The 72,089-nt window shown below is 36.4% G+C and overlaps 3 protein-coding genes across 3 annotated transcripts; 1 reads left to right on the forward strand and 2 right to left on the reverse strand.

Moving 5' to 3' along the window:
* Window positions 1-8,530: 8,530 nt before the first annotated feature.
* Window positions 8,531-9,460, reverse strand: LOC121253435. The gene has a single exon (XM_041153446.1). It carries the CDS (start codon window positions 9,458-9,460, stop codon window positions 8,531-8,533), a length of 930 nt encoding a protein of 309 aa, XP_041009380.1.
* A 10,594-nt stretch (window positions 9,461-20,054) lies between these two features.
* On the forward strand, window positions 20,055-31,099 carry LOC121251819 (bifunctional riboflavin kinase/FMN phosphatase-like). Its single transcript, XM_041151190.1, has 10 exons — window positions 20,055-20,278; window positions 20,381-20,570; window positions 22,813-22,943; window positions 25,022-25,091; window positions 25,344-25,409; window positions 26,332-26,483; window positions 26,567-26,644; window positions 29,805-29,941; window positions 30,041-30,133; window positions 30,715-31,099. Exons 1-10 carry the CDS (start codon window positions 20,197-20,199, stop codon window positions 30,817-30,819), a joined length of 1,104 nt encoding a protein of 367 aa, XP_041007124.1. The 5' UTR covers window positions 20,055-20,196; the 3' UTR covers window positions 30,820-31,099.
* Window positions 31,100-33,070: 1,971 nt separating this feature from the next.
* LOC121251820 lies at window positions 33,071-34,468 on the reverse strand. The gene is made up of 3 exons (XM_041151192.1): window positions 34,306-34,468; window positions 34,123-34,167; window positions 33,071-33,671 (listed from the first exon to the last, which is right to left on the reverse strand). The coding sequence occupies exons 1-3, from the start codon at window positions 34,405-34,407 to the stop codon at window positions 33,312-33,314; spliced, it is 507 nt and encodes a 168-aa protein (XP_041007126.1). The 5' UTR covers window positions 34,408-34,468; the 3' UTR covers window positions 33,071-33,311.
* Between the last annotated feature and the right edge of the window lie 37,621 nt (window positions 34,469-72,089).

Here is a 72,089-nt window from a genome sequence, read left to right on the forward strand (position 1 = left end):
TACAACAATAGTCTCAGAGTTGGCCTTTAGCACCGGGGGGCACATATTAGATTTATTCTAGAGTTCATTGTCTCCTACCACTGTGGAGGCATTGATTTGCACTCAAAATTAGATCAAAGGGAAGCCAATTCATATTCTAGATGTAGTAGACTTTGTGGAGACCAAGGAGGAGATGAGTGGTTCACAGCTTGCATTCGCTAATCACTCTTACCTTTGATATTACTATAATATTGCTTTTGCTTATAGTATAGTGTTATTACTTATATTCAAATCTACATCGACCCCAATATGACTTCTCCATTTGATCCACTATTACCATTAGTTTGTATAATGATTCTCTTATTTATTCTTATTATGGATATAAGGTTTATTGTTTGTAATTTTAATTAGTTTTCTTGTGTTTTTCTTAGCTTTTATAGTCTCATTGTCATATGCCCAATCCCAATGATCTCATCTTCAATCTCAATCTCATCTTAGTTTGTAATTTTGATTTTGTAACTTTATCACAACTCTATATAATGTTTATACTTATTATTTTATTTTCTTATTTTGTTTTTCAGGTTTTATAGTCTCACACCCTCACTTGCCTAAGTTTCAACCCTAATCCCAAATTTCCAATGATCTCATATGCAATCCTAGATAGTCTCACTTGGTTCATACTTATAGTTTTATGTTTTTAACTTTTTTGCATATGTATATATCATTATATTGTTTTTAATTCTAATTTGTTCTCCTATTAATGTTTCATGTTTTATAATCTCGCAGTCTCACTTGCCCACCACAACCAAATTCCAATCTCAGGACTCAAGCTTCAAGTCATCTTGTTTATCAAAGTGTTAGATACAATTTCTAATATTGTAATATTATTCATTTCAATTTGACAATTTGTAATATTTTTAGATTAACTTATATTATCGTAATAGCTTAGAATACTTTGATTTTTATGTTTTATGCTTTAAACAACTTTTGTTTATTTCTACGTTATATGTAAATTATAAAATATAATTTTTCTTTTTTTTAAGACTTATTTTTTTAAGATATGGTCCCAAAATGGCCTAGAATTGGGCCCATAAAAAGGTTATGGGCCCATTTACTTCGAACAGGGGCCCCACCCCTGAGGTGCGAGGCCAGATCCTGGGGGGGAACCCTACCCCTTGCCTAAGCGGGGGCAGGGTGCAAGATGTGGCACACCTCACCCCGGGGGGTGCGGGCAACACACATAGTTAATGGCCTCCTACCACCTAGAGGGGGGAAGCAATGGTTTGGTATGAGGACGTTGTGGAGAGCGGGATCTTTAACAAATGGGAAACTTTTTGCAGAGCATTGCAGGTGATGTTTGGCCTCACCATGTATGACGATCTGATGGAAACTCTTACCCGCCTCAAACAATCTTTAATAGTAGCAAGTTACAAGGCCCAATTTGAGACCCTGTTGAATCGGCTGAAGGACCTCTGGGAACACCACAAGCTTAGCTGCTTTTTGAGTGGATTGATAGACGAGATTTGCTTGCCCATAAGGATACTAAACCCCATCAACTTGAATGGTGCATTTGGGTTGACCAAGATTCAGGAAGAATATCTCAATAGCACTAAGAAATCTATGAAAGTAGGAGGTGATAGATGGAACTCACCTGGGGGTGGCAATCTGAGTGGAAATCAACCTATGCAGCAAGCCGAGACTTCTAACAAGTGGTAGAAATATTTTCCTCCAACTAGAAGAATCTCCTTTGCACAAATGGATGAGAAAAGAAAAAAATGGTTATGTTATCATTACAATGAAAAATGGAACCCTGCTCACTTATGTAAAAGCCCTAAAGTGTATTTACTACAACAGGGGAGGATGGAGAAGAAAAAAGCATGAGGAAGTCTATTTTGATTCTAAAGAAATGGAGGAAGGCGGAATCCATACAATGGTTGATAGGGAGCTAGAAATATCCATCCATTCCATGGCTAGAACACCAGCTCCAAATACTATGAGGCTTTTGGGCAAAATCAAGAGTGAATTGGGGGATTCAGGAAATACTCACAACTTCCTTGATCCATCAACAGCTAAGAGGGTTAAACTGTAACGCCCCGCACCCGGAAGGGTCGGAGAATTACTACCTGTCACTTACAAACCTGTCTCTCCAAGCACTTAAAACATCAAGGACTTCGTGATTAGCACACAAACTCATATTTTCCAAATAACCATAATACAAACTCCATAAGTCATTATTATAAAAACATAAACCAAAGGGGGTCCAAAATCTCCCAATAACCTCAACAAAATTAAATAATACATCTTTAGGTCTCAATAGGTCCAAACAACATAAAGTACTTCAAATACTCAAGTTAAATCCATCTACTAACAATGGTACTCCTAGGTACCCAACCTTCCATCCATATCTAGCCAGCTTCAATTCTATTCCTGACCCCCAGCTGGGTAATCAATGTCATCTGAAAATATATGAAGATAAGGGGGTGAGTTATCCACAACTCAGTAAGCAGAGAACATATACTAGTATGTAAACATGAGCCAATTTTAGAAAGTTTAGTATGCATAAATAAATCATTTCATTTTCCTATACACATCTCAAAACGTATTATCAGGAAAAATCAGAGCGACTTTTAAAATATTTTCATACTCATAAACCAAATTCATATTAAAAAAAAAACTGTTTTGGCATAACGTAACTGCACATCTTCATCTTATTATATCATATCAAGTCATATACCATGTTTAACCCCCGTGGTAGGGTTGTGCTATCCCCGGTGGCCAAACCAGGTAGTATCATGTTGTGAAACTTCCCCTTTTTCAATCTCGGAGCCCCGAGTGTGCGCACACAGGAAAGAACACGTAAAAGACCACTTTGTTTCCAAAGTGGGTGCACTCATATCATATCATATCATGTTGGTACCAACCATATCACGTGAACCCGTATCATCATATCAGAACTATATTCAGAATCAGATTCAGAACAGATAAGTATGCCAACGTTTTATCATATCCATATCATATCAAAACACATGCGAAACATATTCATATTATTTCCATTTGATCAAAAACAGATCCAAATCATTTCATACCACATGTATAAAAATCTCAATGGTATCATATTCACTTTTTTGCATATTTCAGAAGCATGTCAAGTATTGCTCATGTCTACACCTTTCATGTCAAAAATATTTATTTTCTCTTTCATCCGTATCTTATGATTGAATGCAAAACATACACTGAGGTTGTTTTTCACTTTTTCGTTTTAAAATAACATGCACATTTTTACAACCCAACCTTAGTTCATTTCTTTTCATGCAAATCTAGCATAGGAACCCCGCTTACCTGGACGTCTTAGCTTTTCAAAAATTTTCCCAAAAGTGCCGAATAAATACTAATCTTTACCTACAAGATAATCACGTAAATTTCCAATCAATCTCGTATTTCGATATTCAAGCCTAAAACTTCTAAAATAATCCATTTTTAATTCCTGAGACCCAAAATTCTCATTATTCCTGAAATACCAACATCATTCTAAACTCATCACTATCCAATATAAAAACTCTGACTAAAAACATTAAATTCCAATTTATTTACAATTGAGATCTTACTATAATTTATAAAACTAAAATAACATAACTATATCGAGATCATCATAAGTAGAAAATCATACTTTTGTTTAAAAAAAAAAAAATATATATATATATATTCTTTTAAAAGGATTTAAAAATTAAGATTTTGCATTTGTCGATCACATCAAAAATTCATCAATATTTATATGAAGAAAATATTCCGTTAAAATATCAGTCTCTTACAAAAACCAACTTAACAATATAAAACCACACATCGCCGTCCAAAAAATAAAAAAATACTCTGCAACCCACGTAATATACTCATTGATTTCAAACCCAAAGTACATAATATAAACTCATTGACTTGAACACCCGAAACAATAACTCTGGAGTAATACTATAGGGGTAAAAAGTAATATCACTTCCTACAATATGGTTAACGTAAGTACACACATATATATATAGACCATAAAATGAACTACTAGAAAACAGAAAACAAAAATGTAACAGCAGTGCAGCGGCAGCACTTACGGGGAGGTGGGGGCAAGACGGCGCTGAGCTAGTGGTTGACTACGGTGGCGCGACTGGAGTGCAACGGAGGGCGTATGGCGGCAAGTCCACCTATGCTGGACGGCGAGGGTGAGAGAGACATACGGTGAGACAACGGGGGAGAGACCGAGAGAAACGAACCACCAACTAGAAAATGGTGTGAGCTTACCGGGGGCTTGAGGCGGCGTGCGGCGGTCAGGGATGATGGGAAGTCCTCGCCGGCAATTTTTGTGGGGGCACAGCACGGTAGAGCTCTTGATGGAGGGTGACTGCAGCGACTTGGACGATGCTCTATTTTTTACAACAAAAACAGAGTATTTCGGGGCTTGCAACCGAGGCTATGTGCTTTGGGTGGCAGCACCATGAGACTGAGGTGGCGGGCGGCTGGGGGTGATGGACTCCGAACGACCTAGGTACCGGTGTGGGTTTCGTTTGGTGTGGCTGCAGAACATGTTTCGGCTAGGAGGTGGCAGTTCACTGGTTTGGTGTTTACAGGGGAGTGATGGCTAATGCGCGCAATGCGGTCTGGCTGAGGTTCACAGTGAGAGGTGGAGACACAGATAGTTGAGCGGCTGAGAGCATGAAGATATAATAGCAGCACTGAAACTAGGTCAAGAAAGCATAACATATATAAGTAAGCTATAAGAAGTAAAGGGTAAAAACCTAGAGAGAAGAGGGTTGAACGGCATGCATGAAAATGGAAGGTGGACGTGAATCTACGCGACGTCAAAACTGGAGGTGTTTCACGGGCCTGGGCCTGACCATGGGCCGGGTCTTACATCCTCCCCCTTATAAAAATTCCTTCCTTGGAATTTGCTATAAAATGTCAAAATTCACATCAAAGAGTTATGGGTACTTATCCCGCATTTCTTTCTCCAACTCCCAAGAAGCTTCACTAATAGCATGATTTTTCCACAACACTTTAACAACAGGGATAGTTTGAGTCTGTAGCACTTGCTCTTTCCTTTCCAAAATCCGAACTGGTTCTTCCGCATAAGTCATATCCTCCTGAATCTGAAGTGGTTCATAGTCAATAACGTGCGTCGGGTCGGGAACATATTTCCTCAACATGGATATATGAAATACATTATGCACTCCCGCAAGTGCCGGAGGAAGTGCTACTCTGTAAGCCACTGGTCCAATCCGGTCAAGAATCTCGAGGCCCAATATATCTTGGGCTCAACTTACCCTTCTTTCCAAATCTCATAATTCCTTTCGTAGGTGTTATTCTCAAAAATACTTTATCTCCAACCTCAAACTCCAATTGGCGGCGACGTTTGTCTGCATAACTCTTTTGTCGGCTTTGAGCTGCTTTCATTCTTGCCCGAACGATATCTATCTTCTCTGTAGTCTACTGAATAATCTCTGGTCCCAAAAGTTTCATTTCACCTACTTCATCCCAATACAATGGAGATCTACACCTTCTGCCATACAAAACCTCGTAGGGTGCCATTCCAATGCTAGCCTGGAAACAATTATTGTAAGCAAACTCGACCAACGGTAAATGTTGCATCCAAGTTCCCTTAAAATCCATCACACATGCCCTCAACATGTCTTCCAAGATTTGAATAGTTCTTTCTGACTGTCCATTTGTCTGAGGGTGAAATGCAGTACTAAAACTTAACTTAGTACCCATTGCCTCCTGTAAGCTTCGCCAGAACTTGGAGGTGAGACGAGGGTCTCTATCCGACACAATGGATACCGGTACCCCATGCAACCTCACTATCTCCCGCACATACAACTCAGCTAGCTTGTCCAATTTATAAGAGACTTTAATGGGTATAAAATGAGCAGCTTTTGTTAAGCGATCCACGATCACCCATATAGCATCTTGTCCACCCAATGCTCTCGGTAGGTCTGTCACAAAGTCCATGGTGATATGCTCCCACTTCCACTCTGGGATCTAGAGTGGTTGTAATAATCCTGCTGGTCTTTGATGCTCCACCTTCACCTGTTGGCAAGTTAGGCACTATTCTACAAATTTAGCAATTTCTCTTTTCATACCATTCCACCAAAAAGACTCTCTCAAGTCCCGATACATCTTGGTACTCCCTGGGTGAACTGTGTATAAGGAACGGTGTGCTTCTTCAAGAATTACCCTTTTTAGTTCTTCATTAGCTGGCACGCATAATCTACCTCTAGATCTTAAAACTCCATCCTCAAAAACGCTAAAGTCAGATCTGTCCCTGTTCCCGACTTCTTCCACTAGCTTCACCAACCCTAAATCCACCTTCTGAGCAACTTTGATTCTATCTATTAAGGTTGGTTGAACTATCAAACTGGCCAAGAAAGTACTTGTATCACTAGTGATAACCTCAATACTGGTTCTTTCTAGGTCCATTAACAACCTATGTTGAGTGGTAAGGCTGCAACTGCTGGTCCCACAGACTTCCTACTTAAGGCGTCAGCTACAACATTAGCTTTGCCTGGGTGATAATTAATGGTGCAGTCATAATCCTTGATCAACTCGAGCCATCTCCTCTGCCTCATATTTAATTCCTTTTGGGTGAAGAAATATTTCAAACTCTTGTGATCTGTATAAGTCTCACACTTTTCCCCATACAGATAGTATCTCCAAATCTTAAGTGCAAAAATGACTGCCGCAAGCTCCAGATCATGCGTGGGATAATTCTGCTCGTACGCTTTCAGTTGGCGTGAGGTGTATGCTATATATCCTTCCCATGTTGCATCAGTACGCACCCCAAACCAAGCCTTGATGCATCGCTATAAACTACAAATCCCCCTCTAGCCGTGGGGACTGTTAACACCGGAGCCGTCACTAATCTCCGTTTCAACTCCTGGAAGCTTCCTTCACACTTTGTTGTCTATTCAAACTTATTATTTTTCCTGGTAAGTGCTGTAAGAGGAACTGCTATCTTGGCGAAACCATCAATGAATAGACGGTAATAACCCGCCAATCCCAAGAAACTTCTAACCTCATGCACATTCTTTGGCGTCGGCCAATTAACCACTGCCTCCACTTTTCCCGGGTCCACTGAAATGCCATCTTTCGAAACTACATGCCCAGAAATGCGATTGAATCAAGCCAAAATTCACACTTCTTCAATTTAGCAAACAACTTTTTATCACCGAGTGTCCCAAGTACCAGCCTCAAATGTTCCTCATGCTTAGATTTGCCTTTGGAGTATATGAATATATCATCAATAAAAATAACTACAAACTTATCCAAAAATTCATGGAACACCCTGTTCATCAAATCCATGAATACTGCTGGGGCATTAGTCAGGCCAAAAGGCATGACCAAAAACTCATAATGGCCATAACGAATCCTGAAAGCCGTCTTAGCTATGTCCTCTGCTCTGATCTTCAATTGATGGTAACCCGATCGAAGATTAATCTTTGAAAATACCTGAGCGCCCTGGAGCTGATCAAACAAATCCTCTATACGGGGTAGCGGGTACTTATTCTTTATGGTCACACGATTAAGTTCCCTATAGTCAATACACATCCTCATCGATCCATCCTTCTTCTTCACAAAGAGGACTGGAGCTCCCCAAGGTGATACACTGGGCCTGATAAAACCCTTATCTAACAGGTCTTGCAATTGTTCCTTGAGTTCCACTAACTCCGACGGTGCCATCCGATAAGGTGCTTTTGAAAGGGGTGTCGTGCCTGGAACTAGTTCGATAGTAAACTCTACTTCCCACTCAGGCGGGAGTCTAGGTAAATCTTCTGGGAAAACCTTTGGATATTCTCTCACCACAGGTATCTGCTCTAACTTCAACTCCTCTTTTGGTGCCTCTACCACGTAGGTTAAGATTCCCTGACAACCATCTCGTAACAATTTCCCAACTTGAACGGCAGATATGACGGGTGGATGCATCCTCACTTTTGAACCTGTAAATCGAAATTCACTTTCTTTTGGGGGCCTAAATATCACTTCCTTTTTAAAACAGTCTATGTTGGCGTGGTAGCAAGCCAACCAATCCATACCCAAAATTACATCAAACCCAATCATGTTAAACACTATCAAATCTGCTAGCATCAATCTTCCCTCAATTGATAAAGGACACCTTGGTAGAAACTCGTCACAAACTACCGAATTTCCTGTTGGGGTCGCAACCACTAACTTGGACTTTAACTTTTCAGTTTCTAAGGTGCAAAATCGAGCATAAGTCATGGAAACAAACGAATGTGTCGCTCCCGAATCAAATAACATAGTGGCATTATTAGAAAACAAAGAAAGAGTACCTGTGGTCACAATCAACATCATTTATGAACTAAAATTTCCAAATCTTAACCTCAATCCACAAATTAATATCTTAGAACATAACAAAGAAGTCATACCCGTGATCACATCATTCCTATCCTCAGCCTCTCCAGGTGTCAGAGCAAAAATCCTTACAGGCACAATAGTGTGTTGGATGTTGCCTCGCGCTGTCCCTTCTGTCCTAGGTGGTGGTAGTGGCCTATTGCTATCCAATCGCAAAGAGCAGTCCCTGAGATAATGGCCCGATTTGCCACAACGGTAGCATAGTCCCGTTTCCTTCCTGAGTATGTACTCGGTTGCAAGTTCTACATTGATATGCTTGTTGGGTGCCCTGAACCATCCTTTTTCCCGAGCTACTACCATCATTTCTCTTTTTCCACGATCCTTGGTCCATACCAGAATGAGGCCCCGATGAAATAGTCATCTTCCTCTGATCGTGCAATGCAACGCTCCTTTGAAGGCTTCGCTCAAAAACTGTAGCCTTATCCACCAATTCTGAGAAATTCCGAATCTGGAAGCCCACTACTCGTTCATAAAGTTTTTCATTTAGCCCTTGTTCGAATTTACACGCTTTCTTTTCTTCGTCAGGAATCAGATACGCAGCAAAATGGGATAATTTAATGAATTTAGCTGCATATTGGTGTACCGTCATGGATCCCTGCACCAGAGTGGCAAATTCCATTGCCTTGTCCTCTCGAGCCGAGCTTGGGAAAAATCGCTCAAGAAAAATCTGCTTAAAATGTGGCCAACTGACTATTTCTGTTCCGCCTGCTTCTCGGATAGTTCTTTCTGAGATCCACCATCTTTTTGCCTCACCGGTCAGTTTGAATGTTGCATATGCCACCTTTTGTTCATCTGTGTAGGTTAACACCCGCAATATCTCTTCAATATCTTGCACCCAATCTTCAACTAGGGTGGGTCCGCCTTTGCCATCAAATGAAGGGGGGTGCATCCGATTGAACTGTTCTATGCTACCACCTCCTTCATTAAAGTTGCGTTGGCGACCCACCGGATTTTGCGCGAGATCGTCTATTAACTGATGAGCTGCTGCTCGTAGCACTTCAAAAGCACTTGGGTTTGCTCCCCTTTCGTTCTCGTTCACGTTCAAATTCGACATACGACGACGAGGTGGCATCCTGTAATAAAGAGAAAAGAAGTACGCGCAACAGTAGTAATGATTAATCTCCAAAGTCTAAAACTTTAACGCCATCAAATCTATTTAATAAAAAGTCTCCAAAATCAAACCAAACCACAAACAACATGAATTCAACTCATAGACCTACAAAACCCTACACATCAAAATCATTCCTAAAGTTTGTAAATTTTAAGACCTCAAATACCTATGATATTCTTCCTTATAGCCCGCTCCACTATCACATCCAATCTGAAAAATGCTTTCTTAAAGCCTATCTATACTCCATAATTTTACACTATAGTCTGCAGAACCTCAAACCTGGCTCTAATACCAACTGTAACGCCCCGCACCTGGAAGGGTCGGAGAATTACTACCTGTCACTTACAAACCGGTCTCTCCAAACACTTAAAACTCCAAGGACTTCGTGATTAGCACACAAACTCATATTTTCCAAATAACCATAATACAAACTTCATAAGTCATCATTACAAAAACATAAACCAAAGGGGGTCCAAAATCTCTCAATAACCTCAACAAAATTAAATAATACATCTTTAGGTCTCAATAGGTCCAAACAACATACAATACTTCAAATACTCAAGTTAAATCCATCTACTAACAATGGTACTCTTAGGTACCCAACCTTCCATCCATATCTAGCCAGCTTCAATCCTATTCCTGACCCCCAGCTGGATAATCAATGTCATCTGAAAATATATGAAGATAAGGGGGTGAGTTATCCACAACTCAGTAAACAGAGAACATATACTAGTATGTAAACATGAGCCAATTTTAGAAAGTTTAGTATGTAGAAATAAATCATTTCATTTTCCTATACACATCTCAAAACATATTATCAGGAAAAATCAGAGCGACTTTTAAAATCTTTTCATACTCATAAACCAAATTCATATTAAAAAAAAAAACTGCTTCGGCATAACGTAACTGCACATCTTTATCTTATTATATCATATCATGTCATATAACATGTTTAACCCCCGTGATAAGGTTGTGCTATCCTCGGTGGCCAAACCAAGCAGTATCATGTTGTGAAACTTCCCATTTTTCAATCTCGGAGCCCCGAGTGTGCACACAGGAAAGAACACGTAAAAGACCACTTTGTTTGCAAAGTGGGTGCACTCATATCATATCATATCATGTTGGTACCAACCATATCACGTGAACCCGTATCATCATATCAGAACCATATTCAGAATCAGATTCAAAACAGATAAGTATGCCAATGTTTTATCATATCCATATCATATCAAAACACGTGCGAAACGTATTCATATCATTTCCATTTCATCAAAAACAGATCCAAATCATTTCATACCACATGTATAAAAATCTCAATGGTATCATATTCACTCTTTTGTATATTTCAAAAGCATGTCAAGTATTGCTCATGTCTACACCTTTCATGTCAAAAATATTTATTTTCTCTTTCATCCGTATCTTATGATTGAATGCAAAACATACACTGAGATTGTTTTTCACTTTTTCGTTTTAAAATAACATGCACATTTTTACAACCCAACCTCAGTTCATTTCTTTTCATGCAAATCTAGTATAGAAACCCCGCTTACCTGGACGTCTTAGCTTTTCAAAAATTTTCCCAAAAGTGCCGAATAAATACTAATCTTCACCTACAAGATAATCACGTAAATTTCCATAAATTTCCAATCAATCTCGTATTTTGATATTCAAGCCTAAGACTTCTAAAATAATCCATTTTTAATTCCTTAGACCCAAAATTCTCATTATTCCTGAAATACCAACATCACGTTCTAAACTCATCACTATCCAATATAAAAGCTCCGACTAAAAATATTAAATTCCAACTTATTTACAATTGAGATCTTACTATAATTCATAAAACTAAAATAACATAACTATATCGAGATCATCATAAGTAGAAAATCATACTTTTGTTTTAAAAAAAAATATAATCTTTTAAAAGGATTTAAAAATTAGGATTTTGCATTTGCCGATCACTTCAAAAATTCATCAATATTTATATGAAGAAAATATTCCGTTAAAATATCAGTCTCTTACAAAAACTAACTTAACAATATAAAACCACATGTCGCCGTCCAAATAAAAAAAAAATACTCTGCAACCCACGTAATATACTCATTGATTTCAAACCCAAAGTACATAATATAAACTCATTGACTTGAACACCCGAAACAATAACTCTGGAGTAATACTATAGGGGTAAAAAGTAATATCACTTCCTACTATATGGTTAACGTAATTACACACACATATATATAGACCATAAAATGAACTACTAGAAAACAGAAAACAAAAACGTAACAGCAGTGCAGCGGCAGCACTTACTGGGAGGTGGGGGCACGACGGCGCAGAGCTAGCGGTTGACTACGGTGGCGCGACTGGAGTGCAACGGAGGGCGTATGGCGGTAAGTCCACCTACGCTGGGCGGCGAGAGTGAGAGAGACATACGGTGAGACAACGGGGGAGAGACCGAGAGAAACGAACCACCAACCAGAAAATGGCGTGAGCTTACCGGGGGCTTGAGGCGGCATGCGGCGGTCAGGGATGATGGGAAGTCCTCGCTAGCAATTTCTGTAGGGGTGCAGCGCGGCAGAGCTCTCGATGGAGGGTGACTGCAGCGGCTTGGACGATGCTCTGTTTTTTACAACAAAAACAGAGTATTTTGGGGCTTGCAACCGAGGCTACGTGTGTTGGGTGGCAGCACTGTGAGACTGAGGTGGCGTGCGACTGGGGGTGATGGACTCCGACTGACCTAAGTACCGGCGTGGGTTTCGTTTGGTGTGGCTGCAGAACGTGTTTCGGCTAGGAGGTGGCAGTTCACTGGTTTGGTGTTTACGGGGGAGTGATGGCTGGTGCACACGATGCGGTCTGGCTGAGGTTCACAGTGAGAAGTGGAGACACAAATAGTTGAGCGGCTGCGAGCATGAAGATATAATAGCGGCACTGAAACTAGGTCAAGAAAGCATAACATATATAAGTAAGCTATAAGAAGTAAAGGGTAAAAACCTAGAGAGAAGAGGGCTGAACGGCATGCATGAAAATGGAAGGTGGACGTGAATCTACGCGACGTCAAAACTGGAGGTGTTTCACGGGCCTGGGCCTGACCATGGGCCGGGTCCTACATAAACCCTGCAGAGAAGAAGGCCCCAAACTAGATGTCAAGATAGCCAATGGAGATACAATTAAGAGTAAAGGATTTTGCAGGGACATCACAATTAAAATCCAAGGTAATCAGTTCCAATCTAACTTTTATTTGTTAAAACTTGGTAGCTATGATGTAGTGTTAGGGGTGCAGTGACTGGAAACATTGGGACTCATAGTGTGAAAGTTTGCTAATTTACACATGCAGTTTAAAAGAGGGGGCTGTAAGATTGGATTGAATGGGTTATGTGTGAAGAACTGAACCTTTAAATGGTCTGAAAAGCTAATACAGGACTCAATTAGTAAGGGAAGAGCTTTGTGAATACAAATGATAACCCCAGGATGCAGTAAAACCAAGGAATTCCCAAGTGAGTTAATAGACAGCCTTCTTAAGGAGTTTAATGGGTCGTCTGATGAACCCCGAAGGGCTTTCTCCTCATAGACCCCAAGACCATAGATTTATCCTTAAGGAACCCAACCCATTTCTACAAGGCCCTACCAATATCCATTTTACCAAAAATCTGAGATTGAAAAGATAGTTGCCAACTTGCTCAAAACAAGGGTAATAAGGCCAAACTCCAGCCCATTTTCCTCACCTATGTTATTAGTATGCAAGGCGAAGGGAAGTTGAAGGCTTTGTGTGGATTAGAGGGTTCTAAACCAACAGACTATAAAAGATAAATGTCCCATCCTAGTGATTGATGAGCTGTTGGATGAGTTGTTTGGGGCAGTAGTATTCTCTAAGTTGGATTTAAGGTTAGGATACCACCAGATAAAAGTAGTACCTAAAAATGTGTCGAAAACAACCTTTCACACTCACCAATGGCATTACAAATTTCTAGCGATGCCCCTTGGGCTCATTAATGCCCTCATCCACATTTCAAGGGCTAATGAATGATATTTTTTAGGCTCTTTCTAAGTGATTTGTATTGGTGTTATTTGACGACATCTTGATTTACAACAAAGAACTATCCGAGCACTTGGGCCACTTGAGGTTGGTTTTTAAAAAATTACAACAACATAGACTCTTTGCTAAGAGGTCTAAATGTATCTTTGGGGTGAGGGAGGTGGATTATTTGGGTCATGTAACCTCGAGAGAGGGTGTAAAAGCTAACCCCAGAAAAATTTGTGCTATGGTAGAGTGGCCACAACCTACTAATTTGAAGGCACGAAGAGGATTCCATGGGTTGTTTGGATGCTATAGGAAGTTTATGAAAGGCTATGGCCTCATTGCAGCCCCACTCATTGTCCTTCTTTAAAAAAGTACATTTATATGGAGTGAAACAGCCACCAAAGGCATTTGAGGAGCTTAAGAGAGCAGTCACCCAACCCCCAATGTTCAAACAACTAGATTTCACAAAAACTTTTACCATTGAATGTGATGAGAGTGGTAATGGTATGGGTGCAATATTAATGCAAACAAAGTAGCCAACTGCTTATATGAGCAAAGCTCTCAAGGGTAGGGTCCTCCAACTATCCACCTATAAAAAGGAGCTATTGGTAGTGGTCACAACAGTACAAAAGTGGTGCCCTACCTATTGGGGCAATCCTTTGTCATTAAGACTGACCAACAGGCTCTTAAGTTCTTAATGGAGTTAAAACACAACAAAAATGGCTCTCCAAATCACTTGGGTACAACTTTGTAATTGAATATAAACGAGGGAAGGAGAACCATGTGGTAGATGCGTTATCATGTAGGGAAGAAATAGATTTTGAGACAAATGGGTTAATGGCCATGATTACTTTCCCAACTGCATATTAGATTGAGGAGTTGAAGCTAAGCTATTTATCTTTTATGGAAATGACAGGCTTACTCCACAAACTCAAAAATAATCAAGAAGTTCCTAAGGGATTTACCTTGCAACATGATTTTATACTCAAAAAAGGGAGACTTGTGATAGTTCCTGATTCCCTCTTCAAAGAAAAGGTTCTCCATTACATCCATACCAAACCCCAGGCTGGCCATGCGGGTTTTATAAAGACTTATCAAAGGGCAAAGTCTTGCTTTTATTGGAAGGGGTTGAAAAAAGACATTAAGAAAATGGTTTCAGAGTGTGACATATGCTAGGTTAACAAGACTAAAATGACACTCCCTGTAGGCCTATTACAACCATTGCCCATTCCACATCAAGCCTGGACTAACATTTCACTTGATTTTGTAGAAGGGCTCTAGTGTGATCCTAGTAGTGATAGACAAGTTCACTAAATATGGGTCTTTAAGTTACATAGAATGCCATGGACCATAGTGTCCTACAGGGACACCATATTCCTTAGCTCCTTTTGGCAAGCCCCATTCAAGCTACAAGGATCCTCACTTCACTACAACTCAGCTTACCACCCACAATTTGATGGCCAGACTAAAGTCTTAAATAAATGTTTAGAGTCCTACCTATGGTGTTTTGCAGGAGACAAGCCACACAACTAGTCACAGTGGCTTCCCATGGTAGAGTGGTGGTACAATAGCTCCTACCACACCTCCACCAAGTTCACTTCTTTAAAGGCACTATACGAATACCCCCTTCCTAGCCTCCTATCCTATGTTCCAGCCACCTCCGCCAATGTGGCCATGAACCATTTGTTGCAAAACAAAGAACAAATTCAAAACTTTCTCAAGGAAAATTTTACAAAAGCACAAAATAGGATGAAGATTTATGCAAATAGGAAGAGAGCTGGGAGAAAATTTGATCTTAGAGAGTGGGTTTACTACCTCCGTTTACAATGATACCGTAATAAATTAGTTACTGCCCACCGCAACCTCAAGCTCTCCCCTCGGTTGTACAGGTCCTTCAAAGTGGTTCAGAAGCTCGGACATGTAGCCTATCGCTTGAATCTTCCAGCCTCCTACAAGATCCACCCAGTTTTCCACATTTTGGACTTAAAGAAAAAGCTTGGGGCTCACATCCACCCCATTCCATCACTGTCGCCGGTATCTCCTCAAGGGACATCATGCCCAAGCCTAAAGCTATAGTGGATCAAAGGCTCAAAAGCTTAGGGCAGAGGGTCGTGATAAAAGTGCTCATCAAGTGGGTTGGAGCTTCCTCGAATGACAACAACAGGAAGGAGTTAAAAAAGCTATAAAAACGTTACCCACACCTTGTGGGCAAGGTTCTCTAATAGGGAAGGAGTTGTTATGAAGCTAAGTACGGGCTAGAAGAGAATAGTAGCAAGAAGAAGTACTTAGAAGAAAAAACGGAAGTATGCGAAGAGAAAGGAAATAGTGTTGCATAAGCAAGAGAGAAACGGTGTCACACAAGCAAGGGAGTCGAGCACAACATCATTTTAGGGAAGAATGGGATTGAGTAGCAGCAAGTTGAAACGCTACGTATTAGTCCAATAATTTGTAGTCTGTAGTCATACGTTACGTGTAGCTGGTTATCATTTGGTTTTGTTGAGTCTATTATTTCAATTACAAATTGCAATCCTCCACATGGAGAGTCTATGGGTTATTGCCAGTACATAAGGAAAATTTTTGTAGAGGGAAATGCATTCTGGAAATTGCTTTAGCTTGAATCTATGGAGGAATTGAGGTGCCTCAAACTATTCCAAGCTATAACTCTTTTTTTCTTAGATTTATATCCACTTTAGTATTTCTCTCTAATTCCTTTCATACTTCTCTTTTCCATCTATTTCATTATTCTGCTTCAAGTTAGATCCTAGCTTATTGTTTATATGTCTTCTATTTTTTTTTTTTTTTTTGGGAGGGGGGTGGGGGGGGGGGGGGGGGGGGGGGGCAAAAGATGGTATGGTTTATCTAGTGTGATGTCTAGACATGGTCAATCCAATTTGCATCTATCGAAGCTTTTCGTCCCTTGATCATGGTAGATGGATTCTAGAGGATTGACCTAATTCCTTAAGGGGGGGTTTTCTGTTGTTTGTATATCATATTGGCTTTAAAGTTCCAAGTATTTTTTTCATGCAAGCCTTTTCTTTTTAATAGAAAAATAATTGGAGTCTATTCTATTTCCGCTGCATTGCTTTTTCTGCCAATTGTTTATGTTAGGAAAATTTGTATAATAAAATATATATGTGCAAACATTTTGTAAACTAGAGAACATATAAAAATAACAAGAGCAAATTAGAAAGAGAGAACCTAGTGTTGAGACATGTTGTGATGTATGTTTTCCTTAGAGTAGATTTCGTCGCTTCCGAATCTAAACATGCATTAGGCTTTTTGACAATATACTCCCAAGATACAACAATGTTGGTTCCCGTTAATCTTCTTTTAGGTGCACACAAAAAGAGATCCTCGAACCTAATATAAAACAACCAAAACTAAAAGAAAGAAAGACAAAAAGGAGTAAGTGTTTCTCTAATTTTTGTAGAGAGTTTGAAATGAGTAAATTTGTGGGTGGGGTTCTCTATTTATAGAGAATGAAAGGGCACTTGTGAAAAGTCACAACTAAAATCAAATGACACTTCTGAAAAGTTACAACTTAAATAAATGAAATGATACTTGTGAAAAGTTACAACTTATATAAATAAAAGAGTACTTGTAAAAAATCACAACTTATATAAAATGAAAGGGTACTTATGAGAAGTCACAACTTTTCAAATTGTAGAGAATAGATTGAAAATTTTTTGATTCACCAAAGGGCACAACCCCTCGTTTGTAGGCCAAGCGGTTAAGGTTCCTATCCCAAAGAGGGTATGCATTGGTTCAAGTCACCATGACACATTAATTTAAATCTTGATAACTAAACCAACACATTGAACAATGACAATGGTTCACATTATTTTTTACTTAACAGTAAATATTTTAAGTCTAAAAACCAGCAATTTGATCTTCTCAATTCATGGATGATTGCCAGATAGGTGATCCATATGCAAAATCTTTGATCGTCTATTTATTTGTGTGTTTCAAAACCCTTGTATCCTTTGAAGAAGACCGCATTGTTTGGTTGAAAAGACTGCATAACACATGAAATTGGTGGCCAGCATCCATGAACCTTCAAGAGTAAGAAACACACCCATTTTTGCAATCCCTTGTATCCTTCTTCTTAGTTATAATAGGTGAAAAATCGTGTTTGGGTTGTGTTTGTGTCGTGTCAAGTCATATATATATATATATATTCTACGATATGGGCCAACCCTAACATGATCCGTTAAGCTTAACGGGTTAAATTTCTAAACCCCAACACGATCCATTAAAAGAACGAGTTAAAACGACATGACCTATTTTGACCCGTTATGTATTAATTAAAATTATATCAACATGACACGACCCGTTTTAACCCATTTATATAAATGGGTTGAATTGACTCAAATAATCACTTTGATCTAATTAACATAATTTTACATAAAAGTTAAAATCACAATATCTCCCAAAAATATAAAACTAACTACATAAGTCTGAAATTACAATCCAAACAATAAGAGGCAGTTGTGGCTCATGAGAACTGACTCAATAGAGAACTGAGAGAGAGTTAGAAAATACAAAATGGGGTTAGGGTATTTTTGTGTTTAGGTTAAAAATGATATAATTGTAATTTTGAGTAAAAAACTTAACGGATTACTAATGGATTAAGTGGGTTGACCTGTTAATGAATCGTGTCTTAACGGGTCAACCCGTTTTGATCTGAACCCATTAACATCAAATTTAAACCTGATAATTTCATGTCGTATTGTGTTGAGTTAACAAGTTGTATCACATATTGTCACCCTTATGAAATAAGGCCCTTTTATCAGTTTTTTGGTTGGATATTTTTTTGCAACATCGGAATTTATAAAGAAAGGCAATTCTTAAAGAGATATACTGAATTGTCTGTGCTTCTTAGTTGAAGTTTTTTTGTTTGAATTCTTTCCAAAACTACGGAATTTTAGGAATTTTGAATTTTATGTTCAACATCGAAATGCCATGAAGACTGCATGAGGAATTTTCTACTAGCAATATGTTTAAAAATTGGTTCAACCGAATGTGAGATATTCTTTTCTCAAGACATCGAAATATGGGAAAAAATCAATGTATTTGCAAGAAAAATAAAATGCGGTTTTTTTTGTTTATGAAGTGCGGAATTTTGATTTTATGTAATATATTATATCTATTTTATAATAAAAATAGTTTACAATATGATGTACTATATCAAGTCATCTTAATTTATAAATTTATTTTTATGAATTTTTTTTATATCTAAAACATTTATCTTATAAACACAACTTACATAACAAATTAAGCACGAGCTGTTTTAGGGATTTGTGATTTTCTTACCAGGAATATCAAGTTTTGAACAATTGAGATGTGTCAATTTTGTTTTAATAATTCGAATTTTCGAAATGCAAAGCAATTAGAGACTGGAGGGTGAAGGTGGTATCTCTTAGTTTTGTTTCCTGCATCAAAATCATGAATCATCACATCTGGTATTACTAATATATACATCATATTAAAGAGATTTTTTTCTTGAATTATCCGAATATACTTACGTGAAATTCTTTGTTGGATAGTCTGTACACATTTCAGATTAGTCAGAACGCTATTCCAAACAACCAGTACTAATAATAATAATAATAATAATAATAATAAAAAGTGATTAATTCGTGATTATGTTTGGGGAAAAATCAATTTGGTGCTTGCAAGAAAGAGGAATAAATTCGTGAGCAAGCAGTTGAAAGCTTTAACCAGCAGTAGACAAGTGGTGGGCATGCATTGGTGAATATAAACATATTCCTGCAGCCTGAATTTATGTATCCTCCATTTTTAATGGGCACAAGAGGGTATATAGTATATCCTCTCTCCAGATGCGTATAAGAGTACCAATTATTTTTAGATCATCCTTTATCATGAAAAGTTGCTGACAGTTTGCTTCCCACTGTATCAGTTGGTATCCCCAGAAATAGAATAAATACATCTTCAACGTTCAGGTAAAAAATAAAAATAATTTTATTTATAAGAGATTTTAATTTTCAATTTTTTTAATAAATTAAATCTTATCCTATCAATTAAATTGAGAGTGTGACACTGACTTCGAAATAGAACTTTTCTAAAAAAAAAAAAAAACTGACCCAAATATCATCTTTTGTGATAAAATAGTGTTTGGTCTTTCTTAGTTTGTTTTTACATTTTATCTTAATTCATTTCATCTCATCTTATCTCATCTCATTTCATTTAAACATTATAATTTTTTTAAATTCTTATAAAAAATAAAATAAATAATTTAATTTTTTTAAATTTTAAAATAATTAAAATTTTAAAATAAATAAACAAAGAGAGGGAATCTGTATGAATTGTGAAACTGTTTTTGACCGCTTTCTTGTGCAGGAAAAAAAGCGGGAAATTCTACTCCTTTCCCTCTCTCTCTCTATATAACGTTCCAATGCCAATTTGCATGAGATCTAATACGCTACAGAGCACCCAACAAAATGCCGTTAACTGTCCCTTTCCCTCCTCTTCAGGGGTATTGATCCCTCCGCACGTCTCCTGTTTTTGCATTTTATTCTTACTACGCTTCTATATCTTCCTTGTTTCACAACCTACACACGCACCACCATTTTGTCCTCTCTCTCTCTCTCTCTCTCTCTCTCTCTCTCTCGCTCAAGACACGCACAAAACAAAAATACACACCCACTTCGCGGGCTTTACAATGAGCTGCTGTGAGTCTTGCAAACCAAAACCCAAAATTTTGGCAGTAATTCTTGACTTGGATGGGACCCTTTTAGACACAGGTCCTTTAATTCCTTTCAAAATCATGGCTCGTTCGTGTTCACTTAATGGTTTCTTTCTTGTTTTTCTTTCTAAATTCTATTTGCGTGGTTAATTGAGTGTAGAGGGAACTACAAAAGGCGTTTTGGAGGAGTTCTTGGCAAAATATGGGAAACAAATCGATAGGGAGAGGGAGGACAAGAAAAGGCTGGGGGCAACACAGAAGGAGTCAGCTGCTGGTATCGTTAAGGACTATGACCTCCCACTGACACCCGATCAGTATATCAAAGAAATCACACCTATGTATCGTGAAAAGTAAGAGTCTTTTTCTTTTCTTTTTTCCTTGACAACCCTGTTTCGTAACCTATGCTTCTTCTTGCCTGTGAATTTTGTATAATGTTTATTTCAATTGTGAAAATATGCGCGTCAGGATTTTTTCTTCTTGTTATTTGTAACACAGCATAAACTAAAAAATAGTACACATGCGCATGCCTACACACATATCAATCCTATTTTCCCCTTAATTTTCTTGGTGCTTTTGTTAGACATCCTTATAAAGAATCTTATAGCTTTTGCTATTCATTTTAGAATTTTCATTCTATTCACTATATGCAGTCATAGAAGAAAACTTTATTTTGATAAAAAACTTTTAGCACACCAACATGCGTCTTTGTTAAGTTAACAAGTTTTGATTGGATTAATCAAGGTGCTAGAAACAATAAATTACGGTTATAAAGGAACAGCTTTTGTCTTGATGTACTATCATAAATAATGCTATCACAAGCATTTAGATCTGAATGAATTGCACAAGGGAGATGCAGGTTTTATTAGGATTGAACTATATTAACTTATTAGATCTCACGTTTAAGGATTGGAAGCAGTATTTCTGTCATTATTGTATATGATCCTTGTCTTTTCTTTTGTTGTCGTTGTTAGTTATTTAGTGCAAGCCAATGCCAAAATAAAGAAGTCATGCATTTGGAATGTTTCAAAGAATTACATAAGAATTTTTATAATGATTGCGTAGGAAAACCATTTTCTACTGTCCATTTTAAGAAGATGAAGTTTCAGGGTTTTACAGGAGAAAAGGTACTAGTTACTAGTTAGGTATGGCTGCTTTCTTAATGACATTTACATCTGTGTACTGATTTGCATGAGAGCAGTGGATGAATGACATGATATGTATGATAATACTCAGGGGTAGAACCAAAATGTCATGTGTTTGGGATGGGGGCAACCTACCTAAACTACATATAGTCTTTCTATATGAATAATGTCTTTGTGTTTATATGTAAAATAGAAACAGATAAATTAAGTCTAGTTCTTTAGCAAGTCATAAACCATAATTGTATACATAGGTTACATGTCTATAAACTCATTTGAAGGGAACTTTCCTTTCAATACAAAACTTCTCATCTAATTTACAATTATGCCATCAACCTTGAATGGTTTATACACTTTGGCATTCATATTAGGAAGTATAGTATTATATAAAAACTTCCGGGCCCATATTAAGAAGTCTAGTATTTCTTATACAACTCAAACTCCCGTTTTAATTTTTATAACTAACCCAACAAATTAGAAATTGTTTGGGGTCAAAACATTAATTTTGGATGGACCGCCCGCCTTCGCTTATTGGGGTACAAACCATAGCCCAATTCACCAAATGAAACTCAAATTCTTCGTCTATTCCCCCTCCCCCCCCCCCCCCCCTCCCCCAGTAGGAAGTCTCTTTGCAATTTCTCTAACTGGTGAGCCACCTTGCATGTGTTGGAAATAAAGATAAGAAGTAAGTAGGCAGGTTGGATAGAGTACTTCTGATCAACGTAACTCTACAAACTTTGCAATTTCAACATATTAGTTAGTGAAACTAGGCTACAGGTCAGTGAAGTGTGTAATTCTTCTAGCATTAGTATAATAGAGAGCAGTAAATGTTAGTAGCTTGAGTAGTTTTTGTAATCATGAGAAGATCAGCTGTAAAATGTGGAAGTTGAGGACAATGCTGCTTAGAAATTGAACTAAGATGGATGGATTAGAGAAGCATTAATGAGGCCTTCTGTCAACTTCAGGGGTAATTTTACGAGACAGCTTATAAAGAAAATACAAGACATCTCTACGACTATCATGTGTTAATACCATTGACATTGACTGAATGTAATGGTGATAACTTAGTGATTAGTAATTAACTATAACAAAATATTATGAATACTCTGCTCGTATCCTATTAACCTTGCTTCTTTAATCCCAATACACAGATATGATAAGATGGAGAGATCCATGTTAGACACCTTTGAAACTTACTACTTCAAATATATGTCTAATATTATTCTTTCAGAACCTTGGTAAAGCTTTCAAATTGAGCATGGAATGAAATGCTTTCACATGATTGAAACTGCTCTGAAGCAGCAGAGAATTTTGTGAGCCCATATAATGCATGTTTTGAAATGCACGAACACTGTGATGTTATCATGCTACTAAGCTTTCTTGTACAGTTGTACTTGCATATGCGTCTGTATCATTTGTATAATCTTCTTATTCATTAATTGTATTCTTTTAGGTGGCAGAAAGCAAAACCACTTCCTGGGGCTAATCGACTTATCAAACATCTCCATAAACATGGAGTACCATTTGCTCTTGCTTCAAACTCCTTACGAGAATACATAGATGCAAAGATATCCCACCATAGAGGTTCTCTTTTCTAACCTTCTTGGATAAGAGCTTGAATCAAGCCCCCTTTAACCTCTTATTCTCCCTATGCTGGAAAACTTCAAAATTACTGTTGTCATTTCTACTATCACGCTGAAATAATTGATTTATGATTACTAAGAAACTTAAACAACCAGTCAAACATTGAAATTATTGCGATTGTTTAAGCAAAAGATCTAATTACTGGTCATAATACTTGCCAAAAGTTGTTGATGGATGGAGAACCATTTCCTCTGTATAAAACCATGGACATGTATCTTCTGGAAGCTTCCCTTTATGTGTAGAGAGAAAAATAAACTGCTAGCAAACTGATAAAAATGGGATTTAGATGGATGGATCTCTCTCTCTCTCTCTCTCTCTCAATGGGGTCTAAACAAATTTCTTGATTATATATATATATATATATATATATATATATATATATTAGATCTGCCAATCTCTACGAAGCAATTTTAGAAGTTACCACTTTCAATGAACCTCCCATTTCAGTTACTTTCCTTGAATGTTTAATAACATGATCAACAACAATTTTACATTCTCATGCCATAATGGTCGATTTCTTGACGAATTCAGTTCAGGCTCCTGTAGTGGTGAAAGAGTCTTACATTGGTAGGTGTAAGTAAATAAATCAAAACAAAGAATCTGTTCACTATAGGTTCTAAAAAGATAGAGGCTGGAAAAGAAATTATAGAGAACCTCAATTATAGAATTTTATATTAGCTGCATTATGATGTAATTCCATTACAGCCCATGCTTTTTCCACCATAATCATCTCCTACCCTTGTATCATGAACACGATTGGTTAGGTGAAAAGTAATCTCCATTGGCATTACAGATTTGAGTTATCAAGTAATCGATACCAATGGAATTGGGTGGTGAAGCTTCTGCATTTGTGTATAGCATGCACAATGATTGTGGTTTGAAATAGGAAAACCGAACTGTAAATTATCCCATATGACTCTTGAGCTTTACATATTTCGTATTGACACGCTCTAAGTTCCAATTGTTCTATGGACGCCTCTTGAGGTAACCGACAGTCCATATATATATTATTTTTCTTACACTTTTTGTCCATTTAACAAGTGAAAAGTATGAAAGGGTCTCTTGATTTTTCCAGGAAATCTTGGTAGTTATACCCTGTAATTATTTTCACCACTAGGATTCTTTTTTAATGGACTAGATAATTATACCATTAATATAAATGAGATGCATCATTGGAGGTGGCAATAGATTTAATCATGTGAAATCACCACTTGTCCCAAAAGGTTAAGCTAGTGGGAAGATGTAGATTTAATTATTTGTATTATATTCTTAACGGTTCACTGAGTTGAAATTAACAAAAGGCTTGGATGATTAGTTGAGTGCGACTGCCCAGGTGAGGTAGTGACGAGTGTCCTGATTGTGGATTTTAGGTTATTAGATAATGGTGTAGTGATAGCTTTCCAGAGAAGAGGAAAATTCTTCCTGACATGGCATGGGATCCACATGATGTGCTTTCTATGTTAAGTGGGTGGAAAGTTTTGAGGGAAGGAAACTATTTGGACTGTTGGCTGCCTCAGGGATTTTCCATAGAAAAATTGAAATTGAGTGGATATCTTTTTCATTGGTCTTAGCCGCTTAAGCAAAGGAGTGTGTATGACATAAAATACAAATCAAATTACTACTGTTATACCTATAGAACAAATGGACAGTATCATAGCATGTGCTTGAAAACAAAATGAAGTGAGTACATGTCTAAATTTTGTAATGTTAATCTGGGCTCATCATCTGAAAAAACACCTGCTAGAATGAATAAACATATCCTCATCTTCTGTGTAATTTTTTCCTTTGCCACCCCTGCACCATTGTTGGAATTTTGTAACTTTATTATCCCTTAGAGTTTCACAGGTGGGCTTGGCTTACTCAAATGCTTATGGTTCCACTTCATTTTCTTTGTTGTCTCTATTTGTCTCTCCATAATCCCCCCTTATTTATGCCTTAGTTTCACCCTCAATAGATTATTGGTTTTTCTGTATTAATCCCATGTCAATTTATTCTGTCCATTTAAATTATATTTTTAGGGTGGAAAGAATACTTTTCAGTAATTCTTGGAAGTGACCAGGTTCAAGACGGAAAGCCTTCTCCATATCTGTAAGGATTTTCACATTGTCCAGTGTAAAATTAAGGTTGCATTGAAAACCACATCGAATCACTATGAGTAATTCTTTTTTTTTTTTTTTAAATCATAAAAGAATAATAGTTATCAGTATGTTACAGAAAAATTTCATCTCAAATCCTAAACATATCATGCTAAAAAAATACTGGTATGAGAAAGAAATTTTATTTTAGACCATCATCATTATTTTTCACATGTATTCATATGAATTCCTAAATTGCTAGCAGATTTGAAGAGGCTGCAAAGAGAATGGGTGTAGATGCAGCTCACTGCCTGGTGATTGAAGACTCTTTGTGAGTTAAACTAGAGATCATATGTATATAATATTTCTCCTCATTGTGCATGTTATTTTTTTTGCGCATGATTTATGAAAATATAAATTCAATAGCCTTTTGTAGCTTTTGCCTAATAAATGTTGGTTGCATAAGTTTCTTGGATTCACTCTGAATGGTAGCTTTGTCACTAAGTTGCATGAATTGACATCCTTGAGTGTACAATGCTGTACAATGACTTGTGAAAAGCCAGCATATTGTTTGTACTGGTTTATAAGGACCGCCATGTTCTACAACAAAAATCTCTGATCTGTGAAATCAAGTTAGACTGTTTAGTTTTTCTAATGGATCTGAAGGTTGCTTTCTAGAAAGAGACCTGTTATTCTTAATTAGCATTAACCAATGCTTGTAGAGGATGACTATGCCAAGTGTTAGAGGGGCTTTTCTTCATTAAGGAAAACAACAAAGGCTGTGAATAATGCTTAAGAATGCAAACCTCTTCCCAGTTTTGATGTACAAAAAATTTACAAGTTAAATTTGTAAAGCAAGAGTTTTCAGGAAATGCTCTAACGATTCTGTTCAAGGCTGTTGAAAGTTATCATATATAAGCATTGGATTATTAAATAATGTGGTTTCAAGACACTATCACTGCAAAATCACTTTTAAGTAATCATTGAATATGTTTTGCTTGAAGTGCCTTAAGTCATGATCTCAAGATATGCAAACAGTTCAATAATACCAAAGATACGTCAACCAAAGTAAATCACAAGCGGGATATGTTCTTGACAATAAAATTCGGCTGGGTTGTTTCTTTCTTGGTTTTGTACACTGTCTGCATTACTGTTTTTGTTTTTCTGATTTCTTTTTGTCTTATATATTATCTTGTAACTGTGGTTATCAAATCATTGCACACAATATAATTTTGATCAGTTAATCTATATAGGGTTGGTGTTAGAGCAGCTAATGCTGCCAAAATGAAGGTAGTTGCTGTCCCACCTCATGCAGAAGCTGGTTGTTCTTCCCTAGCAGATTCTGTGCTTCATTCACTTCTAGAATTTCAGCCTGAGCTATGGGGTCTTCCACCATTTGAAGACTGTAAATATTTTTGTCTCTAAACTCTTAGCTGCAGGCGCTTCCATTCTCTGATTGAATGATTTGTTGTAAAATGATTTTTTCAGGGATAGATAATGCATTACCAATCGAACCAATTCATGTGAGCATTGTATCAGTCAATGGATCAGCGACTGAAGTTGCAGGTTTGTTATATTTTGTTTCCCACATTATTTCTACAAGTTTGGTAACACTAGTATCAGCTCTTATGGCAGTTCTCTTCCCTTAAGAATGACATAGAGGGTAGGTTTAAAGCCTACTAGATGTACTTACCAATGAAAAAATTATCATAGACAACTTTTCTTCTTCTTTCACACTCTGACTCATACTCATGCTGTAAATTATGTCATAATTTTCTTTTCATTGAAGATTGAGGTAATTTTGATAGTCAAATTACTTACAGGAATTGATTTCCACCCTATGCTTGTGATAGCGGAAGATGGGTTAGTCCGTGACTAACCTTATCAACACCACCTTGAGCATACAGGGTCAAAAATCTGTCACACCAGATGAGAGAAATAATGATTGAAATTTTTGTAGTTAGAATGGAGTGATTTTATGTTTTACATTTCGTAGGTTTTATTTTTTACTCGGGGTGGAGTTTAAAATCTCAATTCACTCGTAAAAGAAATAGTTCTATTTTTTTTTTTTTTAATTCTCAGTATACAATTAGTGAGATACAATGAATTTATAAAAATTAAAGATTTTCTAAGATGACAAAGTCTTAGGATGTAAAGTTGAAACTTTTGTTGTAGAGATCTTCGAATGAGGTATCATGTCAAATCTATTTGGAAAGAACTCACCTCAAGTTAACATTCAGGATCAAGAATCTTCCATGCACGAAAGAATAGAAGAGACATTTTGACCACTTCAATCCTTTAGTCTTGTTTCACACAATTGAGCACAACAAGCGACTTGAAATTTATACTTGAGAGAAGAAATATTAAATCAGAGTCCATATTGAGCCTCGTTTGGGAACACATCTCATCTCATCTTATCTCAAAATTTCTCATAATTTTCTTTCCAAACATCACTCAAACACACTTTTCAATTTCAAATCTTCAATTTTTTCATCTAATTATTACCTCATTACAACTTTCCCAAACTTCCAAACAAAACACAAAAAATAATTCAACTTTTTCAAATTCCAAAGGACCAAAACAAAAATTATATTCTAACGATATTTTAATTTTATATTTTTATTCAACTTTTTCTCTCATTTCTCAATACCCAATAAAACATCTTAACTCAAACCATTTCACTACTATTTACAAATAATTTTACTATTATTCACAAATTTCTCATCTCATTTCATTTCCCAAACGAGGCCGAATCCTTGCAATAACATCCATGGATGTTAGCATGCTGCTTTTCAATAGAATACGGGATCTGAGACACTCACACCCAAATCTGATTTCAGTGAAATCTCCATGTCTTCTCTTGATAAATCTGAAATAAATCCTCTGCCAACAACATTGATTGGTATTGCAAGTATCCGATTCAATAAGATTGTCATCATTCTTATCAAGACCATTTATATTTTCTTAATTGATTTCAGTATAGCCTTCAAGTAATATATTCATTTGAATACTTAAGTAATCAACACGTGCCTCTTTTGTTGATCTCTTTTGAATGCCAACCTCCAAAGTTATATCTTCTCTTGATGGTGAAACATGAAATCTCCTTAGTCTAAAAATCTCTGGCCAATAATCATGATTGGTATAGGAGAGCATTATGACATGTAATCCAAAGATTCCAAGCATCCTTTTCAAAATTTTGGCTATTAATGAATTCTATCCTTGCCTTGTCAATCTCTATCACCTTATATTTTTTACCCACTTTTAATACAATTGCCTAAACTTGTACAATGAAGAATTCACCTTTTTCTCTTTGGATAAATCAATCAAACCTAAACCCTTACTTATAGCATAAAGTATAGCATGCTAACCAATCATGGAAATATTCCTTGTAAGACAATTATCAAACTTTGCATTCTTTCATAAAACCTAAAACCCTTACTTATAACATGAAGCACGACGTGCTAGCCAATTGGTTGTTCTCTGCACTATGATTATAAAAAAGGTCCTGATATTTTATGGTTTCTTTATTCCATTTCCTGTTCATAGGATTAAATGTCAACTTCTATAAGATGCTATGCTACTACCCAAATGAGACCACCTCTTAGTCGTTGTCAATAGGATGTTCCCCTCAGCTTTGTCCTTGAGGCAGAAAACGAGGCCAACTAAGTTTTTGACACTAGGTGAAGTGTGATACATAGGAAGGGAAGCTGCACTGTTAAACCCTATCAACACCAAGTGACGACCCCTGAGGTTGCCTCGACAGGCATTTTGGGTATGCATCCCATGTTATTGGCTGAGGTTTGAATCTCCTGATTAGACTCGTGACTTAATGAGAGAAAACTCATGTGTCAGGTAAGGGAACACCTATGTAATGTTTCTCCCTATACCAAAATAAAAGAAAAACAGAAAACCCGTAGTATTAAAAATCTTGCCCAAAAACTGACAGACACAGGCCAAAATTTTATTGGTGGTGGCATGTTTGTCATTTCACAGCAAGGAGGCCAATTTAAAGGCTCCGTAGAACAATTAAGAGGATAGAGATTCCTAAAACAATCATAATTAGTGTACTGCATGAGAGGCTCAATTTCTCTATAATATCTATAATCATTCACAAAAAATAAGCTAATAAAAGATCTATAATCATTTACAAAAAAAAAAAAAACTAATACCTATTCCATAAAATTTTGAAAATTAAAAAAGTTTAAAAAACACCCCAATGACATGTACAACGTCCATACCTCTGAGGGTGTTTTAGTGATAAGAGTTTTTTCTCGTTTGGTTTCATGGATGGGAGGTCACGGGCTTGAGTCTCCATGGGCATGATGCTAAGGAGACGAACTCTTGCCCATGATCTCTATTCTCGGTTTTATTCCACTAGGCCCTTGGTGGGGCTGGGGTCAAGTTATAATTTAAGTCTGTTGTGAAGGATTGCTTGTGATTTCCACTGTCTGGGCCCCTCCTGAGGGATCATATAAGGATGATAGTATGTCTGGGCAAAAAGTAGTAACCTTTGGTCGCTCTCTTATTGCTCTATTTGTCGAGAAGAAGAAATACATGTACAATATCCTATGTCTTGTTGGGAACTGAGAAACTTGATGTTCACAGACAAGATCAACACATTTTGTGTAATTGATTATCTGATTCATTAGTTTGGTGGCTACTTTGGGTTTTTATTTCATATTGTGGCAATTGTTTTCGATGTTAACAACCTCGTACATATATCCAGAGGATGGGACATCTGCTCTTCCAGACCAAGTTTTTGGACTTTACTTTGGTTGGGCCAAAGTTGATATGAATAAAAGCTTCAAAGTTGTGGTTAGCATTGGATGGGACCACTGCTCCTGTATTGCTAAGAGAAAAATTGTGAGTAATTAACCCTTAAATGTTCGATTAGCTATATCCTTTTGCGTCCTTGTATGTAAACACCAGATTATTCACATAATTTTGGTTCTCTTTTTGCAGTGTACACATGTAATTGATGGAAACATTGACCATCTATCTGATCAACAGATCCAGCTCCTGCTTGTTGGCTACATTCGTGAATTGAATGGCAAGGTAATGACACTTTCAGATATATAAAATCAGATAAAAGATAATAATAAGTTGCAACCTGCAACTCTGACAATTTAATATATACAACCTACCTTCTCAGAAGAAAGTACACAACCAACTGATCTGCCCACTAGATCAGCAAAATACTTTTCTCATTTTTTCTAAAGCAGAAGGTAGCACTTAAAGGTGCTAGGTATTTTTATTGATCATTGCTACGATGCTGCTCTTTTCTTCCATTTACGCTTCATTTGGTTACTAGAAGCTGGAAAAAAGAGCATATATTTTTTTTCTGAGAATCATTTTAGGTGAAAGTAAAGTTATTCAACTACGATAAATATATGCCTGTGTTCTAAATATATATGTATGTATGTATGTATGTATGTATGTATACAAATTATATAAATTAAAGCTATTCAACTGCTTGCCTATGATATCTATCTCTCTTTGAGGCTGAAGAGACTTTTCAACTGCTTGCCTATGATATCTATCTCTCTTTGAGGCTGAAGAGACTTTGTTACTTCTAAAAATTATGTTGGCTGCTTATATTGCAGTCTTCTTATGTGGGAATTTGAATGCATGTACAGGATGTTACATCCATGAGTGTGGAAATGCTTGAAGAATACAATTGCATTGCAGGTGCTTCATTGGATCTGCCTGTGTTTGTCGACCATTCTTCTTCTTGTCTGTAGGACTCATTTAGATCCGACGAGAAAGTGAATTGATGTATCCTAATGTTTCTTTGATAGTACTTTGACAATTTGGCATTGTTTAACTGCAAAATAATTTGCTCTACATTTTGTTGAGAGGATGTACTGAATAAGCCACAATTACATTATGAACGTCACATCTGTTCTTTATAACAGAATCCCTTTTTCATGGGGAAAATATTGCAATATTTTTTTTTCGTTCTGGTGCAAACCATGTAATCTTGCATCCATTTGAAATCAAACAAATTTCTTTCTGTTTATACATTGAGGGAGTAAAATCGTATGCCACTGTTAGTTGGAATTTGGTGGTGTTTCCAACTTCAAAGCTTCCTCTCTCTCTCTCTCTCTCTGATCTCTCTCTAGACAATAACTTTTGGAACCTTAGCTCCCTCTAGTCTCCCATTTATCCAGCTTCCTAAGTTCGAACTCCTGCTTTCCTTCCTTATTTCTGGAAAGCTCTTATAGAATTGTCAATTATCTTTGGTGGTGATCATGTAACTCTGCAGGCTCTACTGGTGGTTGTGATCCTTAGTTCCATTTCTGTGGCACAGTTTTTTTATCACATTCATTGCCTCGCATTTTTATATCCTTTTCTTTCGTTGACCATATTTTATTTTCCTTATTAGTTGTGGCAGTAAAGTCTAAGAGTAGTTCGGATTCAGAAATGAGTTGAGATGGTTTGTGAATAGTAGAATAAAATATTTTTAAAATATTACTTTTTAATATTATTATTATTTTGAGATTTGAAAAAGTTAAATTGTTTATTATATTTTGTGTGAAAATTTAGAAAAATTTGTTTTGGAATTTGAAAAAGTTGAATTGTTTATTATATTTTTAATATTATTATTATTTTAAAATTTGAAAAAGTTAAATTGTTTATTATACTTTGTGTGAGAATTTGAAAAAATTTGTTTTGAGATTTGAAAAAGCTGAATTATTTATTATATTTGTGTGGTAATTTGAAAAAGTTGTAATAATGAAGATGAGATAAGTCGAGATGAGTTGAGGTGAATTTTGAATTCAAACAGCCCCTTAAGGTCGCTAAGGTTATGTGATATAAATAAGGAGAAATTTTGTCACCCAGTTATAGTATTCTCGTAGAAAAAGGCTTGATTTATAAAGAGATCTCTCAAAAGTAAATTTAGAAAATGATGTAGTTTATTGTGTTATCTTAGATTATAAAGATATTTTTATTATAAAGATTTAACGTATTACATATGTCCACATCAATTTGTGAGCCTTTGTGTGAGTTTTTTTATAAATCTAGCATTTCTATTTAATTTTTATGTTTCAATCTTCTATTGAATAACCATGCAGGATTGGTAGTAGTGTATAAAACAATGCTCAAAAAATTAGAATCGGGTAAGAACCGGTTCAATGAATCGGGCTATTCATAACAATTTTGAATCGGTTATTTCAATGTTGATAAAAAAGTATTAAAATTCATATATAATGCAATTGAAGTGTTTAATATCATGTATAAAAGAGTAAGAAGTTATAAATTCATCGACTAAACATGTAATTTATCGACATTTTTTTTTTTTGCCTCATATATGAAGAAAATAAAAATCGCAAATATACTACCTTATGCACAATCACAAATTTACTATAAAATACTCATTCATCTTCTAATTTTTTTGTTCAACTAAAGAAATAAAAGAATTACATGTTTTATCTTTCAATTTTTGTACTCTTCTTATTGCGTACAATGATGAAGAAGTTAATATATGTTTAGGTTTATAATATTTTATTATTACTTTTGTATTTGAAATTAAAAAATAAACTCAATTGTTAAACAATTTTTAAAAAAATACAGGTGAATTACTTTAAAATTGACTAAAATCGATCGATTGAAGTGGTTTAGTGAATGATTCAAAACGTTTACTAAAATCGGTTCAATTTTTAACCAATTCAATTTGAATCGGCGCGAACCCTTTTTTCAAACTTAGGTATGGAGCGATATTTTATCTCCTTCTTTATCAAAGGCTTGTTGTAAAGTTTAAGCCAACTCTCGAAAATAGAAGTACCTTAAAAATGTGCCTTGTGCGCATGGGGGCACATAGACAAGAAAAGTATGTTTTATGGATCAAATTTTAAGGTTTAGAATATAAAAAATAAATATATGAAGTGGACCTCCAACATTTTATAAAATTCTCAAGTGAATTTGTTAAAAAAAGTTTAAATGTTCAATAAATATTATGATATCTAATTCATGTGTCAATCTTTTTCTCATCTTAAATTCAATCAAACGCGTTAGAAAATTCAAATCCATATCAACTCTCATTTTCACTCATTTTCCCGAGCACTCGTTATAAAAAGCATACGTAATTTCATGCTTAGGAAATTATCGACTTGTCCAAAAGTTGAAAAAGATTATAAAGTAATGTAAAAACTATAAGAAAATATAATAGAGCCTAAGCCAACCGAATATTCCAACCGACCCGAAGTTCGGAGTGAAACGCAACCCGCCAACTCTAGCAGCTCTGATCCTGTACCTTCGATCTCTTGATTCTCTTCCTCTTCGACTTCCCTTGCTGCTCGCCTGGCTCCGATCCAACAACACACGACGACGAAGCTCCATCGCCCCCCTCACCCACGCCTCCCCGATCCGAATCCTTTATCGGTATCTGCTTTGTGCCGGAATCCGGGACGCTGTGTTTCCATGAGTTCAGGGTTTGGATCGAGGTCACGCAGCACTCTTGCCAGTCGAGGTCGTTCAGGTCGGCGATTACGTCCTCCAGAGCCACGAACGCCAACGACGAAACGTTGTCGTTCAGTGTGCAGCGCGAGGGATCCATGAGATCCAGTGTGTTCACTGCGTCGGTTACCACTTTCTGTGGCATTGTTGAAACAAAGGATCCGTAATTAGGATCCGTTTGGTTAATGAGAAAATGTAAGAAATTGAAACAAATTTATAGGTTATTCAGATAATATTTTGGACAAGTTTGTGAAACTTTTGACTCTCTTTTGGAACAAAAATACAGAATGTTCGTTGTGTTTGTAAATGCACTCCTTCAACAGAATGTTTATTGTGTTCGTAAATGCACTACTTCCATTTTCTCTATACCAAATATAGGGAAGTAAAAGAAGATATAATAACACTCACTTAATGAGCTAAGATTACATCTCCGTTTTGTTTCTTTTTAAATTCAGAAATAGAAAGGGTAGAAAGAAAAACTATTCGATCAGAAGTAAAACTTCCTTCTATTCTGTCCTATTTTTCTCGGCAGCCAAACAGAGCCTAAGACAATTGCAGAAACAGTAAGAGAGGAAATCAATTGTCACCTTAGGAGCATTGTAGATTTTCTTCAACCCGTGCATGTCGATGACCTGCGAAATAAAAACCATGTGTTGCACCGTTCTTACAAGTTCTTTTGCTTGGATTTGGAGCGATGAGATTGAAAGAGTAACGCGGAAATTCAAAAAGAAGGAAGGTAGGAAAATAAAGATGAAGGAGACAGGAAGAACCTGGTTGAGGTATTGGATCGTGAGATGGAGTTGCTTATGAGACAGAAAGAAATCGACGTAGTTTTCTAATGTCATCTTCTTCTGCTTCCGGCGATAACCCATTCTTAACTATTGCCTCTCTGCTCCCTTTCCGCTTCAGTTGGGGGAACGTGGAAAGAAAAACCAACTTTTTATAGACTTGAACCAAAGTCCATATTGAATTACTCGAATATTTATTAGAAATACTCAAATACATAGTCACAAAATAAATATATAAAATTAATCTCACAAACTGATGTGATTTATCAAATTATAAAATTATTTATATTATAAAACATATTTGACAAATCACATAAAATCATATCAATTGGTAGAATTACTTTTATATAATCTATTTATAGTTGTAGTACTTTTCATTATATATATTATACTCTAATTAATATTTAAATTTATTATTTTATAAACAATAGTTAATTTAATATTAATGTTAGATAAGTCAGAGGATATACATAAAGTACCACACATTCGTTTTGAGAAAAAAAAGTAAGATCCTATTATTAAGAAAATGATTTATTCACGTGAATTTCAGATTTATTCATTTTTTTAAAATAAATATGCTGAACTTGAATTATAAATATTATTTTTCTTAATTCAATGATTGATGAGCAAGTCTATAAAATTGAGATGAGAATGTTGTAAGTAGAATAAGCCTCCGTTTGGATGGCGAGAAGATTTTATATAAAAGTTAAAAATTGAATAAAATATTGTTAGAATATTATTTTTTAATATTATTATTATTTTAAAATTTAAAAAAGTTGAATTGTTTATTATATTTTATGTAAGAATTTAAGAAAATTATAATGATGAGATGAAATAAAATAAATTCAGATAGTTTCTCAATCTAAACAAGATTATATGATTGATTTGGTTTCTGAACCATTTAATTGGGTTGGATGTTTAAGTTGTGATCACTTCATTTAACAATATCCACTCGAAGAAAATCTCTACTGTTATTATACCACTACGATTTTACATATCATCGTGTTTCTTTAATAATTTTTTTATAACCATAAATCCATAAAACATCCTGTTCATGTGGGCTTTTTAATTATTTCTTGTCATTATGCCAAAGCTTTAAACTTTGTAATTCTGACTCCGGTCCGATCTTCATTGAACTCTACTCTGACTCCTGACTCCGGTCCGATCTTCATAGTAGATCATCAACATAAATAATTTTTCTTTTGTAGAAAATAAATTAAAATTAAAATTAAAATACTTATAATTTATTCTCTTAAGAAAATAAAAGTAAAAAACAAAACAAAAAAAGAACATTGGGTCACCAGCCACTGGCGGATCCACGTTGGGCTCAGAGAGAGTTTTTGAAATTTCAAAATTTCCCCTAAATTTTATTGATAATTCCATAACTATAGAGAATTGTCACCCTCCCCCTCCCCCTCCCCCATATACATATATATATATATATATAATCCCCATATGCTTTCTAGAATTTTTCTAAAATTTCAATATACTTAGAAATACCTCTCTCTGATTTTTTTTCCTATAGTCTCAAAATTTTGTATAATTTCTATATATTATCTATTTTCAAGGATGCAGCCTCACTAGGATTAATTTAAACTAAGTTTAAGAAAAATAAGAATTTTTTAATATGAATCTCAAAGTTTTTTGTTATATAATATTAGACTTCTTAATATGAAATTTGAAGTGAAAATATAAGAAAATTCATTTAAATTTAATGATCTGTATGAATAATAGTTGAGAGATTTTATCCTCTAAACTTCATTGAGTAAGAAAAAATTTATTTAAGATCTCAATTATATCATTATATGTTTGATGTGACACGAAAATATCTAGATTTTATATGAAATTTAATAAACTACATTACATAATAGAATGAAAAGTTACCTTCTAAAAGATCACTTGATAGATTCTACGAAAAGTTGCTCTCTAATAAATGAGAGTTGCCATGGCCATCACATAGTGTGTACGTAACACCTTGTCTCCTTAGAGTTAAAAATACTATTTTTTTTTTTTTTTTAATAAAAGGAGGACAACACCTCCTGAATTTTATTGCACATCACCTATGGCGGATAAGCTGTGGAAAACAAATAAGTGCCAACACTTACCAAAACATCCAAAAAAACATCACAACAGAGTCCCTCCACAGATGAATTAGGAGCTGTTTGAAACATATCTGAAGTAGGGAAGACCAAGCTTATCAGTCCTGCTCAATCCCCTCAATAGAGGAGGAACTGATGCCAACGAACTCCAAGATAATTCTACAACACCAGTGTCCGACGCAAGACGAGCCAAGAAATCTATCGGCGCATTTCTTTGCCTGAAGATATGAGAAACGGAGAAAGATTTATTGCTGAGCAGCCCCATAAGTTCCTCCACGTACCAAACAGGGCACTTAACTAGTCTCAACCAATTCACAACAATCATGGAGTCCAAACCTCTTTGTCAAATAATTCATACCTCCAGCAGTAAAACCATAAACTCTGCATAATTATTGGCTCCGTTTCCAATTGGTGAAGAAAAGGCTTGGATCAGATTACCAGCAGCATCACGTAAAAGTCCCCCTGCACCTGCCTTCCCCAGATTTCCTCTACTACTTCCATCAACATTCAATTTAATCCGACCCAATTTTGGTCTATGCCAGTGAACAACCTGCATACTTTTCATGCGTTTGATTCTTGGTTGGATGGAAGCACACCTTCAGAAAAACCAGTCATGTAGAAGCTGTCTTCTCCGAGCTTCTTACGTGAGATTAGAAAAAAATCGATGATTTTTCCTTACTAACCTGTTGACCAGACCAAGATTCATAAAGGGCTAGTGAATCCGAAATCACTTTTAGAGATTTTTTGCTACCATTTGAGAAAATAACAATATCATCTGCATATAGTAGATGCAATATGATCGGTGCACCTCTTGGATGAGAAAAACTACCAATACGCCCTTCATAAAACCTCTTCTTCAAAATTCTAGATAAAATTTCTTCGACCATGATAAACAAATAAGGAGAGATAGGGTTTCCTTGCCTCAAGCCCCGATCTCCTTGGAAGAAACCCTTGGTAACACCATTCATCACCACCGAATACCATGGGGAAGAGATACATTGCCTTACCAAATTACAAACAGTTTCAGAAAAACCAATTGCCAACATCACATGAATCAGAAAATTCCGGTCAATGCTGTCATATGCTTTGCCCATGTCAATTTTTAAAACAACATTACCCCCTCGGACAGGCTTATGGAGACTCTGTATTAGTTCCTGTGTCAAACTCACATTCTCAAAAATACTTCTACCTGGAATGAAAGCACACTGTTCCTCAGAAATAAATCGAGGAAGCAAGGGGGATAAGCAACCCACAAGAATTTTGGTAGATGCCTTGTAGAAGATTGAGCACAAACTTAGAGGGCGAAATTTGTCAAAACTTTTTGGGTTATCCACCTTCAGAATGAGTACAAGATATGAAGTTGTAAACTCTTTTGGAATGATATCCCCTTAAAAGAAATTGTGCACAACAACCACCACATCCTCCCCAACAATATCCCAAAAAGCTTTATAAGAACCAGATCCAAAGTCATCTAGACCAGGACTACTATCAGTAGGGATGGAAAACAAAACATCATTTACCTCTTGGATTGAAGGAATCTATAAGAGCATTGTTGCCCTCATCTTGCACCACTTTCTCAAGCCAAATTGCTAAGTCTATAAGAGAAAACTAATGGTTAGAGGATAAGAATTTCTGAAAATATTCCACCGCTCCCAAATGGAGCTCCTCAGGTGTTTTCATGTGAAACCACCACTTATCCCAATAGCTTAAGCTGATGGGAAGAGGTAGATTTTATTTTATATCTTAACACTCCCCCTCACTTGTGGGCTAGACTTCTCTTCAATGAGTAGGCCCAACAAGTGGAATATTTAGTTAAATGGAATAAAGTGTAGAGTCAGGATTCGAACTCAGGACCTCTGCTCTGATATCATGTGAAATTACCACTTATCCCAAAAGCTTAAGCTGATGGGAAGAGGTAGATTTTATTTTATATCTTAACATTTCAAAAATATCTCCTCATTAATCCTCATCTCTCTCACCTGTTTTGAGTGTTTATTGGCCATAACTCGATAAATGGAAAAGTCAGCTTCACCCTTGTCTAGCCAAATTTGCTTAGCTTATTGAGCCAACCAGGTTTCCTCTCTACCAACCCACATAGACAGCTCCACCTTAGAAGCCAACAAATCCATCTCCAAATCCTCCGAAAACCCCTCTCACAACTGCTCTTCAAGCAAACATATTCTCGCCTCTAAGTCTCTAATATGGTTAGTAGTCCACCCAAAAACTTCTCGGTTCATCTTCGAAGTTTTCCCCTCAAGGCTTTAAGTTTCCTCGCAAGTCCAACCATACCTACAGGAGCTTGATCCACCTTCCAAGCATCCGTAACATAATGTTTAAAACCGTGATGACTACTCCACATTTGCTGGAACCTAAAAGGACGAAAACCATAATTGCACTCTTCAGGCTCCATGCGCACCTGCATAGGAGCATGGTCTGAACTTACCCTTGGAAGATAGGAGCCAGAACCCATTGAGAAGTCCAACATCCATGCTGAGTTTATCAACACCCTATCCTGCCTAGCCCAGCTCCGTGATTTGCCATTATGCCCATTAGACCAGGACATGTGATTTCCAGTGAAGTTCAACTCTGATAATCCTACACTGTCTATAAATGAATTAAATTCCTCCATAGCAATTGTGATATCTCGTATTTTAGTGTATTTATTTTTTCTTACAAAAGATTATTATTATTATTATTATTATTTAATTTAAAAATTGGTTCTCCTGTTTTAAATTTATCAGATTTCTCGTTGGATTTATTTTATAATTCTTAAGTTGTGAATTTTACTTTGATGTATTTTCTTGATATTAATCAGTATTTGCATTCAAATTGCTCTTTGCTTTAATGAATAATTTTATTGTTGGACTTTAATTATTTTATTTTATTAATATTGAGTCGCAGTGTTTTTAATTGACTTTTATTTATTTTTATTGTGCCTTTTTCTTTTGTTGGACTTTAATGATTATTAATTAATTTATTTTTATATTTATTTTCCCCCCCACGCACGGCACTACCCATGCACGTCTATCTCTTCCCTTTCTCTAGGGTTTTCTTATCACCTATATAAAGATACACTTTCATCTTATATCTTGAGAATTACCCTGTGCCGTCGTTGAACCACTGTGCAGAACCACCCCGCCCTCCTAGTTCGACGCCAAACTCCTTTCTCCACGTAAAAACCGACGCCCACCCTTCTACTGTAAGCGGCCACCACCTAGGCCCAAAACCACTGTGTGCCACCTCCTCCTTTCAACAACCCAGCAGTGGAGGGTGCACCCCTTGCAGAAACCGTAAGTCAAGTCACCGTGTGATAGCCCCACCGCACAGCCGTTGGCAAACTGTGAACCCCACGTAGCCCAGTCGTTGCCTCTACATTACGACCCCACTTAGCACCGTCCCTGCACCACCACCGATGCACCCCTTCTCAGCCATCATGGTACAACTCCCACTACCTAGCCCCCAGCCTCATCCACGGTCAGACAAACACTGAAGAAACCTCTGTTTTAGTCCCCGAAAATAGAGCAAATTTTCTTTTATGCTTGCCGCTATTTGACGCAAACCAGCCGAGCGACGCCACCGTCGCCGCCAACCTCTTCCACGTCATTGCCGCCGCACAGAGAGTATCGTTGGGCGCTGCACTCCATTCCAAGTTCGTCACTCTCCTCTCGGTAAGCCACCCTCGAACTCAGCCCTCCTCTCCGTCCCTCTTCGTCTCATCTCTCTCTCTCTCTCTCTCTCTCTTTCTCTCTCTCTCTCGCTCTCTCAGTGTTATTTCACGTCGCCGACCACCCAGTACCTCCCCAATCCGCTGTCGCGAGCTTCCCTCTGGTAAGCAAGGATCCGCCGCACGTCTCCCTTCCCTCACGGTAAGCTTTCAAACTAGGATAGTTTTCACCCGTAAATCATTACGTAGGAAGAAGAATAATTTTGAGTTTTTATTACAGTTTTACCCCTTAGCATGATGCAGTTTTATGATATGTGGTTTCGTGGTTTTAGTTTTAATGGGTTTATGTTTTAATGGGCTTGGTTTAATTGGTTATGATTTAATGATTAGGCTTGGATTTTATTATACATAAAGAAAAAAAAAATGATTATATTGTTAATTTTAACTATTTAGTTTTCAATTGAACTCAGTCTTTTAAATTGGCCTTATTTTATGGGATTTTAAGTAGTCATAATATTCTATTAATCTATAATATGTTATGGGTACTTTAGTATTTTAAAAACACCAGTATTCATTTATCATAATTTTTATTTGATTACTCTCTTCGGTATGGATTCGTTTAAGTGGATATTGAGGAAATTAGAAAGTGATGATATTTAGAGTTAAGAGAATTTTAAGTATTGATGAATTAAAATAGGTACTTCAGGTGTAATATGAGATTTATTTGTTCACTGGAGATTTATTTAAGTTACATGAATTTTTATAGGTGACGAGTGACAATTGTTCAGTACTGTTATGGAAAATTTCTGAATAAGCTAAGAAGTCCAGGTAAGCGGGGTTCATTTACTAGTTTTGCATAAAAGAAATGAAATGAGGTTGACTTTGAAAATATGCATGTTTATTTTTGAAAAGAAATCTGAAAACGACCTCATATGTTTGTTCTGCATATACATAAATTCTATATAAGAGAAAATATTTTTCTGTCATAACTGGTGTAAGCATTAGCTAATTTTGTGCATTTTGTTTCTGAACTATGCAAAAAGAGCGAATATGAAAATCTAAAATTTTATGTTATGAATAAATGAAGATGTTTTGGTTTCTATTTATTTCAAACATGTGAAATGATCTGAAGCTATTCAGTATCTTGTTTTGATATGATGTGTCATCTGAAAACCTTGGCATAAAGTTCTGATTTTGTATCTGAATGTGATCTGATTCCGATGATGTTCCGTTTTGTTTCTGTTAAGGCCCAGCCACGGGTATAATGATGGTTTATAACCTTACCATGGGGGTGAAACATGGTATACGGCCCTGCCACGGGTATAATGGTAGTTTATAACCCTACCACGAGGGTGAAACATGGAATATGGCCCAGCCACGAGTATAATGGTGATTTATAACCCTACCACGGGGGTGAAACATGGTATACGGCCCAGCCACGGGTATAATGGTGGTTTATAACCCTACCACGGGGGTTAAACATGGTATTTGTCCCGATGTGATGCTATGAGATGATATGTGTATAATGTTTCAGTTTGGATATGCCAAAGGATTTTCTTTTTCGGAACAAGTTTGTTTTTCTGAAAATTTCGCTCTGATATTTTGTACAAAGTTTTGTTTATGCGTTCTGAAAATAAATATGTTGTTTTTGCATTCTGAAAGTAAATGTTTTGTTTTGCATATCGAACTTTATAAATGTTCATGTTTACATACTAGTATATGCTCCCTGTTTACTGAGTTGTTGATAACTCATCCCTTATCTCCACAATATTTTTCAGATATTATGATGGTTCAGCTGAAGATCAAGATTATGAGATATTGGGTGAGATGATTATTGGTTATATTGAAGAAATTAGATTGAAGTGAATTTTCTATATGATATTGGGAATTTGGAGTCTATTTTTTATATTGTTGAAATGTGAGTTTAAGTGATAGGAAGTAACTCTCCGACCCGTGCGGGACTGGGGCGTTACAGCAATGCGAGGCCTAGACCTCCCTCCAATCGTCTCTACATCAGACCGGATTATATTAAATTCTCCAAGAACCATCCATGGAATAGTCCACGGATTCAAACTCTTAAGAGACTCCTAAAGAGTTCTACATTCTCCATACAAGCATTTGGCATGTACAGAGGAAATCCATTGCTGACTACCATATATCCATGACCAACGTAATGCTTTAGTTACATGAACACAACACAGTAATGTTTACACCTCTTGCCCACAACACCCAGAGCTTACCACCTTCCTCCTTATTTGACACATTGCCTTCAAAAGAAAGATAATTTTGTAACCTTCTAAATTGCCGATCATCCCCAAATGGTTCTGATAGAACTAGAATACTAGGTTTCTTCAATTTCACTAGCTTCATCAACCTCTTCCTTGAGGTACCAAGACCTCTGATATTAATATAAATATGGTTGCATCATAAATTCAGCCGTGCAAGCCTGCTTATGACTCGAAAAGAACTCCTCAATCTAGGTTGCATATCTTTCTCATGGTTCTGACTTTTCTCTTCATTATCTGACAGTATATCATTCTCTCTTGAATATGCGTCTCAATGTAAGTCCCATCCCCATCAGAGAAGGATTTTGGAAAGCCATCAATCTCCTGATCAACGCTCTCACTTTCAGATTGTAGAATTGCACCAGACTGTGGCAACTCTTTTTCATGAGCATCAACTGAATCTACCAATTCTTCAATTTCCTTGCTCGCCTTTTCTTCTACATACCTGGAAGGAATAGAAGGACCATCTCCAAGCACCATAACATTATCTTCAAGAACCTATGAATTATCCCCAATAATATCTGTCGAAGAGATCACAATCTCTCTAGGCTTCACAAGCGAGACTTCTACCTCCTCCTCATCCACCACTTCCTCAATAATAACCAAACCCTCCTGAGCCATATGTCCTTTGTTGGTTTTCTAAATCTGTCTTCCAAGTGCAGAATCTATCAAAGTAGTAGATGGATGAGTTCCGTGGTCATTTCCACAGGGACAATAGTATTTATGCTGAGCAAACATTTAATGAAGTGTATTTTGTGTGAGGAGCTTGTTGGTGAAAGGGCTATTTATGCAACCAAGAAAAGAAACAAGAAAAGTATATTTATGTACTGATTTGAAGTATATTATTGAAGAGTGGTTTGGATCTTTTCTCTATTTTTTTGAATAATTTTCTGAATGCTTGTAGACTTAAAAAGGAATGGAAATAGAAAGAAATGAGAAAAGAAATTGAATGCTAGAGAAATGAGTGCAAGAAATGTAGAGATTGTAGTAATATCAAAACAAGTGACACAATATGTCAAACACTTGGGCTACAAGAATGTTTCCTCCTTTTCCAAACTCTGATTAAGAGGTCTAACTCTATAACTCAATTGTCAATCTAGTCTAAGCATTAACAATCGGAAAATGAAGATTTAAAACCAGATTTTCAGTCTAAAGTATCTATAGAGTGCAAATGAATTTATTATGAATACTAACCATGAAAAACCTTGAAAATATTACCAAGTTTCTGCTGTGCCTTACGTCAACAGTAGAACAAGAACAAGAGTTTTTGGTTTTGACTTATCTCAACAAAATCAACTTGCAAAACTATAAAATGGATTTATATCATATCAGAATCACTCTAATCAGTAGTTTAGTGCAAGAGAATCCATATCTTGTAGCTCAAGCTGTAAACTTAGCCTAACATCATTCTCTCAAGAAAATAGAAATTGAAACAAGCAAACTCAAACTCTGAAAAGAGTGCCCTGTGCATAACAAACTACCGAAAAAAAATCCAGAATCTCTACTACTAAGAAAATAAAATCATCTCCAATAAAAAATCTGAAACCTAAAATCCCAAAAGATAGAAACGAAAAACAAAGACTGCCGAAAACAAGAGAAGGAGCCGCACGGGAAAATGCTTTCTTTTTATACTCTCCGTGTGCCTTCGTTCCAGTTGCGTTTCATGTTTCCAGCCTAGCGTTTTGCATCGTTCCAGGTCCTGCGTTGCACGTCTCTAGCCCCTGCATTTTGCTTCTCCAGCCCACTGCATTTCACGTCTCCAGGTCCCTGCATTTTGCTCTGCACCATTTCACCTCCAGCCCTGCAGTGCCGCCTTGCGCTGAATGGAGGCCACGATCGCTGCAGTTTTGCATGAGTTGGTCTGCCCGTGTGAGCTTCTTGTGAGTCCACGATCCCTCTCTGCTCTCGCGTCTTGCTCCACTTTTCTTTCCCTTGCAGTGCATTTCCGCATGCGTGAGTCTGCTGTCTGTGTGTGAAGCTCCTCAAGCCACGTTCCAGCCCCTACATTTTGCATCCCGTGTGAGCTGAGTTTCTAGTGCCTTCTTCTGATGTTGTTGTGCCAGTTGGGTATTTTCAAGAATACCCATGTGTTTTAACATTTTTCCCATAATGCCTTACAACATAAATAAGATATGAAAGGAGTAAAAATTTGGGGTATTAATTTTTGGTGTGGACCAGCTGCATTACAACTCTTTTCAAGTGCAAAATACCAGAATTTAACATTGAGTCAAGTACTAAAAACTATTACATAATTACATGCTTAATTCATTTTTTTGTTAAACAATTCATTTACTTTAGCAGCTTAATCATGTAGTTTTGGACACTTTATCATCCTTCACCCTCAATGGCAACATCATCACATGGCTGAATATTTCTCACATTCTACAAAGCAATCTCAACATTGATGTGATACCCCATATTTGCGTGTATTTTGACTAAGTAAATTATTACATTTATTAAGATTATGAGCTTTCTTGTTTTAAATTTTAGATGATTTACGTTATATTATTTTAAGATTTTTAATTGTTAATTCAATGTGTTCATTATATAAATTGCTCTTTATTTTAAATTAGTTTATTCTTAGATTTAATTATTTTATTTTTATTTAATCACTACGTTTAAATTATTTTATTTAACTCGTTGTTTTGAAATTATTTTCGATGGATAATTTTTGTGACCCAAGATGTGAGGATTGAACCTCATTTCTTTCCCTCACTTTTTCTTTTTTCCTCTTTTTCTTTTCTTCGTTTTTCTTTTCTCCTCTCTCTCTCTCTTCCCGCATGACACATTCCCTCTCTCTCCCCTCGTCTGCGTTGTCCTCCACATCGCCGCCGTGTGCCACTCACCTCTGTCACCATCTCTCCCATTCATCTCCAGACCGGCCGGCGACCTCACCCCTCCGATTTCAACCTCTCTCGTGCCACCGTCAGCCCCCACGCACAGCTTCAAGCCGCGGCACCCCTTGAGCTCGTGTGCTGCCATTGCGTCGCCTTTGGCCACCATCTCTCCACCACTTCACCGGTGACCCCCTAGCTACCTAACCTACCCATCCTCAGCCTCGATCCGCCACTGGTGAAGCCCATCCACCTCCATTTCCGATTTGAGTATTTTGGCCTCCAACCGCCACTCACGCTGCCACCCATGGCCAACCACCACCACCATTAGCTTCACCAACATCCCTAAGCCCTTCCCTAGTAATCTCAAGTCTTCATTTATCCCCGTTCAAAATCTAGCATTTTGAGACCCATGGCCATAGTGCATTTTGCACTATTACATTGTTGTGCCGCCACTTCTAGCACCTCCGTGATCCTTTGAAAATTATATTATAGCACTGTAAGTACTTTTCCAAAGAACTTTTGAGATTTAAATGTATTTTTGCACTAACTTAGTTTTACTTTGAATTGGTTGGTTGTGTCGGACTGAGTTTGAGGAGTAAGGGGGTCGATTGGATTGGAGGATGGAGTTGTTTGTGTGATTGGACTATGTTGTGATTTGCTGGTTGTTGAATATTGAGTTGTGTCATATACAATGCATTTACACGCATGTTCATGCTTGTAACTGAAAACTGGATTTTCGCATAATTGCATACATGCTTATTATATGTATACTTGAAATATTGGGTTTTCATGTGAGAAATTATTTTGAGTATGTTTGAAATGATTGGATTGACTGGTTTGAGAGAAAGGAAAATAGACTATAGGGATGGTGGTAAGCAAGGATGGTGGTATAGTCCCGCCTGTGATTCCCGCTTGTGATTCCGTCCTAAGGTGTACGTGGTAGGGATGGTAGTAAGCAGGGATGGTGGTATAGTCCCGTATGTGATTCCTGCCTACGGTGCATGCGGTAGGGACCGTGGTAAGCAAGGATGGTGGTAGAGTCCCGCCTGTGATTCCTGCCTATAGGGCTCTTATAGTACTTCATGTGTGAAACAGAACTGTAAGGATGGTGGTAAGCAGGGATAGAGGTATAGTCCCACCTACGATGCACGCGGTTAGGATAGTGGTAAGCAGGGATGGTGATATACTCTTGCCTGTGAATCCCGCCTACGATGCATGCGGTAGGAATGGTGATAAGTAGGGATGGTGGTAGAGTCCCGCTTGTGATTCTCACCTACAATGCTTTGATAAGTACCTCTTGTGTGAAAATGAACTGTACGGATGATGGTAAGAAGGGATGCTGATATAGTCCCGCCTACGTTGCATGCAGTTGGGATGGTGGTAAGCAGGGATGGTGGTATAGTCTCGCCTGTAATTCCTGCCTACGGTGCACGCGGTAAGGATGGTGGTAAGCAGGGATGGTGGTAGAGTCTTACCTGTGATTCCCGCCTACAGTGTCCGATAAATGATTATGTTGTCGGTTTATGATTTAATGGTTACGAGCACATTTTCTAAGAAAATGGCGGATATTATTCATGGCGTGCTTTTGGTCAAATGGGGTTTTTGACGTGTGTTAGAAAATAATCATTTTCGGAAAAAATGAGGTTTTTGGTCACATTTGTGTTTTGTCATGTACTCATGTTTGTTGGCTGCATTAATGGATTTTTATCTCTTGGGTTACTTGGTTGATTACTTGCTGAGATTCATAATCTTACAGTATTCGATACCCTGTGGTACAGTTTTATGGTATCACAGATTTTGATGCAGATGAGGACGAAGAGCCTTAGGATTCGGCTCCGTCGGAGAAGTGATTTGGGATGACTTGCTCTTGTATTGGGATTTGTCTCCCACTTTTTGACTATGTATTTGGTTTGTATTATTTTTATATTAGATAACTGTATAATTTTTTAAAGGCAATTTATTTTAGACATCTGTATTTAAATATCTAGTACTTAGTTGGCTAACTTTTAATTAACTGCTGCGACTTTTGTTGTGCACTTCTTGCATGTTACACACACTTGAGCACTTATCATTGGGATGCGTGGCTCGTATTGTCATCATCCCGACGTCACGATTCCCGCGTTTCTGTATGTGGGAGTCGGGGCGTCACAGGTGATATCAGAGCAACTCGGCTCTGAATAAAACCATATGTCCCATAGGAGCAGTACCAGAAAATTTTAAAGTTGTGATTTGAGATTATTTTGTTTGAAGTATGTTATTTTAATTGTTTAATTTATTTTATTTTATGCTACTTTGTTTGTTTATTTACTTTATTGTATGTTATTTTATTTAGTTATTTTTTTTATGGTAGATTATTTTATTTGTTTTAATTATTTTATTATGTACTACTTCATTTGTTTTATTCATTTTGTCATATGATATTTTATTTTGTTGGTTTTATTCTATTTTATTTTATGTTATATTGTTGTATTTTAATTTATTTACTACAATTATATTTTAATTTGTTTTGAGTTGAAAGTGGGGTTAAGGGTTACGCTATGGCAAGAATATGGCACGACTGAGAATGTCATTGTTAGGTATAAATATTTAGTGTAGTAGGCTTGAATTTTTATAGACTTGGTTTGCTTTTATAATATTGAGGTTTGAAAGGAACGACATGGTCTGGGTGATCTCTTTGGGGAGTAATGATTGAGGTTTTAGATTTTGTGGAGATTTGACATAAGGCTTTAGAATAGGAGGTTGTAAGTTCAACAAACTTTAAGGATAAATTTATGAGAATTTCACCAAGGGTTTAAGGTTTTGCAGACTTTAGGAAATGATTTATTATCATTTAATGTTTAAGATTTTGAAAGCTTCGGAAGTCAATTGTTTTATTATTGGATTTAAGTTCATTGATCTTACAAATTCCGAAAAATGATTCTTATATAATTTAAGGTTTTAGAATTGTAAATTTGAAGGATTGATTTGTAATAAGATTTGAGTTTTAATTCTGCAGGCTTTTTGCTAGCTTGATTTATTTTGGAGATTGGTTAGTCTGTGACCATTAAAATAGGGTTGATCAGAGTTGAGTTATTGATATAGGGATTTTCAAGGGGATTATTTCTTTGGGGAATGAATGATTGATCCAGTTTGGATAATGATTGTTATTAGTTCGAGGTTTTAGTGGCAGGTTTTGGGATTTGATCCATATCAAATTTAAGGATAACAGTTGGTGTAGATTCAGGAAGGAATTCTTGGTGATATTGAGGAAAGTGTGTAATAATTCATGGTTTTGGGAGATTGAGAATTTTTTACCAAAATGTGGTATGAGTTTTCTGGTTAGTAGGTGGTGGGCTACCTTGTACTCAATGGTATTATTTTGTGATATAATTATGGATTCAAACCTTGTGTTGATCTTAAGGAATTTGTGGTGATTTGAAATTTGAGATCATACTTGTAATTAGAGATTAATCATTTGGTGGTGCAAATTATGCTTACTGATGGATAACTTTAGAAGTGGCTAATAGGTTACCAACTTGTAGAATACAATGAAGGTTTGTAAGTTTTGGCATAGGAGTCGATTGAGGTTAGCGTAGTTTGTGTTATGAAAATAATAATCATTGGATTTTGTTGAGTGTGGTATTAATGTTTTTGTGGAAATGGAGATTTTGGATTACATGGCCGCCCTAGGAGTACTAGACTTGAGGTGCCATTGGGAGACTGATGCGAGTATGATGAAATCGCCTTTGAGAGTAGACTTGAGAGAACTGTACCCATAGTTGTTTGGGCATTAGTGATGGAATGTTTGTCTCAAGCGTGTTCTGGGATGTATCTTGTAACTGCCTTAGCATTCATGTTTGACCTTACAAATTTTGAGGACGAAATTTTATTTTAAGGGGGGAGGATGTGATACCCTGTATTTGCGTGTATTTTGACTAAGTAAAATATTGCATTTATTAAGATTATGGGCTTCTTGTTTTAAATTTTAGATGATTTACGTTATATTATTTTAAGATTTTTAATTGTTAATTCAATGTTTTTTCTTGTTATTAATTATTTTTCATTATATAAATTGCTCTTTATTTTAAATTAGTTTATTCTTGGATTTAATTATTTTATTTTTATTTAATCACTAAGTTTAGATTATTTTATTTAACTCGTTGTTTTGAAATTATTTTCGTTAGATCATTTTTGTGACCCAAGATGTGAGGATTGGACCTCATTTATTTCCCTCACTTTTTTTTTCCTTTTTTTTTCTTTTCTTCTTCTCTTCTTTTCTTTTTTTTTCCTCATTTTTTTTTCTCCTCTCTCTCTTTTCTTGCGCAACACATTCCCTCTCTCTCCCCCCGTCCGCGTCGTCCTCCACAGCGCCGCGGTACACCACCCACTTCCATCACCGCCCCTCCCATTCATCTCCCCACCGACTGGCGACCTCACCCCTCCGATTTCAGCCCCTCTCGTGCCCGTCAGCCCCCACGAACGGCTTCAAGCTGCGACACCCCTTGAGCTCGCGCGCCGCCGTTGCGCCGCCTTTGGCCACCACCTCTTCACTAGTGACCCCTAGCTACCTAACCCACCCATCCTCAGCTTCGATCCGCCACCGGTGAAGACAATTCACCCCCATTTTCGATTTGAGTGTTTTGGCCTCCAACCGCCACCCACGGCCAACCACCACCACCATTAGCTTCACCAATATCCCTTAGCCCTTTCCTAGTAATCTCAAGTCTTCGATTGTCCCTGTTCAAAACCTAGCATTTTGAGACCCGCGACCATAGTGCATTTTGCACTGTTACGTTGCTATGCAGCCACTTCTAGCACCTCCGTGATTTTTCAAAAATTATATTATAGCACTATAAGTACTTTTCCAAAGAACTTTTGAGATTTAAATGTATTTTTGCACTAACTCAGTTTTACTGTGAATTGGTTGATTGTGTCGGGCTAAGTCTGAGGAGTAAGAGGGTAGGTTGGAATAGAGGATGGAGTTGTTTGTGTCATTGGACTATATTGTGATTTGTAGGTTGTTGAATATTGAGTTGTGTCATATACAATGCATTTACACGCATGTTCATGTTTGTAACTGAAAATTGAGTTTTCGCATAATTGCATACATGCTCATATATATACTTGAAATACTGGGTTTTCATGTGAGAAATGATTTTGAGTATGTTTGAAATGATTGGATTGACTGGTTTGAGAGAAAGGTAAAGAGACTGTAGGGATGGTGGTATAGTCCTGCCTGTGATTCCCGCCTACGTGCACGCGGTAGGGATGGTGATATAGTCCTACCTGTGATTCCCGCCTACGGTGCATGTGGTAGAGATGGTGGTAAGCAGGAATGGTGGTAGAGTCCCGCCTGTGATTTTCGGCTACAGTGCTTTAATAGGTACCTCATGTGTGAAACAGAACTATAGGGATGGTGGTAAGCAGGGATGGTGATATAGTCCTGCCTATGGTGCACGCGGTAGGGATGGTGGTATAGTCTCGCCTGTGATTTCTGCCTACGGTGCATGCGATAGGAATGGTGGTAAGCAGGGATAGTGGTAGAATCCCGCCTACAGTGTTCTGATAGTACCTCTTGTGAGAAAAGGAACTGTAGGGATAGTGGTAAGCAGGATGGTGGTATAGTCCCGCCTACGGTGCACGCGGTAGGGATGGTGGTAAGCAGACATGGTGGTATAGTCTCACCTGTGATTTCCGCCTACAGTGCACGTGGTAGGGATATTGGTAAGTAGGGATGATGGTGGAGTCCCGCCTACAGTGTCCGATAAATGATTATGTCGATTTATGATTTAATGGTTACGAGCACATTTTCTAGAAAAATGATGGATATTATTCATGGCGTGTTTTTGGTCAAATGGAGTTTTTGGCGTGTGTTGGAAAATAATCATTTTCGGAGAAAATGAGATTTTGGGTCACATTTGTGTTTTGTCATGTACTCATATTTGTTGGCTGCATTAATGCATTTTTATCTCTTGGGTGGCTTGGTTGATTACTTGCTGAGATTCATAATCTCACGGTATTTGATACCTTGCAGTACCGTTTTATGGTATCGCAGATTTTGATGTAGATGAGGACGAAGGGCCTGAGGATTCGGCTCCGCCGAAGAAGTGATTTGGGATCACTTGCTCGTGTATTGAGATTTGTTTCCCACTTTTTGACTGTGTATTTGGTTTGTATTATATTTATATTAGATAACTGTATAATTTTTTAAGGCAATTTATTTTGGATATCTGTATTTAAATATCTGGTACTTAGTTGGCTAGCTTTTAATTAACTGATGCGACTTTTGTTGTGCACTTCTTGCATGTTGCACACATTTTAGCACTTATCATTGGGATGTGTGGCCCGTGTTGTCATCATCCCGACGTCACGATTCTCCTGTTTTTGTACGTGGGAGTCGGGGCATCACAATTGATCAATTCCATGTCATCTTGCTACACCTTCTGTAAATTATTCTCGGGTACCTTCTCCTCCTCTTCATTGATTATAGAAATAACCTGCACGACATCAAGATTAGCCGTGTTCAAAACAACCTTCTCTACCGAAGGTTTTTGCGCCCACGTCAAACCTTCCTTCCCACATTCTCTTTTACTAGCATCAAATTTTTCCTTTAGCAAATCTTTTTTACACGTTCTCTTATTGTGCCCTGATTACACTCAAAGAATAACGCGGTAGTTGTAGCATAGCTTTGGAGTGTCGATTCCACAGAGAGATAAATTAAAAAAATAGTAGAAGGAACAAAAAAACTAAAGAAAAATATTGAATGATTAATGGAGAACAAATATTAATTTTAAATGCAAATTAAAGTGAAGCAAATTGGCTAATAGAAAAAGTACTCAAATTTGACAAACAGTAAAGCATCGGAAATCCCTTTGCATAAATCCGGTATTTTAATTATTCTTAATTCATTGAATAACTCAATTGGGAACTCAATTTCGAAAATCCCCAATCGGAATGTATAGAATTATAAACCAAAATTAAATCAAATGTAACCATTTGAAAAATCATTCACCACTTTTAAAATACGTAAATTATTATCTCTATTGAGAAAATTCAACGACGACAATATACTCAGGGAGTAATATGTTAGCAAAGAATTAAATCAATATAGATAAATAATTGATCCAAACATAATCAAAGAACTAATCCATTCAATAGAGAAAGCATGACCGAATCCATAAATAGAATAAATTCTATGATTATTCGGAGAAGAAAGCATCAATAATGAATTGAGAATGATAAAACAAACAAATTTTAGCAATCGAAAATCAAATACATAAATTAAAAATACCATCTAATGTACAAGTTCATCCCTAGCCTTACTTGAGAATTTAGTTACCCATAAATATAATGGACAACAAAAATCTCAAGAGAAAATTAAAGCAAACGGCGGCCATAGAAAATAATTTTATCTCTTCGTTCTTCAGTACTGAGCCATCTCCCTCTTCAAAAGCTCTCAATTTCATACTAATGAAATGCTTATATAGGGTAGGAAAGAAATCCTAATGTTTTCATATTCCCGCATACAAAATCGCCTAAATTTTAGGATTCATCTTGGCAGCCATTTATGCGCTTTAGGAGTTTGAATTTAGAAATCCTTATTAGAGAGAAATTTTTAGCCCTTTAAGATAGCTTTCTAAAGCATGAAGAATCTAATCAATCTAATTTTTGAGTGGAAAGTTACGATTAAAATACGAAAGTATATACAGGTTGTCTTCTAATGAATTGCGGACTGACTTTTTCTCTTGATTCGAATTACTCTCAAACCCTATCATTGTCCTTATTTGAAGAGTCCTACACTCATTGAAAGTTCTTAGGTTGTTCAAACATCTTGTCCACTTGAAAGTCCTTTGAATTTGAATGTGTTTTGACTTGTTCTTTTATAGACTCTGAAATTAAACATAAAAATCTTCTTAAGAGTATCTCAAAGTAAATAGAAACTTAATTAAAAAATGCACATTAATTCCTATGATTTCTATTCACATTTTAGCATTTTAGTCCAATAATAAGCTATTTAGAGTGCACTTGCGTACACTCATCACACCCCTCAACTTACTTATTGCTAGTCCCGAGCAATTTTCATGCCAAAACAACGATGGAGACAAAAAAAAAAAAAAAAAAAAAAAAACACACACGAAGGCCACCAAGTCACACTTTCTAGATTCACATATCAAATCAATCTTAAGAATTCAGTAACTCTATCACAAGCAATCCACAGAGTGTGTATGTGATACCCCGTATTTTTAGTGTATTTGTTTTTTAATTGAAGGATTTTTTTCATTAATTTAAATATTGGTTCTCTTGTGTTAAGTTTATCGGTTTTTAGTGGGTTTATTTTCATGGTTTTTAATTTGAAAATTATATTGATATGCTTTCTTAATATTAAATATTGTTTTGCATTTAAATTATTTTTTTTAATTTAAATTAGCTGTTTGTGGGTTTTAAATTTATTGTGTTGTTGGATTTAATTATTTTATTTTCATTTTATCATTACGTTCAAATTATTTTAATTGACTTGCTGTTTTAAAATCTTTTTCGTTTGATCATTTTTGTGACCCAAGATGTGAGGATTGGACCTCATTTCTTTCCCTCCATTTTTTTCCTTTTATTTTTTCTTTTTCCTTCTTTTTTTCTTTCTTCTTCTTTTTCTTTTTTTTCTCTCCTCTCTCTCTCTCTCTCTCTCTCTCTCTCTCTCCCGCGCACGACGTCTTCTTCCTCTCCCTGTGTCCACGTCGTGCTCCACCAGCCCGCCCCCGTGTGCCTCCGTCCGGCGACATCGCCCAGCCCATTAGCTTCCCCTCCCTCTGGCGACCACCCCCTTCAACCTCAGCCTCCCTCGCACCACCGTGAGCTCCCACACATAACGCCAAGCCGTGGCCTTCTCTTCCCTCCAGCGCCGCCGTCGCGCCACCTCCGGCCACCATCTCTTCACCACTTTATCCTCAACCTCCTAGCAACTCAATGCACCCATCCTTAGCCCCGATCTATCACCGGTGAAGTACATCCAACTCCATTTCTATTTTGGGCTTTGTGGTCTTCGACCTCCCTCTACACCGCCACCCACGGCCAACCACCACCACCATTAGCTTAACCGACATCCCTAAGTCCTACCCTATCAATTTCGGGGCTTGGTTTGTCCCCATTCAAAAATGGGTACTTGAGACCCACGGCCACAGTGCATTTTGCACTATTTTGTTGTTGTGCCACCACTTCTAGCACCTCCGTGATCTTTCAAAATTTATAATATAGCATTGTAAGTATTTTTCCAAAGAACTTTTGAGATTTAAATGTATTTTTACGCTAACTCATATTTACTGTGAATTGGTTGGTTGTGCCGGACTGAGTCTGAGGAGTAAGGGGGTCGGTTGGAATGGATGATGGAGTTATTTGTGTGATTGGTTTATGCTATGAGATTTATTGGCTGTTTCGGGTTTAAATATTGATGTTTTGAGTTTGATGTTGGCTATGGTGGATATTGGTATTTTAGGAAGTGATGATATATTTTGGGATTATGAAGGTTTTAAGTTTTGAGGAATTAAAATAGGTTATTTTAGAAGCTTAGGTTTAAATATCAAAATCCGTGATTGATTGAAAACTTACGAAAATTACGTGATTATTTTATAGGTGACGATTTATAGTTGACTCGACATTTTTGAGGAAAATTCTGAAAAGTTAAGAAGTTCAGGTAAGCGGGGTTCCGATGCTAGATTTGCATAAAAATAAAATGGGCTGAGGTTGATTTTTTAAAATATCCATGTTTTGTTATGAAAAGAGATTTGAACTACCTCAGTTATTTGTTCTGCATTACTCATGAGATTCTGTTTAAAAATAAAGTGTTTCCTGACATGACTGGTATAGACATGAGCTATTTTGCATTTTGCTTCTGAACTGTGCAAAAGAGAGCGAATATGAAAGTTTGTGCATAAAATTATGTTTTGTGATCTGATTCTATTATGTTCTGAAGATGTTCTGTACTATGATGTGATGTGATTTCTGAAAACTTTGTTCTGTTCTGAAGATGTTTTGTACTCTGATATGTTGTGATTTCTGAAAATTTTTGGGATGACATTCTGAATCGGGATGTGGTTTGTGGATGGTGACCTATTTGACCTACCACGGGTGCTAATAGTGGCTTCTGTTTGGGTTGGTACCAACTGTTCTTGTTCTGGTGCACCCACTTTGGAAACAAAGTGATTTTCTAGTGGTCTTTCCTGTGTGCACACTCTGGGCTCCGAGAATAAATAAGGGGAAGATTCACATTCTGTTTCTGCTCGGTTAGCTACCGGGGTTTGCACAACCCTACCACGGGGGTCAAACATGGCCTCTGATGCGTTGTGATGTTCTGGTATGATGGTGGTCAGTTATGCTATGCCAAAAGACTTTGAATAAGAATATTTTTTTTTTGAAACCTTCACTTTGATATTTTGATAGCATGTTGTGACTCTGCATTCTGAAAAGAAAATAAAAAAGTGTTTTGTTCTGTATTTTGAAATCAGTAAATGGTCATATTTGCATACTAGTATATGTTCTCTGTTTACTGAGTTGTTGATAACTCACCCCCTCTTATCTCCAATATTTTCAGATGACTTTTAGATATTTCAGCTGAGGATGAGGACCATGAAGAATTGGGTGAGATGACTTAAGAATAGTGGATTAAGAATAGAAATTTTTCGATGAGTATTTGTGATTTTTGATAATTATATTGTTGAAATGTGAGTTTATGTGACATGTAGAGAAATGGGTAATTTTTGGGGTTACTGTATTGAGGATTTTATATACGAGTATGTGTGGTTAATTAAATTTGAAGTGTTTATGTTTGATTTGGAGCTTTTGGAAGAGTATTAATAATGTTGGAGTTGAGTATCAGGTAATATGAGTTAACTCTCCGGACCCTCGGGGACAGGGCATTGGAGTTGGTATCAGAGCCAAGGTTTGAGGTTCTGCAGACTAAAAACATTTGAGTTTTGGATATCCGTGGGTTTAGGTGGAAACTTCATATTTGAGGTATAGATTTGTATAGAATAAGAGCTGATTTTGTAGATATTTAAGGTTTTAAATTTTGCAGACTTTATGATTGAGTTTTGAGATTTTGAGGTTTAGGTATTTTAGATCTGACAAGCTTACTTTGTGGACGATAAGAGATAATCTTTATAAGATTTTAGGTTTAGATTTTTGTGGTTTAGATTCTAAAGATGTACGAGAGTTTAGAGCGATGTCGGGTTTACAATATTAGATGGTAGGATGGACTATTTGAGTTGGTTAAAGATATAGCTAAGAATGGTTAAAACCATATGTGCAGTACCAGAAAAGTTTAAAGGTTTAATTTGAAATTATTATTATTTTTATTTAAATTGAATTTATTGCATTTTATTTGATTTTATTTTATCTGAATTGAAATTATGTTATTTTATTTATTAAGTTTATTTTATTTTATTTTGTTTTGTTTTATTTTATTTTGTTCGTTTAGTTCGAAGTTGAAAAGTGGGTTAAGGATTAAGTTATGGTAGGAAGATGGTACGACTGAGAATGCTATTGTTAGGTATAAATATTTAGTGCAGTAGGCTTGAACTTTTATCGACTTGGTTTGCTTTTATAATATCGAGGTTTGAAAGGAACGACATGGTCTGGGTGATCTATTTGGGGAGTAGGATATTTGAGGTTTTTGATTTCCTGGATGTATGACACGAGGCTTTAGAATAAGAGGTTGTAAGTTCAACAAACTTTAAAGATAGATTTACGGGAATTTCACCAAAGGGTTAAGGTTTTGCAGGCTTTAGGAAAATGATTTGTTATCATTTAATATTTTAGATTTTGAAATCTTCGGGAGTCGATTGTTTTATTATTGGATATAAGTTCATCGATCTTACAGATTTCAGAAAATGATTCTTTTATAATTTAAGGTTTTAGAATTACAGATTTGAAGGACTGATTTGTAATAAGATTTAAGCTTTTAATTTCGTAGGCTTAGTGTGCTAGCTTGCTTCATTTTGGAGACTGATTAGTCGGTAACCATTAAAATAGGATTTATCAAAGTTGAGTTACTGATATGAGAATTTTTCAGGAGATATTTCTTTGGAAATGGAAGGTAAAGATCTAGTTTGTGTATTTTTTGAGGATTAAAAATGTTGATCTAGTTTGGATAATGATTGTTATTAGTTTGGGTTTATAATGGCAGGTTTTGGGATTTGATCCATATCAAATTTAAGGATGATAGTTCGTGTAGGTTCGAGAAGGCATTCTTGGAGATTTTGAGGAAAAAGTCTAATAATTCATGGTTTTGGGAGATCAAATATTTTTCTACCAAAATGTGATAAGAGTTTTCTGGTTAGTACGTATGGAGCCACCTTGTACTCGATGGTGTTGTTTTTATGAGGACATAAATTTTTTGCATGTAGCGAATTATCAGAGTGCGTAGCAGTAGTCATATTTTGGTTGTAATTAGGAGTTCAAATTTTGTGCTGATTTTGAGGAATTAGTGGTGACTTGAATTTTTGAAACGATGCTTGTAGTTGGAGATTAATCAACCAGTTGTACCAATTATGTTATTGATGGTTAACTTTGGAAGTGACCATTAGGTCACCAAAGGTTACAATGAAGGTTTGGAAGTTATACCGTAGGCGTTGATTGAGGCTAGTATAGATTATTGAATAGAGCTATTAATCATTGGGATTCCTTGGGTGTTGTATTAAGGCTCTTGTGGAAAATGAGATTTTGGATATCATAGCCACCCTAGGAATACTGGACGTGATGTGCCACTGGGGGACTAAAACGAGTATGACGGAATCGCCTATAGGAGTAGACTTGAGAGAGCATTGCTCATGGTTGTTTGGGAGTTTTGATGGTATGTTTTTCTCAAGCATGTTCTGAGTTGTATCTTGTATCTTGCCTTGGCGTTAATGTTTGATCTTACAAATTTCTAGGATGAAATTTTTTAAGGTGGGGAGAATGTGATACCCCGAATTTTTAGTGTATTTTTTTTAATTGAAGGATTTTTTTAATTAATTTAAATATTGGTTCTCTTGTTTTAAATTTATCGGATTTTTAGTTGGTTTATTTTTATGGTTTTTAATTTGAAAATTATATTGATATGCTTTCTTAATATTAAATATTGTTTTGCATTTAAATTATTTTTTTAAATTTAAATTAGCTGTTTGTGGGTTTTAAAATTATTGTGATGTTGGATTTAATTATTTTATTTTTATTTTATCATTACGTTTAAATTATTTTAATTGACTTGCTGTTTTAAAATTTTTTTCATTGGATCATTTTTGTGACCCAAAATGTGAGGATTGGACCTCATTTCTTTCCCTCCATTTTTTTTCCTTTTCTTTTTTCTTTTTCCTTTTCTTTTTCTTTCTTCTTCTTTTTCTTTCTCTCTCTCTCTCTCTCTCTCTCTCTCTCTCTCTCTCTCTCTCTCTCTCTCCCGCGCGCGACGTCTTCTTCCTCTCCCTGCGTCTGCGTCGTTCTCCACCAGCCCGCCCCCGTGCGCCTCAATCCGACGACACCGCCCGACCCATTAGCTTCCCCTCCCTCCGGCGACCACCCCCTTCAACCCCAGCCTCCCTCGCGCCGCCGTGAGCCCCCACACATAACGCCATGCCGCGGCCTTCTCTTCCCTCCAGCGCCGCCGTCGCGCCACCATCTCTTCACCACTTCATCTCCAACCTCCTAGCAACCCAATGCACCCATCCTTAGCCCCGATCTGTCATCGGTGAAGTACATCCAACTCTATTTCTGTTTTGGATTTTGTAGTCTTCGACCGCCCTCTACGCTGCCACCCACGGCCAACCATCACCACCATTAGCTTCATCGACATCCCTAAATCCTACCCTATCAATTTCGGGTCTTGGTTTGTCCCCATTCAAAAATGGATATTTGAGACCCATGACCACAGTGCATTTTGCACTATTTTGTTGTTGTGCCGCTACTTCTAGCACCTCCGTGATCTTTCAAAAATTATATTATAGCATTTTAAGTATTTTTCTAAAGAACTTTTGAGATTTAAATGTATTTTTGCACTAACTCATATTTACTATGAATTGGTTGGTTGTGCCGGACTGAGTCTGAGGAGTAAGGGGGTCGGTTGGATTGGATGATGGAGTTGTTTGTGTGATTGGTTTATGCTATGAGATTTATTGGCTGTTTCAGGTTTAAATATTGGTGTTTTGAGTTTGACGTTGGCTTTGGTGGATATTGGTGATTTTAGGAAGTGATGATGAGATTATGAGGATTTTATGTTTTGAGGAATGAAAATAGGTTATTTTAGAAGCTTAAGTTTAAATATCAAAATCCGTGATTGATTGAAAACTTATGGAAATTACGTGATTATTTTATAGGTGACGATTTATAGTCGACTCGACATTTTTGAGAAAAATTCTGAAAAGCTAAGAAGTTCAGGTAAGGGGGTTCCTATGCTAGATTTGCAGAAAAATAAAATGGGCTGAGGTTGATTTTTGAAAATATCCATGTTTTGTTTTGAAAAGAGATTTGAACTATCTCAGTTATTTGTTTTGCATTACTCATGAGATTCTGTTTAAGAATAAAGTGTTTCTTGGCATGACTGGTGTAGACATGAGCTATTTTGCATTTCGCTTCTGAACTGTGCAAAAGAAAGTGAATATGAAAGTTTGTGCATAAAATTATATTTTGTGATCTAATTCTATTCTGTTATGAAGATGTTCTGTACTCTGATATGATGTGATTTCTGAAAACTTTGTTCTGTTTTGAATATGTTTTGTGCTCTGATATGATGTGATTTCTGAAAACTTTTGGCATGACATTCTGAATCGGGATGTGGTTTGTGGTTGGTGACCTATTTGACCTACGACAGGTGCTAATAATGGCTTCTGTTTGGGTTGGTACCAACTGTTCTGTTTCTGGTGCACCCACTTTGGAAACAAAGTGATTTTCTGGTGGTCTTTCCTGTGTACACACTCGGGACTCCGAGAATAAATAAGGGGAAGATTCACATTCCGTTTTTGCTTGGTTAACTACCGGGGTTTGTACAACCCTACCACGAGGGTTAAACATGGCCTCTGATGCGTTGTGATGTTCTGGTATGATGGTGATCAATTATGCTATGCCAAAAGACTTTGAATAAGAATATATTTTTTTTAAACCTTTGCTCTGATATTTTGATAGCATGTTGTGACTCTGCATTCTGAAAAGAAAATAAAAAGTGTTTCGTTATGCATTCTGAAATCTGTAAATGCTCATGTTTGCTTACTAGTATATGTTCTCTGCTTACTGAGTTGTTGATAACTCACCCCCTTTTATCTCCAATATTTTCAGATGATTTTTGGATATTTTAGCTGAGAACCAGGACCATGAAGAATTGTGTGAGATGACTTAAGAATAATGGATTAAGAATTGAAATTTTTCGATGAGTATTAGTGATTTTTGATAATTATATTGTTGAAATGTGAGTTTATGTGACATGTCGAGAAGTGGGTAATTTTTGGGGTTATTGTATTGTGGATTTTATATACGAGTATGTGTGGTTAATTAAATTTGAAGTGTTTACGTTCGATTTGGAGCTTTTGGAAGAGTATTAACAATGTTGGAGTTGAGTATCAGATAATATGAGTTAACTCTCCAGACTTTCGGGGACGAGGTGTTACAGTGTATGTTCCAAACTATATCCATCTAACTAGAAGCCATGACACAGGCAACATCAAGAACATCTCAAGCAAAAGGTTCAACTCCATAAGTCACGAGTGTAAAAGTGTTTCTTGTGAGGATTTTCTCTATGGAGTTGACAATGGGTGTATACACACTCTCATGGAGAATTAGACAATTATGTACAAGCAGCAAACAAATATTGATCTTATGATAGGAACACTAACAAATGAGACTTCCACCACTCTTTCCAAAAACTTATTTAGGATCAGAACGGTCAACACAAAAGGTTGTAACGTGGCTTGAGTTTGGGGATATATAAAAAAAAATGATGAAAATGATTCAAAAACTTCCAAGTACATACCAAGGGAATCTTATTAAATATCTCAATAGACCACACTTCTCACTTGATGTACTCTCCAACATTTCAGATCATCGAATAATAATGCTTTTCCTTCTTCTTCCTCCTCTCTCTCTCTCTCTCTCTCTTTTCTCTATTCATAATAATTTGATGAACAAACACATGCCACTTTGGTATTCTTACATTTCTACCCAACCTTGACTTATTTGTTTAATTGAAAAACTCAACACAAAAGAAATAAAATGTAAATTCCACACCTAATATATACTTGGAAGTAAAAAGGGTTGAAAAATCAGTGTATAGGCTATATACTCCAATGTGAAGAGGCATGGATGATGTGGGCATATGAAAAAAAAAAAAGTTACATGTGTTTGTTGGCTCAAAGTTGGCTACTAAGGTTCTATGATAGAAATGGTTAGCTTGAAAGGCTCAAGCGTTGATCCTAAGTTGACCTTCGTCATATTCCAAGTATATCCACCATCTTACCACAAACCATGTAATGATATTCTCAAAAGAAGTGCCCAATTCAACATATCAATTAACACTTACCACAATTTATTGCATTTGTAGACTCTCAATCCTCTCCAAGACTCACATGAATACTTAAGCAAATGAGTTCTCTAGCTACATGTGTCAAACCATCATCTTACCACAAATCTTGGGTGAGTGCATTAGGGGTTATGTGATTGCTTAAAAAAATGATTATGGTGGGTTTGGTGAATTCACAAAGATAGCTATGAATGAGAATGAGTACACATGTGAAAATGATGTACGTGTGATGCAAATTAAAAAAAAATATTGACACATGAAAATATGCCACAGAATCCAACAAGCATTTTAAATATTAAATTTGCACCACCACCCCCCAACTTAAATGAAACATTATCTTCAATGTTTAAAAATCAAATTTGAATGGAGAGTAACTAAAAAGTGTAGAATACACCTGATGAGTGATGTGGGTAGCTCGCTAAGCATCGGAGATGGTAACTTGAAATGAAAAATTGAAACTAAACTGCAAACAAAAACAAATAAAACAACAACAAACAAAAACAAAAAGAAAGAAAATAAGAGAAACCAAAAATAAAACAAAACAAATAAAGAGAAATATACCTGCATGGTGTGGTCAAGGTTGATAGACTGAATCCACAAGTGGAATGTCTTCTATTTCTGGAACTTGCCTATCAATTATTACTTTAAGGTGTTGACCGTTTACTTTAAAGATCCGACTATTCTTAGGATCCTCTATTTCTACCGCCTTACTTTCAAAAATATTCTTCACTACAAAAGGGCCGGTCCACCGAGACTGAAGTTTTTCTGAGTGCTTATGGAGTCTAGAGTCATATAAGAACACCCGATCATTAGGCTTAAATGTTTTTCTCAAAATATTTTTATCATGAAACGCGCCTTATAGATTTTAGAGTTTTCATAAGCATAATTTCTCAACTCCTCTAACTCGATCAACTAAAATTTCTTAAACTTATCCACATTCAATTTCGAAGAAATACTAACAGGAAAAGTGTCACCTAGGTAGAGAAATACATGTTTTAAACCTGAGGGCGGCGGTTTCAATTCCAATTTGGGACTCTCCATACTTGAAGGAATTTGTTTTTCACTTTTCTTGTGCAACTCCTCAAATTTCGGTTGCCAAGCCTATGTTCCATAATCCCGAGTTTTATAAAAAATAACACAAATATCAACAACATCAGATGAATCACTAATAGTATCAAACTTAGAATTAACAAGGAAATATTCAAGGGAATTATAATCATGAGTTGTGTGAACTATCTTGTCTATGACTGTGTCAATCATGTATGTTTGTTGGCACTCACCATCCTCCCTGGGTTGGCCTACTGATGTAGAATATGTTGACCTCTATGGTCATGTTTCCAAAAGATAGTTTTATCAGCCCATTATTGCAGTTTATAAGTGTTTTAGCAGTTTTAAGGAAATGTCTACCTAATATAAGAGGAATCTTAGAGTTAGAGTCAACAACTGAACTAGTATCAAGGATTAAGAAATCAATAGGGTAGTAAAACTTGTCAATTTGGATCAAAACATCCTCAACTATTCCTCTCGGTTTCTTAACTGAACGGTCAGTCAATTGAAGCACAACAGAAGTGGGCTTAATTTCACCCAAACCAAGCAGCAAATAAATGGAATAAGGTATCATATTTACACTAGCTCCTAAATCTAGCAATGCTTGCCAAAACTCATGATTTCCAATATTACATGTAATGGTTGGACAACCAGGATCCTTGTACTTAGGAGGAATTTGCTGCTCAATTAGAGCACTAACTTATTCTATCAGGAATGCTGTCTTTTTAACATGGTGCTTCTTCTTAACTGTACACAAATCTTTGAGAACTTTTGCATAAGTAGAAACTTGTTTAATAACATGCAAAAGAGGAAGATTAATCTTTACCTGCCTTAGGTTCTCCAAGATTTCATGGCTAGAATCCAAAGTTTGCATACCAGATTTTAAACCTTGAGGAAATGGTACCTTAACTGGGCTCTTAATTACCTTGGCTTTCTTAGGCAACTCGGTATTATCATTGCTTTGTTCCTCTTCAACATCCTCTGGCTTATCAGTTGTTCAGATGTGTAAGGACTTACCACTTCATGTTACAATGGCATTGACCTCCTTCAAATTTTCTTGAGCCATATGTTGACCATGGGAAGCAGACTGAGCTTGAGAAGGGAACTTACCTCGCTCATTCAAACTCAAGGAGCTCATCAATTTGGACACTTCGCACTTTATCTCCTTGTTTTCTTCAACAACTTGCGTAATCAAAGATTCAAACTTTTGGTTAGTCTTACCTTGTGCCTCAATAAAAGCATGAAAAATGTCTTCTAAAGGACTCGTAGAAGATGAAGGTGCATGATATGGTGCAGTATATGATGTAGGGGTTGTCTAGACGGCTGATTTTCACACTTCCAGCTAAAATTTAGGTGATTGCGCCACTCCGGATTATAGATATCAAAGTAAGGTGTAAAAGGCTTCTTGTACACACCTAAGGCATTACATTGTTCCTCATACATCCCTCTCATCTCAGCAAGTGTGGGACACTTTTGGGCGAGGTGATCTACCCCGTCACACACAAAACATGGTCTAAAAGACACTACATGATTAGCCACATGTGTTGGCTTTAAGTCCTTAGTCTTTAACACATCTAGCTCCCTAGTGAGCATCTCAACCTTAGCCTTTAGGTTATCCTCGTCCCTGAGATGGTCAATTCTACCACCATTTGGGTTTTCTGCAGGTCGTGACCTATTTGTACTCTCAGTAGCACTAGGTCCAGTCCAAGTGTGAGCTTTTTCAATAAACTCAATGAGGTATTCTATGGCTTCATTAGGATCTTTCTTTAAGAACTCACCATTACACATCATCGCCACAAATTGACGCTTTCTAGGTGTAAGTTCCTCATAAAAATAGCTCATTAAATGCCAATTCTCATACCCATGGTCAGGACACATACTCAACAACTCCTTAAATCTCTCTCAAGACTGATACAAAGTCTCACTGTCCTTTTGTGCAAAGGTGGAGATTTGTCTTTTTAAAGCGTTGGTCTTATGTTGGGGAAAGTATTTATTAAAGAAGACTTGAGTCATCTCATTTCATGACCCAATAGTTCGTGGTCTCAACGAGTATAGCCAACTCTTAGCTCTATCATTCAAAAAGAAATGAAAGAACTTAAGTCTCATAATGTCATCAGTTGCATTTTGACTATGAAAAGTTGCAACTACTTCCTCAAACTCCCTAATGTGCATATATGGATTTTCATTTTTCAAGCCATGAAAAGTAAAGAGTAACTGTATTATTCCTGTTTTAAAATCCAGTTTACGAGTATTAGCTGGAAACATGATGCATGATGGTGTGGTCATGCGTGTAGGGTGGAGGTAATCCTGAAGAATTCTAGTGAATTGATCTTCGTGTTCACTCATTTCTTCGGGACTAAATGGATTGTCAAATAAAGGATTTAAAAATTTGATTCTGACTCTAACACATGCCTACAAGCAAATCTACCTAAGGCATCTCTATATCTATGCATGCAAGGTAAAAAAATAATACTAAAAAAATAAAAATACTATAAAAAGAAAGAAGAAAAAAAAATATTACAGCAAGCTAAAAGAAGGAACGAAGTTATCGTCTTTACAAACTGTTGAAAAGAAAAACTATCTACCAATTCTTCTACCATCTCCCCGGCAACGATGCCAAAATTTGAATACACCTAACGAATAATGCGGTAGTTGTAGCACAACTTTGAAGTGTCGATTCCACAGAGAGACAAATTAAAAGAATAGCAAAAGGAACAAAAAAACTAAAGAAAAATATTAAATGATTAATGAAGAATAGAGATTAATTTTAAATGTAAATTAAAGTGAAGCAAAGTGGCTAACAGAAAAAGTACTCAAATTTGATAAACAGTAAAGCGTCGGGAATCCCTTGCACAAATCCGGTATTTTAATTATTCTTAATTCATTAAATAACTCAATTAAGAACTCAATTCCCAAAATTTCCAATCGGAATGTATAGAATTATAAACCAAAATTAAACCAAATGTAACCCTTTGAAAAATTATTCACCACTTTTAAAATACGTAAATTATTATCCCTATTGAGAAAATTCAACGATGACAATATACTTAGGGAGCGATATTGTAGCAAAGAATTAAATCAATATAGATAAATAATTGATCCAAACATAATCAAAGAACTAATCCATTCAATAGAGAAAACATGATTGAATCTATAAACAGAATAAATTCTATGATTATTCAGAAAAGAAAACATCAACAATGAATTGAGAATGATAAAACAAAAGAATTTTAGTAATTGAAAATCAAATACATAAATTAAAAATACCACTTAATGTGCAAGTTCATCCTTAGCCCTACTTGAGAATTTAGTTACTTATAAATATAATAGACAACAAAAATCTCAAGAGAAAAATAAAACAAACGGCGGCCATGGAAAATTATTTTGTCTTTTCGTTCTTCAGTACTGAGCCGTCTCCCTTTTCAAAAACTCTCAATTTTGTACTAATAAAATGCTTATATAGGGTAGGACTAATGTCTTCATATTCTTGCATACAAAATCGCCTAAATTTTAGGACTTGATTTGGAATCCATTTACATGTTTTAGGATTTCGAATTTAGAAATCCTTATTAGAGAGAAATTTGTAGCCCTTTAAGATATATTTCCAACGCATCAAGAATCACTTCGATTCAATATTTGAGTTGATAGTTACAATCAAAATACTAAAGTATGTACATGTTGTCTTTTAGCAAATTTTGGACTGACTTTTTCTCTTGATTTGAATTACTCTTAAATCCCATCATTGTCACTATTTGAAGAGTCCTATACTCGTTGAAAGTTCTTAAGTTATTCCAACGTCTTGCCCACTTGAAAGTCTTTTGAATTTGACTGGGTTTTGACTTGCTCTTTTATAAACTCTGAAATTAAACATAAAAATCTACTCAGAAGTACCTCAAAGTAAATAGAAACTCAATTCAAGAATACACATTAATTCCTATGATTTCTATTAACATTTTAGCATTTTAATCCAATAATAGGGTATTTAGAGTGCACTTTCGTACACTCATCATACCCTGGCACATGACAAGAAATACAAAAAGTAGCCAATGTCTCATACTCAATTTCTTGAAATGTACTGCTAGGTTATCTAGAGGCGCCGATCCAAAAACCATGCAAAGGCTCTATTGCGGCATCCATCTCAACACAAACTCGGGCTCTATCAGTTCTAGTAGCACAACGGGTACTATTATCACGTCGAATAAAACGACTAATCGGCAAAAGAAGGTTCCGAAGGAAGGATTCATGATAAAAATTTGGAGGTAGTCCTAGGAGAACAACCCAAACTAGAACACGAAAGGGTTCCGCATCTTCAATGTAATCTGTCGTCCAATGAAATATTTGATAGGGCACTCCTTCAACATCACTCCTCTCAAGAAAAGGCCTTACGGAAATCCTCCTCCTTTGAGAAACATAGAAAAACATGTTGTGGTTTCCTCATGCTAGACACCACAGGTTGAGACTCCAAGCCCTAACGACTACACACAAATGCTTTGGTCACATCTGGACTAGGCCGCTGGCGTAGGAACTTCATCACAAGGGAAAATACAAATGGTTGAGCAGACTTTAGAATTTCTTCCGTTGAAAACATCACACATAATTCGCCATCTATGGTTTTTGGAGGCCTTGAAGGAATATCCACCTCAGGAAGAGGAATAGGTGTTTGTGAAACCATGTCCATGAATGACCATGGTCTTACAGGCGGTGTCAGGTTGCCCTGGGGGCCCCAATGGCAGCCATGTCGCACAAAAAGCCAAAATCCAAGTAAGGCTCAAAATAGCACCCTTCCATGTTAGCTCAAAATAGTAAACAAAGGGATTGTAATGCTACAAGCCTTTAAAAATTTTTCTTCTTAATGAAGTACTAGATATGAAAGATCCAATCGCATAAAAACAAACCGTACTAAATTTTATCAAATATCATGTAATAACCCCAAAAGAAAATTAGATCAAAAGTATTTCTCTGATTTTTTGATATAGTGATCTAACTGAAAATATAGGAAGTTCAATGGATTAAACTAGTTAGAGTTTCATTTCAAAGTCGATTTATGATCCTTATAGAGAACTCAAGAATTCTTGGATTTAATTGAGGTACGTAGGATCATAGTTAGACAAGAAAAAATTGCACCATTAGACGTTTAGTTGGAATTTTTAGAAATTTATGATGCAATAATTGTTTTTTTGTGATTTTTGAATGCCAAGTGGCCCAACGAGGTAGTGCCACGTGTCACATAAGCTTGCTACCTCACTCTACTGATTTTTCCATTTTTTATTTTTTTAGCGTTTAATAGCAGGTGGAAAGTGCACAGGGCAACATGACACATTGTTGGATACTCACCCTCCATTTGTTTAAAAGTTTGTTTAAAAACCTCATAGGTGGCAAAAATGTATTGTGGGCAAGAATAGGCTATGGGTGTCAAGGTAGTGAGCATTAAGTAGTAGGTCATCCCTTTCCTACCATACTTCTCATCTCACCTTTCATTCTGCACAAAACCAAGACGCAGCTCCTCATATTTCTCTACTTGTTTTCCTCTATCACCACCTGGAGTTCCACCTGCAGCAGCCCTTCACATTTCATGGACAGCGCACATCTTATTTTAGGATCAATCCAACATGTGTCAAGGTAGTGAGCATTAAGCAAGGTCATCCCTTTCCTACTATACTTCTCTTCATTTCGGTCCTATCTACCGAGATTATCCCCTCTCATACATTCCTCTAGTTTTTCCTTCACAAGATTCATAACACAAGTCTCTTGTAAGAACCAAGAACAAGAGAGAAACAAGATAGAAATACCACCTCTTAACAAGATAGAAACACATAATCTCGGTAACTTTGTGTTAGAATTGTTAGTAAGTCCTTGAGTATAATTTCTGGACGTATAGGTTGATATTGTATAGTCTCTTTGTTGGATTTGGATGTTGTGTTTAGACTTGATTAAGATTTGCATAGTTTAGATGTTCAAGAAAAATGACCTATTACAAGAGGACTAAATTATAAGCTCAAGATGCATGGTTAGATACATGTTTCGGTTTGTACATGTGTTGTGATTTGGAGTTTTTCTTCAAAGTTATCTTGAATTACTTGTTTATTTGGGCATGATATTTTTCAAAATTGAATATTAGCATGAGTATGTTTAGAAGCAACGAACTCCACATTGAGCTTAGGTTTGTATGTTTACTGCTCAAAGTTGTGTTAGTTACTATCTTTGTGCAGATCTAATTATTTGTGATGGAATTTCCGTGAGTAAAAATGTTATTAAATTTTGTTTTGGGATGAGGTTAAGAGATAATGTTGGTTTAAAACTTACAAGCACAAGATTAGGCTTCAATTTGGACTTAGTGATATGTTTATGTTCATGAAATTAGGATTTGGTGTTTTCTTGGGTCTGGTGTGTGATAAATCCTATTATAAGTCATAAAATCCAGAACAAAAAAGACGTGTTTTATGAAGTTTTATGAAATTTGGGGCTAAATCACAAATATTGAAAATTTATGGGCTTATATGCAATTTTTGAGAGTTTTTATACAGTTTTTTTTTTTTTTTTTTTTTTTTTTTTAAATGTTGGAGGTTCAGTTTATATACAGTTTTCATGATTTATTACAAGTCTCTAACTTTAGTGTATCTTTTATTTCAGCTCACGGAGGTTAATCTATAAGCAAGAAGTTTGTAAGTTGGCTTCTAACTTACCCACGATAGTATTTGTCTTTATGAATAATGCTATTCATTAATGTGATTCATGTTCTAAACTTTCTGAATGATATCTAAAATGTTTATCTCATATTATATTGTCATTTATCATGAAACTTGAGTATTTTTCATGAAGCATAAGTCAAGCAAAAAATCATTTTTTTGTCACAACATCCTGAGTGAGTAAAAATGGAGTCGAGTTACCTCAATTGTCAAAGAACAACCAATGACTTCAAACGGTATAGTAACGGTCCTGGAGCGAAGGTAAGTGCATTCTTGTTGCTGAGTGTGCTATTGTACTTATGTTGAAGGATGTTTACGTGAAGTTTGAGTATCTCTTGAGATGAAGCCACATGCAGATGTTATCCATCATGTTGTGAAGATAACCAATAGTTGCACTTGGTCTAATAGGGAACCATGAGGTACCCATTAGAAAAGATAAAAGATGTTTTATGAACAAGAAAAGATGCAAGATATTTTATGAAAGCAAGCATGTCATGAAAGTATGATATTCTAATGATGATGATGATGTTATATGTTACTTTGATTTTTTAAAGGACTCTAGATGGGAAAAAAATACAGTTTTATGAAATGCAAGTTAATGTCGTGCATGCATGCACGTTTATTTTAAGCCATGTTTATATTACCTGTGTTATCATTAATTTGACTAATTTACTAAGATTTCAAGAAATCTCACTGCGGTAGCCTCATTACCATTCCCACCTTGGAATGGCAGAGTCTGTGACAGGATATGAGGAGTTGGGTCTTAATCAAGAAAAGGATTGGATGAAGTTGACTGATGAGACTCTCTACTTGGATGGAGTAATGTTGTATATATGTTATTAGTTATTTATGGTTTAGTATATCACTCCAATATAGTATGTTATGTTTTAGAATGTTTTGCTTGAGGGATGATGAACAAGTTTTGTTATGTTTTATGGTTATTTCTAAGTTTTAGATATTAGTTATTCTAGTACAAATTATTGATAAAATTACTTATTCCGTTGCAATTATTTCATACTGCTAGAAGCATGCTAGATGCATTACATATTATCTGTCATGTGCGAGGGTATGTAATCAAGTATTGCATGTCCCAACGCTTTGATGTCCATATAATTCCAAGCAGGGGTTGGGGGAGTCACAACGTGGTATAAGAGCAATACATTTCTAGGTAAACCCACTAGGATCTAGTACCAGAATATAGGTTTGGATTATTAGTAAGTATATATAGGCTTGAATTGTATAAGTTATGGATTGGATTTCAATCTGATATGCGTAAGCTTATGTCTCTTGAGAAGAAACACATGGCTCGTGGCAGACCACCTAGAAACCCAATAAGGGAGAGTGGGCCCCTCCAAAGGATGGGGGATATGCTATTGCTGAAGCTATCCTTCAGATGATGAGTCAGTAACATGAGTTGTTTCAGAGACAAATGCAGTAGCAACATATGCAAGGGAACAGACAAGAACTACCAAGAGCTGAGAATAGAGGTTGCTCCTATGAAAGGTTTTTGGTGTATCAATACCCTAGCTTTATGGGTACGGAAAGGCCGATGAAGAACATAAGGTATAATATGCTAGACATCTGCTACAAGGTGAAGCAGGTACCTGGTGGGATGCTAAAAGGTGATTGTTTATTAGAGAGTTGGGTAGTATAGCTGCATTGTCTTGGGAAAGATTCAAAGAGGAGTTTGATAATTGGTTTTTTCCAGAATCAACTAAACAACAAAGGGCGTACTAGTGTGTCCATCTTCATCCATACATGGGGATGACAACTCTAGGTGCATTACTAGTGTGTCCATCCTAGAAATGCAATATGCCTTTACCTCATGGTATTGTATTCATTGTCATAACATAGGCTATTATATATCTTGTTTTTCATACATATTGGTATTATGCTGACTTGTGGACAAAATATTGGCAACAATGAGGTAGTCGGGTGAGCAATGTGTAGTCAGTCTAGGAGTAAGGTGAGCATCATGTTGTAGAGAGTCTGACAAACACGAGACAACAAAAGGTGACAAATGATGGTTCGCCTACACCAGGCGAATAGATGATGTGTTGATTGTACTAGGGCGATCGATAGGCAAGGACAAGCTTGATGTTGATGTGGGAGCTCTTTGAGATAATATGGAGGAGCTCAAAGGGCGACATGTGTCATACATAAAGGCCCATACTCCATCAAAGATGTCACATTTGGAGTGAGCCCTTGGAAAAAAGATTACGAACCTACAGGTCATATCGTCTGATCTTAGAGGATATGGTCCAGAGTCACGTGGGAGACCTTTACTAAGGGAAGGATTGAAGGATCAGATACAAGGCAAATAGTAGGAACGTGCACGCCTTATTCTACCAGTCATTCGTTTTCTTCAAGTCCAAAGGGTAAATGAATGGTCGAGATCGAAGGTCTCTCATTCAAGCATGTTGGGTGTCAGAAAAGTATCAGGACTGTGACTGAGAATCCCTCTATATATAGAGACATTGGAAAAGAGCCAAAATTCCACTTTCAAGATCATAAAGTGTTTACTCTTTCTTCTCTCCCGAGTCTTCGAGAAAACAAGTGACTTTAAAGCTTCATGACGGAAGGATCGGCGCCATCGCGGTTTATTGGTAATACCTTTTTGTTCAAGTAGGTTAGCTCCTAC

The sequence above is a fragment of the Juglans microcarpa x Juglans regia genome, chromosome 2S, assembly GCF_004785595.1.
Source record: "Juglans microcarpa x Juglans regia isolate MS1-56 chromosome 2S, Jm3101_v1.0, whole genome shotgun sequence".
Lineage (NCBI taxonomy): Eukaryota > Viridiplantae > Streptophyta > Magnoliopsida > Fagales > Juglandaceae > Juglans > Juglans microcarpa x Juglans regia.

Bases quoted from the DNA above. Each gene is read 5' to 3' on its own strand.
- LOC121253435 (XM_041153446.1), bottom strand. From the start codon at position 9,460: ATGCCACCTCGTCGTCGTATGTCGAATTTGAACGTGAACGAGAACGAA.
- LOC121251819 (XM_041151190.1), top strand. From the start codon at position 20,197: ATGAGCTGCTGTGAGTCTTGCAAACCAAAACCCAAAATTTTGGCAGTA. The intron at 25,410-26,331 runs GTGAGTTAAACT...TAATCTATATAG, and splicing joins CTGGTGATTGAAGACTCTTT to GGTTGGTGTTAGAGCAGCTA. The intron at 26,645-29,804 runs GTTTGTTATATT...ACATATATCCAG, and splicing joins ATCAGCGACTGAAGTTGCAG to AGGATGGGACATCTGCTCTT.
- LOC121251820 (XM_041151192.1), bottom strand. From the start codon at position 34,407: ATGGGTTATCGCCGGAAGCAGAAGAAGATGACATTAGAAAACTACGTC. The intron at 34,168-34,305 runs GTTCTTCCTGTC...TTTATTTCGCAG, and splicing joins CGATCCAATACCTCAACCAG to GTCATCGACATGCACGGGTT. The intron at 33,672-34,122 runs GTGACAATTGAT...ACAATGCCACAG, and splicing joins AAATCTACAATGCTCCTAAG to AAAGTGGTAACCGACGCAGT.